Source organism: Accipiter gentilis, chromosome 5 (assembly GCF_929443795.1).
Source record: "Accipiter gentilis chromosome 5, bAccGen1.1, whole genome shotgun sequence".
NCBI classification, from domain to species: domain Eukaryota; kingdom Metazoa; phylum Chordata; class Aves; order Accipitriformes; family Accipitridae; genus Astur; species Astur gentilis.
Window position 1 is genome coordinate 11,497,397 of NC_064884.1, and position 72,089 is coordinate 11,569,485.

The window sequence follows — 72,089 nt, forward strand, 5'->3', positions numbered from 1 at the left end:
GTGTTTGCTCTGCCCTGTATTAGTTTTTCTTTTCTTTCAGAATTCTTTCCTTTCCTGCTTTCCCCCAGTCCCAGAAAAGGTGTGCTTAGATTTACTGGTTAGGATATCTGCACAATTGCTTTCTCTCACAACCACCAAGACATCCCCACCATTTGTGCCAATACAAGGCTGATCTGAGTATGAAACTGTGTAGGCTTTGGTATGGATAACACATACACAGGGGAGGGAATCCCTTTTGAGTTCCTAATAAATGTTACCAACAACCAAAATAAAAGACGACACCAGGCAGTACAAGCATTTTCTCCTTCGTGGAGTACAGCAGAAACAGCAAGGTCTGCAGCATGAGGGGGGCATATGCCCACCCTGCAACTCCAAAATCAGAGTGCTGAGTTTTCACTCAGTAGGTGTCCTTGGTAACCCCCACAACCAATTTCTGAAGCAAACAATAATCAAAGAGCTGACAAGCACCTGGCATCTTCCTGGCAAGTCAGAAACATGCAAGCAAAGGGCTTACTAAGTATGCCAAAAAGGATGTCTCAGTTGAAAAATTCTCCTCTCATGGAGGAGGCAGACCATCACTGGGATTAATTCCCTGACCACAACGACTTTGGATACCCCAAACAAGGCAAAAAACACTTATTCACATCATTTTTAGCATGCATCATCTTCTGATTTAAATGAGCCAAGTACCTATTAACATGGACGCATATAAAGATGTGCATATGGAAATGTATTTAGAAGAGTACAGACAATGTTTTACCTTCTGAAAAAAAGGAAGGTGTGTATGTATACAAAGTCATCTACATTTACATACTTCTTGTTTTATACCTACCCATCTGGAGATAGGAAGAGCTACATATATATTGCTTTATCTCCCATTCAAAATGTGAAGCAGTTCATGCATTTTTCTAAATACATTTTATTAAAACAAATATACTCTATACTAGCATCAGTGTCTTGGAAAATAGCCTTTTTAGCAACCAAGTTTAAGATGTTTTTCTTTTCTAATAAGAGCAGTAATAACAGGATTTGATGTGTCAGGACTCAAGATAATCTCTTGGCAGAACACCAGGAGGCAGGTATAGGAAGCCACACTATAAATCTGGCTGAGATGTTAAGACATTTTAAATAGTGAATTTCCAGTGAGTACAAGTAAATCTCTTTTATCAAAGTAGCAATTGTGTCATCTCTTTTTACCTCTGCTTATTTTGGGTATTTCTAATGCACTCACATAGTTGGACTTAAGTGCTAGACAGTAATTATATATAGGACTGGTGGCAAAGAGCAACGTTTTCACAATCACTTCCAATGCACACATTTAGTTTCTATGCTTTTTCTGGTGGGTTGATTTGGGTTTTTTTCCTGGTTTTCTCCTCTTCTTTTTTGTTATCCACTGCCTTTTCATGGTTGCACGTAGATTTTTGGGGACTTAACAGAATATGTTAAAAGACATCTATAATGTGCCTTTAGATGGTTACTTTGGTAGTATAGAATGATTTCTTCTAGGTCATAATTTCTTCTGGAAATTGGAGACTTGTCCCAACTCTGCTGAGCTTCAGTGGAAGCTCCCCATTCCCTACCGCACTTCACTCAATAACTATAGTAGGAAAGCCCTGTTAGCGCCATACAATATCACAACATAAAAAACCCCAAAATCGCAATGCATTTGAAATTACTATTGCTTTTCACCAGCTGCATAATGCACCATCTAAGCTGCACATTAAAAAAAAGCAGCACCATAAATGCGTAAAGATTCTAATAGAGTTCCAGAAAGAAAAGGAGAAAAAAAAAAATCAGAGATGCTGTGAGACAACAGATAATTAGAAATAAAAGCAGCCAACTAGGTGTTGGTTTGAAGGCATTGTGGAGGCACCAAAGCATTGCATAGTTAACACAGCAAGGCACAGGGACCAGAAGAGACGGCAGCAATTTCTCACTCATATTTTACCACTACAACAAAATAACAGCTCCTACTTGACCAAGCCATGTCTAAATAGGAACACCTACATGAGCTACAAACACACTTAACATACAAGAACAAAGAATGAATGAGAGAAGGAAATTTTTTTATTAGGCTGATAAAAATCAGAGTTTGAAACCAGACACTTATTTACACAGTGACTCCTTAGTTCAGGAGAACTTGGGTAGGTGGTGCTGCCTTTAATCCTCCTCTCTCATCTCCCCAAGAGTAACATGTCAGAGCTCTCATGTATCACTGTGGGAAGAAGGCAGTTCATCACTATTCCCACTGTTCCACAGACAAGATGGAGAAAGTTCCAGAAATGGAAAAATTAGGATTTCAATTTAACATTTCTCTGGGAAAAGCATTTAAGATTACACCTTTTATTGGGAAAAAGAGAGGATTTGTTTCTGTAGGACTTGCTGCATTTCTTTGTGGAAGCTGTTCCTTGGCCCACTTCACCACACATCTGGAACTCCCTCTCTGGACTTTTCTCCAGAACTGCATCGTGGCAGCTTACAACAGAAGAAAACCATGGTGTGTTGTAGGGCTTGATAGACGGAGACATCCAAACTCCATCCCTTTTCTCATTTTCTACCCAAAGTGTCACAATTCTCCACAAACACACACAGAAATAAACCACTGATTTCTGAAAACACAAAGTCAAGATTTACTCCTATAAAAGTTGGGCACTGAGCACAGATAATGTAGCTGTGATACTTCAGAGAGTTGAGTATTGAGCTCTGCCAGCTCAACGCTTCTCCTGACTCTCATGGGTTTGTTTAAGTTCAGTTATGTTAATCTTACCTGCATCACCAAAACATCAACAGCCTGTCCAAAGTCTCCCTTACAAGGTGGTGTGAGCAAGAGGAAGTGTCAGGAATGTACACACCATCACAGACCTGCTAATGGAAACTTATCTGGGGCTGGGGAAGGCGGGGGTGAGAGAAGACCACTGGAAAAATCATTTGATCTGATGGGAATGTGCAGTTATGTTCATATCTACAATACATGGCATACAGAAATGAAATGAACTAAGAAGAAAAGCAGGTATGGGTTGCACAAAGAATATATATTTCAAATCAAAGCTGATCCACACATGAAAATATAGGAAGTTCTGACTCTAGGATTTCATATGTCTAATATCCAAATGGGGTTACCTATTCACAGCTTCACTGGAATAGAAGAGATCTGACAAAACAGCTTCATTCTATGGTTTGAGCAGAAATAGAACCTGGTGGGGGAACAAAAGATTTCTCTTGAAGAGAAAATATATTGCCAAAATATTTCTCAGCTGGTGAAGATTTGCAGTAGCAGCTTTAGATTTCAGTTTGCATGCAGTTCTGTAACACAGCCATAATGCAGGTAAATAGAGTCCATTGTCACAGCCAGATAATCTGAAACATGGAGCAGCTAAAAGGCTCAATCACAAAGCAAATCCATTGCAAGAGAATAGAAAACAAACACAGGCAATCTGCCTATCATTATTTTTATTATTATAAAGGAGGTTATTCAAGGAAATCATCACAACTTTTACATTTTCACTGCTGTAACTTGGGAGGAGCGCCACTAAGTACACCACCCCCTGCATCACTCAGAAGAATTTTCAAGGCTGATTTTCAATGAGATTTTTCTCTAGCTTTAAATTGAATTCTTTATGAAAAACAAACATTAATTTTTATCAAGAATAGTCAGGATCCGCATGGAAAAACTAATAAAAGTTCTTCTGTGTTTAGATTAGAATTTTTTTGCCCAATAAAAATCTAATTTTCCATAACATTTTGGGCTTCTCAGTATATTTTCCTCTGAAGTTTTCACTGGGAAAAAACCCAAACTAATTACTTGACATTCTCTAAACCTCAAGATCATGTTTCCTTGCACATGGACAATGAGAAATATTGAATAAAGCCTGTAAGAAACCTTTCATTGCTGGGTACTTAGCAGAATTGATTGAAATTCAGATCTGCTGCCCCATGGCAAATTTTGATAATTCAGTATCTATTTTCATCCCAAATCAAGATGAAAAATTGAAATATTCATAGATTCTGTAGAACAAAATGCACTTAACAATTTTACCATAAAGAGAATTGACTTTTCAAAGTAATTTAAATGCTATTTTGCCCTTCTTGGATATACTTTCTCCTGGAAGTTAGTATGCAGACTTACAGCCCTTATTTTCCCCAGTGAGATATTATACTCATTAGGGTTCCCCTCCCCCCCAACAATTCCTCTGCTATTTTTATCAAAAGAAGAAAGAAGGGGAAAAAAAAGCAGCAGTTACTTAAATCCAGAGGTTTTTCTAACAGCATACTGCTACTTTCTTAAATTAAGCTTTTAGGTATCAAATGGAATTTCAAGAAAAAACCAAAGAGATTTACACCCCAAAGTAGCCAAGTGACTATTAATCATTAAAGTCAAGATCACCTCAAGACGCAGATTTAAGTAATTACACTAGAGACTTGAAGCTAAATCTTTCCTCTCTCTCACCACACCACTGTTGGTTAAGGCAGGCACTTTCTTGTGTTTTTTTTCTAGGGGGAAAAAAAACCAAAGCAAATGTAATTTTTGACCCAAAGCAAAACAGGAACAAATACAAGTCTCATGTGGTTCATGAAATGGACAGCCTCCCCACCCCCCTTTTTAAAAAAAAATATTTTTCAGCCAAGTCCATTTGGGACAAGCTGCAAGCTCCAATAAATCTTGAAGTGCCTTCACACTCCTGTATTTCCCACTACAGCTCATGCACCCACATTGTCCAAAGGAAGCCTGCACTGTGTAAAACGATATATTGTCCTCAGGTAACCAAAATAACAGGAGAAAAGAAAGAACTGACCAACATTTCACATGAACATGTGAGCTAAGCAGAAAGTACAATTTAGTATTAAACTTAATTGAAACACTTGGTTGTGTTTAACAGAGCAAAATATCCTGGTTTCCCTGTCAGGGCAACACGCATTGCCCAGTGCAATGGGTGCACAGGTTTGGGACATACTGAATTTTTTCTTTTAATTTTTTTTTAACACCACATTATCCGTAGGTCTTCTGGACACTCTGCCAAGCAGAGTTTAGTGAGATGCTATCAAGTGGCAGTTCGAGACAAAGCATACTGATTTGTTACTAGCCATTTTGTCACTTTTCCAACAGTAGAAGTAAATCTCAGAGACCATGTTGCCACCAACAATGTCATGAGAAAATGCCTCCAGAGTAACGAGTGTCATCTTGTCCCTCTGACACTCTCTGCATTATGTTTTGAATATGCATGTGTACATTAATTATAGCCAATGACTCACAAACCCAAAGTGAATCGTATCTCATGGCTACACAGAGCAAGCCATGCGTGTCAAGATGAAGGCCGTGTGTTTGCATGCACATCAACAGCCTTTAAACACTGCATGCAAATTTGCATGTTTGGAATGCCAATTTCAATCAGCAAAAATGAGGAAAAATGATTTAAGGCTTTTCAGGAGGGTTTTTTTTTTTTTTCTAAGGGTATATAAGAGAACTGGGTGTACAATGAGCTTCTGAGCCTACAGGTGCACACCCTTAGCCAAGCATAATTAATCACTATAATTAACAGTGCCAGGGTCAGCAACATAAAGCAGACATTTATATACATGGGAAAGTTCAATTGTGCTAAAGGTTCTCCTTGTCAGAAAACAGGAGGTTACCTGTGATAACCACACAGTAACAGCAAATTGTCTTTAGAGATGTTTTATATTAACAGCAAATAATAATTCTTATAGTAGGGTCAGTCTTGAAACTATTTGAAAATGCATTACGATTAAAAGCGTATTAACAGATTCAGCTGAAGTGACTGTTAGGATATGCCTTGGACAAACAGAATGGAAATCAGTCACTCCAAATTGATTACCGTCATATCTAGTCTCCATCAAGAGCCACTAATTACCAACATTTCTCTCAGAGGCATTTGCATCATACATGTCTGTTAAAGTATAACTAGAGATGAGTGTACAATATCTTGTGCCTAACTATGTCAGTGAGCCACCAAAGAGGGGAAAGAAAATTTTTTTCTTGCCTGTATAGGCAAGATACCATTTAATGGCAAGTTAAAAGCAAGATTGGGGCACAAGAAATTCTGATTAGAGACAGAAAGCTTTTTCACCATGAGGCTGGTGAAACACCGACAGGGGTCCAGATGAGCCATGAGATCTCCTTAGGTTCTGCTGGACAAGGCCCCAAGCAATCTGAGTGAACTTAAAGCTGGCCCTGATTTAAGCAAAGGGCTGAACTAGAGGCCTCCAAAGATCTTTCAAATTTAAAGTATTCTGTGATTCTAAGAGCCAATAGGGCCCAATACAGAGAGGCATCTCCAGGAACCTGCAGTATCTGAGAATCTACCTGAAATTGTGTTCAGACTCTATTTGCTTTTCTTTGAAGCTAAGTGATCTATGTTTTCTTGCTGGTAGATCGTTTTAAGTTGCTCTGAGTGATAAAAGTACATAACTATAAATATCTCTCAGACTTGAGGAAAGTTGTATTGTACAGAGACTGTAGAATATTGTACTAGAAGCATTATAAGGGGCGTTAGGGAATAGAGGGCTTCGGGCAAGGGAAAAATGCATCATATTTGTAGCAACATCATTTAAATCCAATTCTGATGCTTGCATTTATGTCCACAGCATTTTCTAACAGAAATCAGATGATATTTTCCTTCTGCACACAATAAACAATAACAATCAGCAGCAACATCTGGGCTCTGCTCTTATTGATAGCACTTTCATGCAGTTATAATGTAAAGTACAGGAATTGAAACTGGAAATAAAACAGAAATGTTAATTTGACACTTGGAACTTTACTACAGCTGTGCAATTTTAAGTCATTTTAACCATAGACTTCGGCTGTTACGTTATATTTTACAATAACACTTTATTCATCCAGAGACATTTTCTTAGTCATCATTACTCCTGTTTTCAGAGGTTTAAACTTCTTTTTCCTATTCTTTTTTACAGAAGGCTATGGAACTGAAGTCACTTAAGATCAAGATTTTCCCGTATACACTGAGTATCCCCACCCACTGTTCCCTGCCATGCATCAGGATGAATGCAGGTCCCAGATGATATACAGACTGACTTGCAGGGTCGCTGCTGTCTTTGCTTGATCTTTGACATCAGGCACTTGTTACAAGGCAGTCCACCAACCAGCACAACAAGGGATGGACTACTTTAGGTACAGCACTAACATTTTACCTAGCATTAAATGTGGTCAGATAAATAGAAGGTAGAAAGGGCACATGCTGAAAACCATCAGGGATGATTTAAAACGTCCCTCCTAATGTCTCTGTCACTGGTGGTGGCATATCAATGCCTGCACAGCACACCAAGTAACACACTTCAAGGAGTTGCCCTTCAGCAACAAAAACACCACAGCATCCAAAACTATGGGGGAAAACTATAATCTTGCCCCGATGCCAACCTTATCACAGAGTTCTTTGGAAAACCATAAAGCAAAAGACACTGATTAGAAGATGCTTTACCTGATCTGTAACTTAACTGCAAGTGAATGAGTGAATGCATGATAACACTTAAAATGTTCCTTGCAGAGTAAATTCTTTCTTTGCACATCACTTTATACATGTACCCTTGGGAACATCAACAAACCTCTTATTTCCTTTACCTCAACTTAATATTGATCCACAAAGACTTCCAGGATTGTTCCCCCTTCTTATATTAACAATGATTCCCCACCCCCCTGGGGAGAGGGAAGGTTTCATAGTCTTAGATAAATACTGCATTGAGTTTCCCTTCAAATACCACCTTAGCACTCTATGAAAATACCTTCCAAAATTAATGCAGTTGATGGAGGAATGCAAAAGCCGCTGTCCAGCACTTAACTCTGGTGACGTAAATGCTGGACACTGTCCAGCACTGTCCACTGCCTCATCACCTGTTTGTCAGCCCTGCCTGTTCGGTCAGGCTGAGAGAAAAGCCTTGAAGTTTTTGTTCTTGTTTAATTTGACAGCTTCCCCCAAGAAACCTTCTTTTGTGTTCCCTGGTACCACCTTGAAACTCCAGTCCTGGTCTCACAGTGGCTACAATAATACCATTCATAGTAATTCGGGAAGCAAGCTAATTAGCTACAAACATAAGCAATATTCACAAGCACTTATCACATAGCTGAGATTAGTAAAATGTTTGCATCAAGTCTCCTATTTTGTTATTCGTTGTTCTGCCTGATTAACACATAATTCATTCCCTTCTATCTTGTGGTTAGCTGTCTGAAACTTTTCAGCAGGGAATTACAAACAATTCACATTTGACTAAACATTCATTATTTCACTAGAAAAAAATAAAAATCCAAACATTTGCTAAGTCTCAGGATTTTTATTTCCCATGAAATCAAATTATTACCAGTACAGGCTGATCCTAAAATCTCATCTGCTTCCATGGATTTGAAAAAAATATTTAATAAAATTGGGTCAAACACTGCTTTAATATTAATAAGAGATTTACTGTTGACTTTGGGTAACCAGAATTCCACTTTATATCTCCACCAGTTTAGCAAATTTGAAATAACTCCCATCTGCCCTACACAAGGCTATTCTTTTTGCTAGCACCAGGCAATAGTAACTATAAATTGGACCTATGTCCATTTAGGTTTCTTTATATATCAACTTCATAATAAAACTGCATATATGACAAATACATTGGGAAATCACTGTGAGGAAGATATTGTAAAGTCACAGAGGTTATTTTCAGTAATTACTGAGTTCAACCAAACAGTTATGGAATATTAGGGGCTTCAGGCTGAAAGGACAAATTTCAGCATGAAGTTTCAGACTTGGTAAATTACTAAATGGAAAACTATGAGAAACAGAAAGCTGCCTAGAGTGCACTTCAAAAGCATAATTTGGAAAAATTATTTATAGCAGAGAAATAAAAACAGAAAGGGACAAAAGAAACAAGGAAGTAACAGGAGGAATTCACTGTATGTCATCAATGGCTGGACTACCTCCTTATACAACTAGCCACCTTCACAGCACCAATCCATACACTAGTAACTAAGTGGATGGAATGTTGTTTATGAATGAAGATTGACAACACTTAGCATTTTCTCAGGGGTGAAAAGAATAGGTTTGTCATGTCCACATGTGCATTATACAGACTGATGAATTCATAAAGACCACTACTTGAACTGCAGATGGAAATTCTGGGAGCACTGCATTAATGACATTAGACAACTATGCACAAAACCACGCATGAGCATCTGAGCCACGGTAATCACACTTGTATCTAAACTCTGAATGTGAACTGTACCCAAAATGCTGCCCATATGTTATTTATTTGCAAAGGGCTTTTAGTGAAAGCAGCTTGACAGAGCTTGTCTGAATATAATACCTGTGGAGCGGACACAAGATAAGTAGCTGCAGTATGTATGGCTGGAGGCAAAGGGGGAAGAGAGTAACGGAAAGAAGGAGGAAGGGAGGGAGAAAGCACGTAAGAGGCCTACAGCTCATTCACCCCCCAGTCCCCCCATCTTTTTTCTTCTTAAGGGAATCCTTGGATGCAGGAAAACAGTTTAGTTTGACTGTCATTAAATATCAGCCTGTGTCAGTAACTACCACACAGAGCAGGTGATTAACTTCCAATAATTCCTACAGTAAAAAGCAAAAATGTTAACAATACTATTTCATAGACCTCCCTCACCTGATTTTTTTGATACTTCCTCTTCCCTCTCCTGCGCAAAATAAAATAAATAAATAAATCTAACTCTTATCTTTAGAAAAAGAATAACGAGCCACCCCAGACTTGTTATTTTACTGACTGACCCTAAACCTCCAACTAGTCATTTTCTGTCCTGGTCCATTGTGGCACTCCGTGGCACCACATGCAGGTGGGAAGCCATTGTGGCACTTAATTCAGGGTGGAATTACACCAGTTTAAAGCCACTGAGGATCATATTTATGACACTAATTAACAGGAGGAAAAAAAGAACACAAAAACCCTCCACAAAACCCCAATGATTTCTATGAATAAGTGCCCAAAATTCAAATTCCACAGCTGGCAATTGCACAGAAGCTCCTCTGACTCCCTGCAGATTTCTCTTCAGCAGGATGTTTAATTAAGGTGGGCTGTTTTTTATTGCCACACAGGAAATTCCCTCTGCATCTGCCACACAGAGTTATTCTTTCATTTTCAGGAACAGGAATTCAAAGGAATCCCTGAAGCATATCATGAGTTAAGCTTGTGCTAAGTATCAAAGATACTTACCTTTTTAAAGATTCTATTCACCTTGTTTAAAACTTGAACGTTAATCCAAGGCTAGCCATTGTTTTGCTTCTGCATTGCTAAGACAACTGAAGAAGTTGGTGTAATACATAAAATACTGCAAAAACCCCAAAGTTTGCCCTACAGCACTTCAAGTTCCCTTTCTAAATTAGTTCAGGGAAACAGCAATTAGGTCAGTCATTTTAGATCTTCCAACAGCAAAAAGGCTGGTTTTACTGAACTTGGTGAAGAAGCCTAAATTGTTGGTTAATTAACATAGCCATTTAACTTTAGGAAATTAATCAAGTCCCAGAAGTAAATGTCAATGTTACCTTGAGTCAAGAGCATTGTAAAAGAATAAAACAAGGTTTTATCAATATCACTTTGCCATATGGTATCATGAAAATAAAACATGTAGGAGAAGAATCCTATTCCCCCTAAAATCCAGTGCTCTACCCAGAACATGTATGAAAGAATGAACTTCGGTGGGTAAAAGTAGAAAGCAGTAGTGGAAATATGTTCAGGCAGCTCTGTAATGATCAGGGACACAGCAATTATTTTCTCTCTCCCAAACATGCAGGGGAAACTAAAATACACCTCTGATTTTATTTTATTTTATTTTTTTTAATAAAAAAAGTTCATTCAGATTGAAAGTTATATAGCTGTTTAGAAATAGCACTAACATCAGCCACAAAGCATGACAAGTTTAAAAAATGTCATAGTATCTAGAACACCAATGCCAATAAACCCTCACTGCTTTGTAGCATCCGGGAGAACGAAAACAACCATGTATCAGAGGTGATACATATGGCCCCAGACCCAGGAAAAGAGGAAAGCTTTGGGAATGGATCAACACAACAGTTCTGCCTAGAAAAATTAATGATTTCATGCTCACTCACTGATATAGGCCAGAGACGCACCAGTGAAATAAATACTATGATACAGCATTAGACTGCATCATTCCCTCAACCAAAGGCAGCCAGATAGGTCCCTGCAGACTAATTCAGCCTGCTCAGGAGAAAACACAGCTACACTGCCTACAGCTTCTGAGCTGGCTCAATTACAGCCATATGCTAATGTGGCTATACTGCTCCTGGCACCCATACGAGCTTCCTCAGCTCTGTCCTGCCTCACATACTCTCAAAATAACATGAATTTCACAAAGCTTAGCTCAAATCCCAGCCAGAGACACAGAATGTAACAGCAGCCTGACTCAGAAAGGGACTGAACAGCTTCCAGCAAGGGGCCACTCACAGCAGGAACGGTTAAAACCCAGCGGCAAACAGGAGTGTGCAAGGAAGGGGGTCCTGACCAGGACACAAAATTGCTATGGGAAAGTCTGCTGGGGCTGCAGAGCTTGAAGGTCTGGGAGCCTCAACCACCTCGCAAAAGTGCTGTTCTTCCCTGGAGAGTCTTTACCAAAAGTGTTGATACCGAAAGGAAAGTTCACATGTGTAAGATCTTGTCAGCACAATCTATCCAACCATATGCCAAAGGGCTGTAGGAACATTGTGATCTGGGGAATATTGAAAAATAACTTGAGGAAAGAAAGCTGGGGGTTGGGGGGAAAAGTTATAAAAGGACAGTGGTGGAAAAAAAAAAGTTGAGGTTTGAGTTAGTGAGCAGGATATGAAAGACACATTAGCTTTTCTATACAATAGTTCTAGATTTGCCAAAGACAAATTTGTCTAAAATTATTCAATGTGTACTAGTGCTCCTCTAAGTATGCAAGTCACACCCACAGCATAGGAAAGATGCTCAGATTATGAGCTACGACTCTGCCAGTCCACTGTCAGAAGACAGGAAAACCAGCTACAGCTTTACTCCATAATACAATGTGCAATGAGTAATTACACATCTGCTTCACGTGTCACCAAAAACCTTGTATAGGTAACAGTGTGCCTTATTAAAGAAGTCAGATTCTGCTTGGGCAAAAACTACAAAAATTAGTCTAATTATGAATTAAGAGAAAACGGCTTTTAAGATCCCTCAAAGACTTGAAATTATTTCCCACAGTGAACTTCATTATATTCATTTGTCCAAAATGTTACGCACCTTGTAATGCCTATGACACATTATTTTTGCTTCCTGGGTTGTCTTTAGCAGCCTCCCTCATCCATGCTGTTCTCCCTACAGCTGAACTAACGACCTCTCGTTTCCTACAGATTTACCTTCTTTACAACTGTAGCCAAGAAACTGGATTTTTTAAAGTGTTACACACTCAACTTTTTCATAAAACATTCCTTTTGTTTGTGGATGTTGCAGGTGATCCCACTTAAGGACAAGGTAGGCATTCATGGATGTTTGTGCTTTGGTTTGGTTTGGTGGGGTTTTGTTTGGTGGGGATTTTGTTGTTGTTGGGGTTGGGGGGTGGGGGAGAGTTGTGTGTTGGTTTTGTTGTTTTGTTTGGTTTTACTTTACACAAAACCCCTCAGAGGCAAGGACACATGCTCTCAGCCTATCCACTAGGTCTACTCATGTCATTAAAAAATAAATATCAACATGTTAAGCGTTAGGACAACAAAAACTAACGCATGCTATCAAATACCCATATCACTTTGGCAGGGGAAAGGCTATACTGCCCCTGTACTTGGCAGTGGTGAGGCTGCACCTCGAGTACTGTGTTCAGTTTTGGGCCCCTCACTACGGGAAAGACATTGAGGTGCTGGAGCGTGTCCAGAGAAGGGCAACCAAGTTGGTGAGGGGCCTGGAGCACAAGTCTTGTGAGGAGCAGCTGAGGGAGCTGGGGCTGTTTAGTCTAGAAAAGAGGAGGCTGAGGGGAGACCTTATCACTCTCTACAGCTACCCGAAAGGGGGTTGTAGCGAGGTGGGTGCTGGTCTCTTCTGTCAGGTGGCTGGAGATAGGACGAGAGGAAATGGCCTCAAGTTGAGGCAAGGGAGATTTAGGTTAGATATTAGGAAAAAAATTTTTACTGAGAGGGTTGCCAAACATTGGAATAGGCTGCCCAGGGAAGTGGTGGAGTCACCATATCTGGAGGTATTCAAAAAGCACGTAGACAAGGTACTTCAGGACATGGTTTACTGGGCATGGTTGATGGCTGGACTTGATGATCTTGAAGGTCTTTTCCAACCTAAATGATTCTATGATTCTGTGATGCTATAAATGGACCAAACTTACCTGACAACACACCAGGTGATGTTTACCATCGCTCACCAGCAGATTCACAGGCATGAAGTTTTCCTTGTGACTCCGAGGGAATGAAATGTAGTCCAGGCACTGGAGGCCCCCAAAAGCTGTGGAAGAAGCCTCATGGTCTGAGGACCAAGCTCAGTTCCTAAAATATTTGCAGTACAAACTGTTACAAGTGTTTTGGGCAGTGACAGGCACTTGTACCAGCTGTGGGTGCCCAGGTGTCAGCCGCACCATGAGGAGAGGTGGGGGCTGCCCCTTGGCGGGCACAGCCGGTTCCAGCCGGTTCTGGCTGGTTCCAGCCCAGAACTCCGCCCAGCCCCTCAGCCTCACCAGAAGAGGCAAAATGCTGCCCAGCAGTGAGGAAAATCTGTCCTTCTTCAAAGCGGTAAACACATAGTGTCTTACTTTGGGGTAGCAGAGGAGTATTATATGTTTTTTCTATATATGTTTATATAGCGTGTGCTACCTCTCCAATGGGACCACCATTCCCAGCAGCACAGTTGAAGCTTCCAGTAACTGCCAAGAGCTCAGGCTTAAGCCACACTGTGTGGTTTTATATATATAAATTAAGATATATATATATATAAATAACATCTTTAAACTAAAGGAAAACTGACTACACTGAAACAAAGGTCTGGGAGGGAAAGAGCTGTTTCAATCCAGGCTTCCTCCGTAGCCCCTTTCTGCCATTTCACAGTTGTTATTTGCTTCTCCTGCTAAGGTCACTGGTGAGATCTAGAGAAATAAAGTAAAAACACAGGCTAAATAAACTCAGCCCGGCCCCTGCCAGCACATACAACTTCTGGTGTTGTGGCTTATCTTCCAACTAAACTCACAAAAGCCTAAAAAAATCCCACTGATTTACTATTTAACTGCTCAAAACACAGGCAGTAAGGGACTTACTCTGAAGCCAGCATGAAAAGTGGGAGTCTGTCCTTTAAATAATATTTACAGCACTGGAGATAAGATAAAATTACCTTTTTGTTTGTTTTTTCCCTCCTTTCCCATTCTGCTTTGTCAAATAATGCCTGCAAGCCAAAACCCAGGCATTTTTAAAGAAACAGAAGAGGTATATATGAGATTGTCCAAGTTGCAACTTCTTCGTTTTGGTCAGCCTCATGCCAGGGAGGCCTCTCTCCTATTAAGAGTATTTATGAAAAGGTTTCAAGAAGATTTAGCTGCAACCATTAAAATCAAGCCAATTATGTTGGGTGAAATTACATGGGACTAGAAAGACTTGTGGGGGCCTTCTGATGGCCAAGAAAAATGAAAACATTCACATTGATATGAGAGGAGAAGTCTTGTGTTTTGTTCAATGAACCTGAAGAAACGCCACCAATTTATAATACCCTGAAGTCCATCCTTTCCAAAGCAAGGCAACATGAACAAGGACAGCAGCTTAGAAAACAGCAGAGCCAAAATTAAGTAACCAACAAATGCAAATATGTAAGGAATTTGGGCAATTTTAAACACTTAACTGGGGACACACACACACAACCTCAGACCCCTTGCTACCATGTTGAAATGTCTCTTTGGCTCATATTCTACAAGTCCTTCTGATAAGATGGTCACATCTTCAGCAGCAACAGGATATCATTTAAAACATGCATTGTTTATCCTTTCTGATATATTACACATACAGTTCAGATGTCTCGTAATGCAGAAGCAATCCAAGCACATTAGTTTCAATACATTCATTAGAAAACAGCCTCTCTGGTCTCAACCAAAACACACCATTTTTTCTTCCTTTTATATCTTTCAGAAATAACCTTGTGCAAAAAGCGATTATAGTTGCAATGATAAAAAAATGAAGGAAAACAACAATAAATAATGTAGTATCTTTTCTGAGCACATCAGGGGCTCTGAAGCTTCAATTATGAAAAAGGGTCTTTTTTGCATCAGTAAGTTGGGTAATAAGGTGTGTAAATAAAAAGAAAAAGAAAATATCATCTGTCACTGCCATATCAGCAAGAAGATAAAATCATTTATATAGGCTGCAAACAGAAGTGTTCCTGAAAGAAATCATCACTGGAGAAATATTTTTTGGATGAGTAGTATTCATCAATAGTATAAAGGGGGGAAGAAAAAAAGTGTGCATCAAGGAAAAGAAACAAAACAATTTAAATGAAACATTTCAAATCCCTACTGAAATACAATTTCTAAATTTGCTAGGATGAATTTACAAATATTACTACCACCACCCTTTTATTTGGATGGACACAGCCCAAGGGTGCTGCAGAAAGCAGATCAGTACTTCAAACTTAAAAATCCAACCTGAGACAAAAGCAGCCATACTAGCAGTTTCTATCTCTTACTATCTCTTATCTTTTTATCTCTGTTTCCTATACTGTCACCAAAATACAAAAATTGCCATGTAGAGGGTACATTCCCCTTCACCTTCTCCAATCCATCTCTGTAATATGTATCCAGCATGGACCTGGGAAGCCTGGGTACTACACTGGCTTAAGCTCAGAACACCACAACTTCTTTGGAACCTGCTGTGGATGGCCTGACCTGTCCCATACAGCATGAATACCTGTGCAACACCAACATTGCTGAGAGTCAAATTGGACAGAGTAAACTTTAAATCTTTATTTAGCAGTTCAGTGAAACACTGATTCTGCAAACAGTATGTTAAAGAGAGTGTCATCACAAACTAAGGAAGAATAGCACAGGAAGCAATTTCAGGAAATTATACACAATTAAACTGCCATATGTTTTCCCCTTTTCCCTGTTGGATGGGTGACACAAAATATACAAACAATGTACGAAGATAGAGACGTTACACAGACTGATATTGATTCCTTTTTCATTTTATGCCATGTAAATCAAGACTTGAAATTGACATCGAAAACTTAGGGTCAAAAGACACACTGATATGAGCTATAACAGTTACCATCAAGTAATACAAGCAGACTTGATTCAATTTGTGCTTGTTTTGTGAACAGAAGCAAGGCTGCTATTTTGCCCCTTTTGCACAGCTGTGGGTGCACCTTGTTTCCCTTATTGCCCAGGACTGTGATTTTGGGCAATTTGGAACCAAGGATCAGATCAAAAGCCACCAAAGCCGCAAGATGTCTATATGAAATCTGAAAGTGTGAGAGAGGTGGTGTGGAGAGTTTTATTCAGCTTTCTTAATGCAATCACCAGCTCTGTCTTCTGATCATGGTTCTTTTATCAGGTTTAAGAAGTGATGCCATCTTCTCTGATTAAGTTTCAAATTTGTAATCTCTTTGATACAAGTTATTAATCTGTTTGCTACAAATTATTATATACATTATAAAGGACAAACAGGGAGAAGACTTTATTATCTTAAAAGTTATTATTTTACTTTAAATCGGGGCTTGTAATTTCCACTTTTTACACCCCCACCCTCCCCTTCTAAAGCACCACTAGTCTAAAGAAACCTGATCAAAGGTAGGTGGTCTCCATTTTTCAGCAGCTGGAAAACTTTTCTTGCTTTAAATCCTTTCACTGAAGAAAGGACTGAAATAATTCTGTTTAACGTTTCTGAGAATATTCCATCAGGTTGAAATCAAATAGGAGAGATTTCAGCCCCATCAATGAACACTGAATGTGCAAATCATATGTTAATCATTAATGACTTTTAATCAGTTCTGCCTTGACAAGAACGCACCCGCATGCATCAGGCACTCGGAGCAGCCTCTTCTCTGCCAGTGCACCACACTGTGGTATAGAAAATACCATACCTGTAGACATTCGTCTGATCACCCCGTGGGACTCGGCACAGGGTCCACCATACCCTGGGCCACAGAGCACTGACACCAATATGAGGATGCTGCAAATGGCGTTTATTCAACTGCGTCACGCCCTTATATACTGCCTGTCGGTCATCCCGCCTCCCTTAACCCTTCTCTTTCCGTACATCGCGAGATCTTCCGAGCGCCAATCCCTACACATACCATACCATGTTCTCAAAGAGGAGAAGAAACATTGGATATCTTGAATGTCAGTGTGATCAAAGGGATCAGCTAAAAGACTCATTGTATGTTCTTTCCACTTAAATACTTTTTCTCAGGAGGCCATGTATAACTCAGACAGGATTTCATCTAAATTTGTGGAAAGCATTTGTATTTGTCTAGCTTGTTACTGCAGATATCATTAAAAGAAATGCAATAATACTTGTCATCATCCTGACAAATCCCGAGGGAACATAAACGCCTTGCAGACAAAATCCTTTCAGATCAAACCCAGGGTAGGTCACTAAAGGATTCTGGCTGAATACTCAAGCTCATGACATCACCAAAGCTTGTAGCGATTACGTGATGAATGGCAGCATGGCACTCCTTGATAAACATACAAAGACCTTAGCCTTGTCCTGACAAGTTATCTGTTTCCTGAAAGCTGCCCAAACCAAAACATCATCGCTGGAGAAGATTTCTAAGATTTGGCCACAAGTCAGGAAGAATTTTGACTGTCTTATTCTGCTGCTTAAGAGACAACAGCAGAGAAAGATGGCAAGCATCAAAGTCTGTTGACTCACTGCTTTTATGCCTTTCTAAGCCTACTTCTCCTTGTGCTATAAAGTTGCTACGGTACAGGAGATCTGAATTAACATACAAAGCTTGATGGGATGCTTACAGTCCCCACAGATGTCATTAAGAGGCCAAAAATATAGTGAAGGCAGAGAAATGCCTGTGAAGCAGCAGACACCGCTCCATCACCGTCTGCATTGCCTTCCGAGAACAACAGTTGCCTCCTTTGACTCCATCCCGACAGGCTACTACAAGGCTTGCTAGTCTAACATAGGATGGAAATATTTTAAAGAAGTTTCAAATTTTACCTGATATTGAGAACCAATTTTCTAAGACAGGCTGATTAATTGCTTACCTAGACAGCCCTCTGGAAGTTTAACATGAGTGTGCACAGGAAGGCAAGTCAAAGGAAAGGAAAAAAAATCCAAAACACCAAAATCAACACTCACACACCCCAACCCAACAAAGCATACAAACCTCATATTCAGTTTGTTCTTTATAATTTCTATTTTAAATCAGGCTCTGTGTTTGTATCAGCAGCCAGGGTGCAAAACAAAGTAGGATTGGAGTGGAAGATCCAAGATCAGCAAAGACTGTCCAAAACTACAAGGCTTTGGTGCACTTTCCTGAAGCAGTCCCTAAGAAAAGCTCTATCACTAGCACCAACTACTTCCCTCTAGAAATAGAGGGCAGATAGATAAATAAGCATTCTCACTGGGTTCCTATTCCTGCAGGAACTCCTTTTGTGTTTCCTTGCACCCACTTTTGAGTACTGAACCTGCTTCAGAGTCTGAGGATGCAAAAGATCACTGCCATCTTGCAACCAAACTGTTCTGTGTTTTCTCAGCTACAGAAAGGTTCAAGGAATTTAAAAATAAAAACCCCCTGTTGTCTCATCAATAAATACAAAGGTTTTCTTTCAGCAAAAAGTGTTTTTACTAGCAACAGCAAATCACTGAGTGTGCTACATTTAGCATCAACAGAGATCAAAACTGGCAACAGCAGGGTTTTACAGCACTTTCTTAAGGAAGATTGGCACTAGAGACCAAAAAGGCTCTCTGTTACTAAACCTACACGTATTATTTCCTTCATGTCAAGAGTTCTTTTCAGCACAGGATCACTTGGCTATTTCTTTCCTGATAACACTTATGGATAAGAGTAACCTGCACTTTCCTATGCTGCCCTGATCTCATACACTAGGCTAGGCTTTACAACGTTGTGTACAAAACAAGTTGTTATATGTAGGCAATATTTTGGCTTGTCTGCCCTTTATTCTGCCTGCTCTCTTCCCACATGTATTTCCTTGTTCATTGTCAATGCTTTTTAAAAATCAACCCAAAACTCTTCAGTTTTCTCTCTTCCCTAAAAGTCTGCCACACCTGGAATTGCCATCTGTAAACTGAAACATTATTTCAAGCAAGAAATTGTCACTGATTTTTATCCATGCTCCAGGAGGATTTCAGACATTCTGTGATAATCCTAAATTCAAAAAACAAACAAACAAAAATTAGTAATATGCTCATAAAACCACCCAAACTAGGGGGAAAAAAAAAGAGAAAACAAGGGAAGTTCAATTTTAGTCTACTTTTTTTTAAAGGCTGCCAATCCTATTACCTTGGATTTGAGGTCCAGGCTGTCCCCACCCTTCGGCGTGGTGTATTTTAGAAAGGAACAAAGTACTCATCACTGCTTTTGAACCATCTGGAAAGGGGGGTTTATTCTGGAAGTGCTGAGGCTCCGGGCTGGAGAGGCATCAGTAAGTGCCACTGTCAGCAGTTCTGTATGCAGGGGTGTAAAATTCATTTTTCTCCAAGACAAAGGCAGAGATATTCGGCTCTAGAAATGAATCTCATGATGCAAGCAATTACCACTTCAAGAGGAGTCTTAGTCAATTAAAGTCTGTAGTATTAGCTTCAAGTGAAGAGATCAGACAGAGGTCCCCAAGCAATTACATGAAACAAAGTCACCCTTACAGCAGCTTGTCTAATAAAACCAGGACTCTATTTTATACTATTTTATTCTCAAGAGAGATTTCCTAACTAGGTTTCAAAGGAATTCAACTTTTGCAATTCACAACTGCAGATTAAGAAACCCAGTCCATAGGTCAAAGACACAATTACCTCCATTTCACATAATTTTCCTTCCCCAACGCAAAAATTGGCCTGCTTTTTTCTTGAGACTAAGTGAAAAAAAAAATATCTAAGCCTCTTGACCTTTTCTACCCCTCCCTGCCACTTCCATTCAAACAATGCTTGTTATACCCTTTGCTATGGTCCTCTCTCACCATTCACACACGTACTCACACCTACTTCACAGCAAATTCCTTGGACTGTGATTTTGGCAAGGCAAAGGGGGTAGGCAGGAAACTTTCAGAGTTCCTTTCAGGTACTAGTGGCATCTGTCTTAGGAACTTTGAAGTAAGAGCCCAATGGTACCTATATCTTTCTTTTGACTATACAAAAAACTTTATGACTAATTTTGATCCCCTGAATGGCATCAAATTTATATAACTGAAGTATGAATATTTTCACAGTGTCTGTGACTCCTCTTCTAATTTGCCTGAAGCTTCAGTTTTCTGCAGCTTAATAACATTACTTACTAAAAAAAAAACTGTGAAGAAGTTATTTTTATATAATTTGATGAAAGTAACGGGTCTTAAAATGCTGCTTTGAAGAAATATTTGTTAAAACTGATTTTAAAAATCCACTTCTTTTCTAGTCTTCCAATCAGAGGAGAAGCAGGAGGGGAATCACATCTTGTGTGACTACTCATGATTGCAACTCAGTATTTGTTTTATATCAATAGACCAATATTTGCTTGATTTTCTTTACCATCAAAATGCCTGCCAGAATACTTATTAAAAGCCACAAAACGAAAGCTAGACGACCAGAAGGAGCATAAATCAGAGCTATTTGCAAGATCTACAGAATGATTTTTACTTACATTTTCAAACTATGCCACAGAGAGTTTCTTCCATTCTAGTAAACAGTTCTATGTAAAACTCTTTCTGCAGTTAATATGAGCCTATGGAATGACTATAATTTAACAGAGAGGACATTAAAAAATTACCTCAGATACCATTCAGGTAATCTTCATCAAAGATGTAGGTGTGGAATAAAAAGAGATTTTCCAAATGCCTTAGGAAAAGTTCCTACAACTAGAGCTGAAAAATCAGAAAATCTCCCTGTCATTCTGTTCAGTGGCATTTCCTACCTTCTGCAGTGGTCTAATGAAATCCTTCAGCAGCTTTACAGACTGCAGTGAATTCAGTCTGCTGCATGTAGACTTTTACTTTATTCTTTGTAACAGATTGATACCAAATTTGTTGCCTTATCTGCAGCCATATTCTGGTTGTTTGTTTTGGGGTTTTTTTTTCTGAATTTTACAGTCATGATTGACTTACCCATGCACTTAGTTTAAGCACTCATCCAGATATAAATCACAAACGTACAAAATATTGCACTGTATGTGAAGCTGATTAATGTTGCTCTTAACATGTACTTATAACTGTTACCTAACTTGTTGCACATTGATGCAAAGCTATCATTTGTCCCTTTGCTGCAAGGGAACAAATCGAGCAACATACCCTTTGTAGGCTCACATGGTGGAGCTGACATGCAGGAACAGTGGAGGAATTAAAGGCAAAATTTCAGTTCTGCTTAAAATAAGTTTACACACACACCCCCCCCACACACACCCCCCAGCCAAAAATAAACACCTTTTTCTTATAAACTAGAACTACAAACAACAATAAAAAAAAGGCAAGCTCATCATGCAGCTTTATTACTGAAGTAACCACTGAAATAGTGGTAAATCTCTAGTTCTTGCAGTGGCATCCCAAAAATCCAAATGATACAATAGCTTAATATCAAAAGCTATTTTGCCCTCTGACAGTAATGCAATGAAAGTACCTTTCTGTAGTACAGTACAGCAAACCCATGGCTAGTGACTGTGATATTAATGAAGAAAAACCTATTGAGCAGATTCAAAGCAAATGCAACATTTCATCCAGAAATCAAAACCTTGCGTATGCACTGGGGAGAGGCAAGGGACATGTAGTGAAGTGTAAAACTAACATCTTTATGTCCTATGCTTATTTGATGTCTGTCATATGTAACCAGACAACTATAACTGAGCCTCTGAAGCACTAATGTGCTAAATAAGAAATCGAATGCCTCCAAATCCACCACTGCATTTGAAGAATGTGTTTAAGAGCTATGGTTAAAGTAGCAAAAAATAGATGAATAGCATGAAGAGTCTGACTCACTCCCAAAGCTTAGATTTTTCAAAGCATCATAGCTACTAGCTGATGGCATGATGATAAGGGATGAGCACAAACACCCATAAGGCAAAGCTGAAAATTGGTCTAAACATACCAGGGGCAAATACCATTCCTAAATTAAAAACAACTTTAAAATATGTGCTATTTTATAAGCATAATGTGCAAAAATGCAGCAAAGGCACACTGAACAATGGTTTAAAAACACAAAGCAAATAAGTGGCCATTCTCTGGGTAAACTAAAGGGAAAGAGAGAAAGCAAACCTGTTGGAGTAAGTATAGGCATTTTTAATCAGCCCTACTGCTCTTGGTAGGGATCAGCAACAATTTCATTAAGGCACCCCCTGAGCAACGTCAGCTGAAAGCATTACTGTCTCACCAATCAACTCTCCATAAAAGAGGACAACTCTGAAGGAACATCTGAAGTCATGAGCACACATTCTGGCAAAGAGCCTGGCCCGAGTACTTCGTGCTCCTGAGAATTTTCTTCTGCTAATGCAGATGCTTGGCAGTGGTAACTGAATCCTTTCCTCTGTTTCACAGGGAAAGTCAGGGGATTGTTTAGCAACAAGTTTGGTCTTTCAAAAGTAATGCTATCAAATCATCCTGCTTTTTAAAAACACTGCAATGTTAAGTTCTAAGGTCAAGCTCCAAGGATTTGTTTGGTACTCAGGTTCAGCAAGAAAGTAACTTCAGTGTGCTAATGATGAAGAGGCACGTGCACTCACCCACAGATCTAATCAGTCACCTGCAGAAATCAACTTCAAACATCTCTAAATGTTAAAGCAAGTGCTGTCTGTTTGCATTTTATGTATAACCTTTCAACACCTACAAAAACCCAACTGCTAAGCACCAAATTGCATTTCAGGTGGTATTTTTGGCCACAACAGCATCACTTCAGACTTCTCGCTGTAAGCAAAACTTCTCACTATAGGCAAGACAAGCTTGCTGCTGTCACCAAGGGGTGGCAATAGGAGCACCATCCTTTTTCCTTTGCTGACAACAACCTGCTTTGCCTGTTCTTGGCTTGCAACTACAATAGACAGACTTCTAATATATAACTACAGGGACCAGGGAACGCTGCAGTGTTGAGTCTTTGTCCACCAAGTGACCACCCAAGGGACTGTGCACATAACCAACTCTCCGCCAGCCTCTCCAGACCAGAAGCAGGGGCAGAGGAAGGGCTGGCTTTAGGAGAGGAATAGGAAAAAAAGCCAACTAACCCAGCTTTGCATGAGCTGAGACCTACCTGTCTTCTAGCTCCACACTTCCGGAACAGTGCGGATGTGCCCATGGAGCCCTCCAGGTCACTTACCATGTCAAGACTTACAGAAAGATAAATACAAAATAAACCATTATATTCCAAAACACTTTAGATAATTTCCAACATTATTTTTTACATTGTCATGTTATGTAATGACAAGTTACACTGACAGATCATGAAAACATTTACTGTTACTTTTTTGAGCAGGCACAATTCATTAATTAGCAATGCATCAAAAGCAAAATAACTTACAAAAGCCTCCTGCCTCTTCCCTGTGTTATGTGACCTTTCCATATAGATGTACCACTTCCACTTATAGGTGGTTCAGAAAACATGTGAAGAAGGGATGCAAGAAGAATTGTTATCCTAGTAACATATTCAGTCCTAGATAAGGCAAGAGGTTGTGCAGATATAGCCAGAAGAGGTGGGTGCTTTAACCCAGCCATTTCTAATAATACAGGAATAGTCTAACAGTGGGAGTACTAGATTGTAACTCATGTTCCATGAGAACTAAACAAAAAGCCTACTATGTTACGGGAAAGGTTGAGATGTGCTTACACAATTAGGAGTAATTAAGCACATATTCTGTAAGTAGACTAAATTATCCATTGTAATTTCTCCTATTCAACTAGTCAGTATTTGCTGCGGTACAGTAACAAGTAATGTTCATTTAAGACAGGGTAATGCTGCCCACCACAGTACCTTCCCTACTGTTCTCTTTCCCCCATATGTGCCCCTCTATCTCAGAAATTTCTGTAAGTTTTGCCTTTGTTTTAAAACACAGAGGGGAAAATAAATATCTGCACCAAATCCAATTGTTTACAGGAGCAAAGGAAGGATTAGTCTCAGAGGGAGTTGCAGTGAGTCTGTTTAATATGCTATAGCTTCCAGAGCTGTTATGTTCTGCAGAAACATAGCTATTACTTAGGTGTCTGTGTCAGGATACACTGTTAAAGAACACAGGTGAAGCTGTGCTCACAGTTAAATCAGTATTCTCCAGCAAGCCACAAGGGTCACATGAGTATAAGTAATGCTACAGTTTAGGTCTTTCCAAATAAAGCAGGCCAAAGAGCTGAAGTTAGATAATTAAAAGAATATTTTCCAAGCATTTGGCAACAAAAGTGAGGACAGAGAAGTAGAGTGTGCATTGCCAAAACCAGTTAAATCCACATGGGAAATACCATGCTTATGCATTTAGTGATAGAACAGACATTTAGCAGAATTATTAGTATCTCAGATGCATTCAGTTTTTCCCTGACATGGTTTGATTCAACTGCAAGTTTTATTCAGACACTATTCTTATTAATCTACTTACTGATTAGAATCATTCTTCATTTGGAGTTACAGAGAGTTAGACCTGTCTTCATAAAACTAACATATAAAAATCATTATCAGACATGACCCTTTTTAACACATTCAAAAAACCAAATGCTTTCATGTCAAGATATCTGACCTTTGTACATGCTGCAGGGATTGAAAACTCAGTGTTTGATTAATGAGAGCCCCCAGGGCTGGCAGGGGAAGGGAAAGGGACTGTTTAATACACTTACATCCATCAAGACTTCCCCCCCAATATACAAATGCACCAATGCACTTCCAAAAGCATAGACAAGAATTTTTTGACCAAAAGGACATGCTACCATTTTCACAAAAGCCTTTGCTGGCACTCTATCCTGAGTATCTTTTCTTTGATGCTACATTGCCTGTTTTACCCGTCCAGTGACCATCAATTTGACCAAGGTAATCAAGCTTAAAAAAACAGAAACAAAAGACACGGGGTAAAGACATTTAAAAAGCTACTGCCAACAAATTACAATTTGGCCTTCTGCAGGACACTTAACTGTTCAGCAGTAGCTGATTGCCTAAATAGCCAAATTTATTTTAAAGGCAGACAGCTTTCCACATACCTCTGATATGCTTGATATTACTTATCCATTACCAATACCACTAGCACACGCGTTTAGAATTATTGCTCATTTGTCATCACTGCTATCTATATTTTAGATCAAATATTCTATCACCTGCTGTTACTCTGGTTAATTAAAATGAACTTGGGAAAGCAGACCATCCACAAATGCTTAATGCCACCCTGCTGATCCCTGAATAAGGAAAGTAAAGTGACTGCTTGATCTATCAAAACCAGATATCAACTTCATTAACATCATCTTTCAACAATACCACCTGAAATTCTGTAACAGCTTCCAGTGCCACTTCTTAACTATTACAAATTGAAAGGTTTATTATTCTTTCCCTGCTTGGGTCTACAGGCTTAATACTGGTGAGTTTAAACACATAAAAAGCATTTTATGTTTAATCTCAAGATCTTTGATGCCTCCCTTAAAAACTTCTGGAGTTCAGAGAAGCATTTCTAACTCACAGGACATTTGAGTAGCTATTGTGTTGTTGGTTTTTTTACAGTAAACTTTGAAACTACTGCCACATGCTGACCACTCACCCCTCTTGCTGCTCCTCAGCCAAAGGTGATCTGGCCTATTTTCTTAACTCCAGGAACTTAACGGAACAGCCAAGGTCTGACTGGAGGGAGAGGTTAAGGGGATTCTGCTAGGCTCTAGCAGAAAGAGACAAATGCCTTCAGCTGGACCACTGCCCTGTATGTGCTCAATGAGACCACTAGCAAACCAGAACACCAATGCTTGTCACAACCTTTGCAAAGAGAAAAACACAGCAATTGTGTCTGCCAACAACACAACTGTTTGTTCTAAAACAAATAATTTATCCTAAAATTCAACGGGAAAACCTGGAAATATCACTGGGAGTATACATCACAAGTCAGAGCGCATTCGAATTATTACCAAGAAGACATCCCCCAAACCCTAAAGGGCTACATCAAGAAACAAGATGTTTGAGCAATTGTACTTCAGTAGAGGTCCTGATCCTGCAGCATGCTGCCTGGGAGAAGAGCCAGGAGCGCAGCAACACCACACTTACTACACAACACACAAAGAAAGCCCAGATATATCTCACAATAGAAAGTGAAAGACTACAGATTGCTATTGGGTATAGAGAATTGTTATGCGTCTTGGACTAGGTTAATGCGTACTCATCTCACATCACTGAGGAAGACAGGCATACTCCAGGCCGTGATGGAGAAAGCAACTTTCCATATGACGCCTTCTCTTTCCACTTCAACAAGTGAGGGCAGCTCATGCTTCCCTCCTCAAATCTTTTGCTTTCTCCCTCCTCTTCTTTTGCCCTCCCATGCTACCTTGCTAAAAGCAAGTGGAAACCAAGAAGCCAGGAAAAGCTTTATACAGACCCACCAATCTGCCCCATCTGAATGGGGAGGAAGGAGTTGACTCAGCTGCAGATGATTGGCTCCTTCTGGGCTTGGGGGTGGATAACAGAGTTTGCTTCCCCAAAAGGACACTCATTATAGTTACCACCTGTAAGTTAGTCTGCTGGCCATCAGAAAGGACTTCTCCAGCCTTGTGCAGCTCAAAGCTCTGCTCACCTTTCTTACTTCTGGATTGAGGCAAAACGTGCACTTTGTAAAAGTGTTCTTTTCTTGAAGTTGCAGAATAATGTTTCGTGAGTTATGGAAAGACTTCTGACCCGAAAAACTGGGATTCACTATCTTGGCCTTAACAAGGCAGAAAGAGGATTTAAATCTGTGTCTACCTGAAACCAGGCTTTAGTGTTTGATGCACTCAAATGGCCTTTTATGCCTCAGTAAATATTCAGTTTCCATCATAGAGGAAGGTGAACACACAGCTTTCAACTTCTGTTTGTGGTGCACCTATGGCTAATTACACCATGTAGACTGGCACTGTGATAGCCTCATGGGTGTTTCTAGGTCATTACATCATTATGTTATTAGTTCATATGTAATGATGCAGTCTGTCCCAGGAATTAGAGCCTTATAATTTCTATGTTGAGATCACATGTTTGTACTGTAATGGGAGAAAGGTGTTAATGTCCTGACTATTCAAATACAACCTGAAAAGGGGCAGTTGTAAAATATACAAACAAAACCAGCAAAATGAAAGGAGGAAATACCAAATAATCTTATTTTTCACCAAAAAAAAAAAGTATATCTAATCTTTAAAAAAAATAGCACAAGTAATTCCACATAATGACAGAGCTATACCTTTTATTCCATCTGAATACTAGAGCTGAAGCACTGATATAGCTGTAGAAAAGGTAAATGAGACCACTTAAGATCTTTCAATATGGAAAAGGTTGTGGGTTTTAGTGATTTTGGCACTGAATTTCAAAATAAATTAAGGATGAGATTGTTTTTCTTCCCAGTGTGTTTTAGTAACAAATGGAAAATTACATGTCCTTTTGTGATTTGAAAAATATTCTAAAAAAATTTTTCCCTGAGAATTCTCTTGGAAATTGACTGCACAATAAATTATTTTTTATTAATAAGCATTTTCACCTCAGAAACGTGTCGAGGACTGTATGTATACAATCCTATCGACTTTGGAATTGAAGATTTTAATAGTTGTTTAGAAATAAACTTATTAAAGAAGTTATTTTCCTTTCATTTTATTAAAATTGACTTGGTTATTTAATCGTAAGGCTTTTAACAAATATTTATACTTCTCCAATAGCAGAGACTGAACATGACAGGATAGAGGTCTGCCCTAAAAGGCAGGGCTATTCAGTAAGATATCAAGCAAGCATGAGGACCCAGTTTCCAGGGGATACCTCATTGTTTTTTAATAATAAAAATATTTCAGAACTTTCCTCAGGGGCCATGTACCCCTTTGGTACAAAGAACGACTGACAGGTTAAAACAAAAAAAGACAGAGATTGACACGTATCAGCACACAGGGAAACTGAGTATCTGTATCACAAGGTGTATAACTGTCACCAATTTTTCAATGGGAATCAAAAAAAGAGAAAAGTCTAAAGTATACGATATAGTATGGCTGGCCAGGGCTTACGACAGTTCCTTACATATAAAAAAGTATTGGGAAAGCCTGGAAGTGAGGGATAAAGACCACACTATCAGCAACAGGAAAGCAGGAGACAACCACACTATAAAATAATGATCAAAATTAACTACCTCGCTCCTACAGAACATGTTTCATCTTGGGGACTCAGCAGGGCATTGGTGGCAAGAAATGCAGAGAGGAGCTGAAACACCTCTTGAAACAGCGTGAGAAAGCCTCCGTTGATGCAAGGGATAAAGAGAAGTCAGGGAAGAGGTGCAGAAGGGAGAACGTGCTCAGATTGATGAGTTAGGGATGCAGCTCTGGAAGCAGCTTTGTGGATGAGTAAAAGGCCAGAGGAGTAAAGACTGTGGACAGGAGATGCCGGTATCGCTTTCATGATTACCCCCCCTCATGCTACACCTATTTGCTGTTATTAGTTTAAGTCAGGTAGAGCAAACGATGAAGAGAAATTTCTTATAGGGAAACCACTCAGTAGCATTGTCCATCCCACGTACTGTGTGCAGCAAGATCCATAGAAAAATACAGTACAGCGTGCAATTTTGTAATGAAACTCTTGTCAATCATTTGCATGTGGGACCTAACTTAAAATTACACAACCCATCAAATCTGGTATTTGATGTCTTGATGATGCAAGATGTTCTTAGAATAGAAACCTGTCTGGTATGTACATATGCTCATTTTTTTTAATGATCACTCTTTTTTTTTTTTTTTTTTTTTTTATCTTCCCCAAACTGCAGCAGGAAGGCAGACCTTATGAATGGGAATCACAAAATGTCATTGACAAGCTGTAATGTCAGAAGGTCTGAGGCCAAACAAACTGCACGGTGAAACTAACAGATAACAGGTAGTTAGCATTTTTATGTATAGTTTGAAATACGACTGTGAATTTGCCCTTTGAGCCAGAGAGGTCTCAGACAGGTGGCAGAAGTGCTCTGTGCAATCCATTGCTGTTAATGCTTTCTCCAGGATGGAACTTTTTTTCTTGAAGAAAATAAAGTAACAATAGGAAGCATGATTGTAACATGAGGAAGCAAGATTGCAAGAGCAAATCTTGGGCATTTCTATTCCTGCATGAAGTAGAACAGAAGATTTTGTTACCTGGTGGTTCTAGTTCCAAAAAATGAAACATCACTGCCCCCTTCTGTAATCCAAGAAAGCTGTATCCTTCAGCTACCTAAAATGTCTATTGTGGAAAGGTTAGATAGTTACATACTAGCTGATACTGACATCGACATACTGAACTTGCCCAAATTATTAAACAAAAGGTGTTAGTTCATTTGTCCATAATTATTTTCATGCCTGTATTAGTCTTGAAGAGCCTGATAAAGATCTAGCCTCAAAGGGAAGAAATAGGGAATAAATACACAGGAATTTATCGATTACCAGTTTGTGTATGAGACAGAATCATGCCCATTGCTGAATTTATTAAAAAGCTTTCAGAATTTGCCAACATTCATTGAAATGTCGTCTGGGCTCTTGTCTAAAATGAACTAGCTTTTCCCCACAGTTTTCAAAGAAATTATTTACAAAGTTGTTAAATTGCCCTACACTCCAGGGTAAGTGGAAAATCACTGACTGGATAACATTTCTAGAAGGAAGCTGGAGAAACTCACCCATCTCTTCACATCAGCTGCAAATTTTACCATCCTAGCCCATAATATTCTGCTTTAGCCTCCCTTGTTGTAACGTTGAGAAACGCAATGCATATTCAATCTGTTCTTGCACAACCTCAGTGTAAACAAGCAATTCCCTTGTTCTGCCCACATTATCATATTGTCCACCCAAGACCTTCCTATTTCTGACTCTTGTTCAACTTAAATCTGCTTTGGGACCATGTCTGTAAACTGCAATTATTTGATGCACCCTGGCCATGGTACCTGAGGAGAGCGTGTCAGAGCACAGAGCATGAGACTTAGCTAAAATGAGTTAAAAGCAATAGTTCATGCTTGAACTGCAGTTGTAGCTTTTAAGCTCTCCTAGTGTCCAAACCCCTCCATTTTTTTCCAGTTTGCACAAATTGAATCTTCTGGCTTTCCTACTTATCTTTCCCAGAGCCTTTCCCAGGACCTTTTCCATGCAGTGACATCTCTGGGCACCCACTCCTGCTATAAGCCTCCCTTTAAGTACTTTTTCAGCTACAACCAATCCACTTTCAAGCCTCACTTCTCCTGAAAGCAAAAAAGTGAGCTCAACAGACTGAAGGCTCCCTCATGCAAGTTGTTTAAAATAGACCTGAAATACAAAAATATTTTATTTATTGAAAGCAGGCGGCAGCAACTGCCTGTAACTATTTAGGTTGAAACTCTGGATTGTGGATTTCCTTGCAGTGCTGAGGCTGATTATTTCCTGGGGAGTAAACTGACCTACTGGCATATTTGAAAAGAATAGATGTTACAGATCTTTTTTCTTACAATGCTATAAAGCTCACCTTCTTTCCCACCATTGCCTCCTATGCTGCTGGAAACAGAAGCATTGTGCTAAATGATTAACAGATGGTTGAATATGAAAAGGCAAGAGAAAGTAGATTTCATGTGTCCACATCTGCCCAGAAAGTGGAAAGGGTTTCTCCTAATCTCACGATTATCACCGTGGGGCAAAGGTACAAGCCAGCACACTGTTGAATTGTACGCAAATACAGATATCCTGCATAATGTGGGCAAGTTTCTTAATCTGCTCACTTGCTCTCTCAGGGCAGAGTATTCTTTCTATCACAGTAGTGCAGCAAAGAGAAATCTCTATTAATGTTTAAGAATTGCTAAGCCAAGATAGGGAAACTGTGTGAATGAAGAGATTCTTATACATAAAAATTCAAGGAGTTAAAGATTTCTTTTGCCATGTTAAATAAACACTCTGGGACTGCAAGAGTCTCTGTTTAGAGACATTCCTCATCTAGCACAGCATTGCAAGCCAGAGCTGATTTATGCTGGAGGGAAGATAAACATATAGGTATGTTTTGAAAGCTAAGCCAGGACCCTTACACTTTTACTGCTTTGAACTGCCCAATGATTTTTTATTTCATTTCAGTCTACAACACTGACATATAGAGACACTGAAAATGTAACGCAAATGTAATTACCTTAGTGTCAGCTTGATTCAGTGGGGTATGAGTAGCTCAGTTTCAGGCATTACTGATGGCAAGGCCACAGATACTGTAATTTTAAAGAAAACAACTGTCTTCTGATTCTGGAAATACAGCCAAACAAATGTGTGCATCTCAAACTAGTGGCACTGGGGAAGTGATCAAAAGGCTTGCTGCTATACTGGGACTAGGAAGAAAATTGAAATCTGAGATAAATAATGATAAATAATGGTCAGAAAAGTACAACTGGAACAGGAGTAGAGTCTGAATGACGCACAAATGACTCCCACCAAGTGGTGCCTGCAAAGGCAGGGAATGAAAGTCGATAACCCCAGAAGCTCTCTCCATCGCTACACAAGGTGATAGTAATAATAACAGTATAGTCTTTATCAGTGGTTGAAGTCAAGCACAAAGAGTCCTTTTCTCCACTTATAGTAACTGTAGAACCACAGCAAAGGAGCACAGCATTGGCACACACAAGGCCACACATCGGAGTGTGATGCTGTGTCCAAGTTGATGAACCCCACTGAAATCACACTAATGCTTGAAGAACAAAACATTCAGTATTGTAAAGCACTTTCTAACCCTGTTTAAAAACGAGAAGGACAACATATCTGCTGTAATGCATAAGAAAATACTTAATGTTTAGACATCAAGTGTAAATTTGTGAAGGTGGTCAGCTTGGATTAACTGCATGACTGCTATTAAAATCTGCACTGTTTTTTGGCTAAGTTCCTCCTCACACTCACTTTGACAGCACACTCCTAAAGCCATTTTTCCCATCTGTTAACATAATACTACAAAAGGAGGACTATGTAATGTTGCAGGAAACATTTTCTCTGCAACCAGTGCTGCAGTTGATTTCAAGTGATAACACAAGGCACCTGCTGGCAAGCACCTCAGAACTGCTTCGTTTAGGGCAAAGACTGAGATCATAGCATAGTCCGTAACTGGTGGATGGTGAGTTATGCATCTCAGATTCCCCCAGTGCAATCCAACAGCAGCTCTGTGTCTTATTTCCCCCATCTTTTTATGAAATTGTCTCAGAAATTATAGCCTAGATATCCCACAGTGTCATTAGGGGCCAGCAAAGGCTGTATAACTTTCCTCCTCTGCAAAAATACAATCCCAGTCAAGTCAACTACTGTTCCATCTCTGTGCAAGTACCACAGCTCAAACAGGTTTCAGCAAAGAGTAGTTTTTCTTGTGCCAGAATGACACCAATCCACAGCTACATAAGCAGTTATTGTCTGTGTGCCAACATGGTGGCTTGTCAAATGAGCATCTGATGGCATGTATGAATCACGAATCTTCCCATTTAAACCTAGGCCAGTGTTTGCTATAACTTCCAATTATATAAACAGCCGTAATGAGGAAGCTGGCAAATGCACAGAGCATCATTCCCATATACAACACAGAGTGGTTTTGAATTTCCCACCTGAAGGAGTGATGCGTGTAAATTAAAAAGAGCCCTTCTGCTGTAGTGCTGGCCAATTTATTAGGCAATTAAACAACATGCTGTCAGTCACATTTACAGCATGTGCGAGTAGCTTTCACAGCGATTTTACCATGCTGTCATGTGCACATGATAAGCCACTAAACAAACAAGTTCCACGCCCCAAGGAAGTTACAAAACAAGCAGAGACAAAGGCAAAGCGACGGGCAGCAGACCAAGACTCAGAGGACATGAAGAAGTGGCCCTTCAGAAAATAAGCTTGTTTAGACCATAATTAACCACACGCTTCACTTTAGCATAATATTAGACCCCAGTAGAGTGTATGAAGAAACCTTTAACTGTATGAGATGACTGGAATCAATTTATCAGCGTGTTTCAGTGAAACACTGTGTCATGAAAGCTAAGAGATTTTACAGGGACTACAGATGTTAACATTCTGATGGGTGCAGGCCAAACTCCCTTCTGGATAGAGCAGACATGATATTTTTGATCTGAAGAAACCCAGATAGTTTCATGTCACTATTTAAAAAAAGAACAGCCTTGTTTTTATATTAGTCTGAAATAAAAATAAGTCTGGAAATCATGAAAGCTGTTGCAAAACAGAATTGTTATTTCTCCTGCCAACTATGATATCAAAGACAGGCAGCCAAGTATCACGGATCACTGAGTAGTTTTCACATCTTCCATAAATCCTTATTATACTGATCTACTCGCAAATATTGACTCTGATTCAGGAATGCACTTAAGTATGTTCTTTTGAAGTCAGCATCACAGAGCTGAACTCGTTCAGGGAGGCACAAACAGCTGGTTGGAGAAGTGCGAAGGGTAGTCACTGGGGACTGCTGAGGCAGGAAAAAGAAGATGGCAAAATGTCTTTGTCAGCCAGATGATCTAATTTCCCCCTCACAGAGGATTATACAGAAATAGCATGCCAGGAATCCACAGATTTAACAGCAGTCATTGCACTATTTTTCTTGCACAGGACTAAGGTGCCTACAATGGTTTCAATGCATTAGACATGTTGGTCTTGCCCCAAGAATCCTGCTCTCAGCTGGTTTCAAAATGTTCTTACATCTAAGCATATGGTCAATTGTCCTGATTTGAGGGTCTTTGCTTCACATGATATATATTGTAATGTAAACTTCTTATACATACATCCGCATCCCTTAGGACTGATTCTGGTCTGAAAGCTGCCTTGCAGTGCTCTGGCCGTGCCACCATCATCAGAGACATGCAGTCCAAATGTGAGCTATGAATGCTGTATTTTACAGACAGTTTATGCCAAATTACAGTCCTAAGGTTCAAATGGAGAATGGAGGAAAAAGAATTTTTTAACCAGAATGATTGAGACAGATGCCATTCCAATTTAAATTCTATACCTTGTACAGGAGCGTAGAGAAATTCCATGCGGGGACGGATGACAGGACACCAATATGATGATCAAAGTCGCCAGTTTATTGAGCCTAGCTGATCATTTTTATACAATTCTCTAAGTTCCTAAGAAGCTTTGATTGGCTGCTGCATGCAAGCATTTGGTGTCCACGCGCACAAGCAAAAAATGTGATTGGTTTTATCGACACTGTACACACGTATAAACATAAGATATAGTTGGTTATACTAACTCTGTACACGCGCATAAACATAGGACATTATTGGCTATATTAACTAGAGCATGTGAAACTTGTCTCAGTCTAATTGGTCAAGACAAACTGCCGAATTGAGGTTGTTTGTGCCAAGTTCCCTTTATCGTGGAATGTGCACCTGTGTTTTTCTAATTGGGATCTTTCTTTTTCTGTCTTCTTGTTTATTCTGTTCTAGGCCTTCTAAAGGCATCTGGAATGCTCTTGCGACCACGAGCTACTTTCAGGCCCAGTCACTAAGTTCCATATAATTGAACCCTACACAGGAGGATGGGTATGTAGAAACCAATGTTTAGATTTTCAGATGAGTAGATCTTTTTAAAATTATGCTGGCTGCTTTGTCATAAAGTTGCACTGCCCGTGTCAAAGTATTTTCATTTTTAAAGCTCAGCATGAAATCCGTGAAATCAATAAATTTTATTTTTTTCCTTGGAAGCTTCTGGAAATACTACGTGCTGTCCCACTCTTTGAATCCCTGTGAAAGGGTTACCACCACAGCAGAGTAGCACAAGCTAGCACTACTCTATGAAGAGAGAGACGTACAAATGTAGATATAAATCTCTGGATGTATGTTATGCACTGCGGAAATGGTGAGGTTTGATGCTCACCATGAGCAGCTGCTAAAATTCTTACCATAAACTTGTGTTAGGAACACTGACAGTTTTGATGTGTAAATCACACCACGTGAATCTACTTGAGTAATTCTCTATGGTCAGGCCTACTTGCAGCAACATCATGTTTAAACTTTTTAAATACATTCCCAAAACAAGACAAGCCTTTTGCTTTCTTTTTTTGCAACAAGAAGAGAACTTCCAAAGCATGCTGTTGCTAAGGTGTATTTTGTACGGAGGGAGATACTTCAAGATGAAAAGCTGTTCTCCTACAGCAGCCTCTGGCCTCCATTAGACATCTTCAAATACTCCACAACTGGCATGAAGAACTCCTTACTGGGCCATTGCTTTAATTATCTACATTCCTCCATACACAAAATTTTACATAGTTGTGTATATTTTATTCTATATTCATCTCTCACAGCAGCCATAAACAAACCCGTCTTTAGTGGAGAACGCTGGTAACTACACAGTGACTGTGATCCTTCTAACCCAACATTGTGCCTTTTATTTCACATAAGCAAAATGCATTCTCCAAAATCTATTTTTCAAAGTGCAGATTCATCAGTAAGGAACCCAGGTGTTTGCCCATGCTCTGCACCCACACCAAGTGAAGTCACTTGTGGTGTCAGATTTTAGCCACAGTCACATTCTTCATTTGGACTCTTCCCCAGACATCTTTCTAATAGCAGGTGGTGCACAGATCAGTCACCGCTTACGGTCACAAAACCCCACCTAAGGGGCTTTTCAGCACTTCCCTGGAGCTTTGATTCTTAACTTGACTGACACATCTATGCAAGCTGTCTATGAATACTTTCACTGGGTTCCTTTATGCATTCTTTATATTATGCTAAATAGAGCAGGGATCAGAAATGTAAGAAAATATTATTTTCTATTTCACTACAGACTTCAAAGGCAGTAGATGCAATGTGTCCAGAAAAATATGGAAAAATTCTCAAATGGAAGAAATTGGGTAATCACAAGTTATCATCAAGAAATGTCAATAGAAAATGCCATAGCATGGGCTAGAATACCTGTACTCTATCTCTAAAACCAAAGCAAGCATCAAATTCAGTGCTTTCAACACTCAAATTTGAATCTTGAGGGGGGGTTGTTTACTTTGGTTTGGTTCTTTTTTTCCCTTGTGCCATTTTTCTGTAAAAAAACACAGCTAATCACAGAATTCCAGAAAATTTTATGAAAAATTACTAATCATAAACATCTAACAAAAAGGTTTCAGAAGTTCACATTTTTTCCCTTTTCCACAGACTTCAGAACTGACCAATTTTATGAAAGACATCAAAACACTGCATCAATAGCTATCAAAATTGTTCCTACTGAAATAATTTTTAAATTGCTTTCCAAAATTGTAGGCTATAGGTAAAAGACTAAGCAAACCCCAAACAAACAAGCAGGAAAACAGTAGTGCATCACCTATAATCAAAGCCACTACAGAACAGTTTCTCTACATGCTTCATTTGTTCCTCCTGAGAGCAGTGGCTATTGCCATCCTATTCTCATTTTTTTGTTTGAAGATGATTTCTACTTGCATGAAGTAGACAATGCTGAAAAATTGTAAGTTCATGAGAGTATTACATTCAAATGTGCCATTTGATTATAAAATAAACCCACCCATTAGCAGGAGGTTTTCTGTGGGCTTTCTTCTTGTGCTCACTTCAGCAAATTCCAAGCACTCCCTATTAGACTTATGAACCTGTGGGGCACTTTGGTTATTTTCCATCCAGTTATATTCATTCTTTTGCACTGATGAGCTGCAAATCCTACATGAATGCCTAAGTTGCTTTGGCTGTCTCTGATGGGCTGCGTTACAACTGAAAAGCAAACAGAGGGCCAGATATCCTCTGGCAGTTTTCACTTGACTGCAATTAGATAGATATTTTTCATTGCTGGGTAGGCAGTGACCACCAGGCTGCTGAGTAAACAGTCATGGTGATTGACATAAGAATCTCCATTATTCTTGTAAAAAAACATTTGGGGAAAAAAACCAAATAATGGCTCTGCTTTGCAATTATTTCTATTGTCTGCCTGAAGACAACACAGAGATATAATCTGCTTTATTTTTTGCTCCTTTCCTTCAAAATTACAGCAAGGATCCCCTTATCTGGCAAAGTGATTAGGATCTCTTTGAAGGGATCCAAATCCAATGTACCTTTCAAGATGGGAAAGTTTTCTGTAAGAGTCCAATGGGAAAAGATGGGGGAAAGGTTTTAAAAATCATTAAACCTTGAAAGCTTCTCAAACTTTCTTGTTTACGTCGGTTGGGTATTTTGAAAGCCCACAACCAAACAAGTAAATGTGCAGGCCAGAACTGAAGACAGGATCCTAATATTACATCAAATATTCATACAGGGAGATGGACAGATTTGCTTATGCATTATTTTTGTTTTAAAGGAAGCAGACCTCAAACCACATTTTCCGTAGGGTCTTCACCATCATTCGGACTGCACTTCTGATTGCTGAATGGCCAATGCCTACCCAGTTACTCTGTAAACAAGTATACTTGTATACTTTGTAAAAATGTATGCCTAGAAAATACAGAACAGCAAAAACTGATTACAGAGTATTACTTAATACGATGGAAAACAGAGTCCTCTAGTGGTCTCTGATTGCCATAATATTAAAAGCAGTCAATTTACGGAAGAAGGTGAATGATCTCAAACATGACCTCACAAGAAACAAATCTTAGCCCAAAGCTAATAATAATCAGGCGGAATTGCCCCCATGGATGTCCATGGTAGTCTCCAGAGTTTTCTACACTCAATCTTCAGAAAAATCTTCAAATGTGGCCAGCCATTACATGTATCTTAGAAAGATTTTAGGCAGCTCTTATGGAGAAAGCATTTCTCAACTGTATGTGTGATTCTATTGTACCATACATGAATTGTACTGATGTCACAAGCGCAATATATACACATTCTCTTTAGAATAAGTAACAGGATGAACTGTTTGAAAATTTAACTGGGTTTCACAGTGTGCAGTGGCAGTTAATCTTTTAGTAATGAAGGACAGATTCAAAGAAGAGCTATGGTACTTGAGACAAGGGCTTTATGTTTGACGTGAGAAAATAAGCTTGCAGAGGAAACGTGAAATAGAATGAAATGGTCCAAGTGACAGGCTTGGAGACAAACTTTGCAGGTCAGGTTTAATATCAGCTGGGATAAACTTCATGGTTTTGGGTCAGAGGGAAGAGTACTGCAGAATTGGGGATGTGAAATTGTAAGAAAAAATGTATTTTAGATGTGTGGATGGAAACTGAAGGCAGTATGAGAGCTATATCAGCTCAGACTTTGGCAAAGATTTTCCAGAGCAGGATCAGAGATATAAAAGAAGCTGAGGAGGGAAACAAGTGAAAAAAACCAATTTCTGTAAACTTCCCAAGAAAACCAATGGGAGGATGAGGAAGCTTTGCCAAAGTACATATTAAAGGAGCTATTGAAACCACACCAGGAGAGTGAGGGAAAAAATTAGGGTCCCAGGGAGAGTAAACAAGACACAGGGTACAGGTGTGCTGGCAGTGAGACCCGCTTGCTACCTGCGCCAAGTTGACAAGACAAGATTATAGGCCTTCACCAAAAAAAAAAATATTGCCACAGTAGATAGGTGAAATAGGTATGTATGTGTTGGTGCCATTTTTGCAGCTGGTTTTATTCAAACCAAGAATTCACCTATATATAGAAAAAGTATAAAATGAGTATTCCTGAGTTCACTTTGTAGGAATCCTGAATAATATCTCATGATTGCAATAAATTCATAAAATGAAGTTTTGTAAAATAATCAACTCATTCTCTGTAGATGTTAAAATTTCTTAGCAGTGTCAATAAATATGCAAATGGCAACATAGCATTCTTAAATTATACAATGTATATCCTGGCATCTGCTTTATATGCTCCTGGATCTTAAACAATCCTTTGGCAAAGGTACATAACCAGCCATAAAAATCTGGCAAACAGCAGTTTCGAAGAAAGATTTGTGTGGTCTTCGTACCAGAGAGTTCCCAGCACTGTCATTAAAGACTTATCTCAGGAAAGCACTTGGAAAAATATGCTCTCCCTTTAAAGAACCTCATCAGTTAGAGCTATAGGGTTCATCTGTCATGACCATCAGCTTCCCTCTCTCTCCAGCATACCTCTGCAGAGTTAGAACATAAAAAGATAAGTTCCATATGCAAAAATTCAAGGGTCAAACATCTCCTGGCTATATTTCTAGATGGCATCTTCAAATGTCTACCCCTACATCTGATTTTTCTTCTCAGTGATGGCATGGCTTTTATCAGCTTTACCACTTGTAGTTCATGCACCTATCAAAAAAGTATTGCTGAACTTAGTGACAGCCATAAAATAAAGTTTGAAAAGACTCCATCTTTCATACAGCGGGGGAAATTATTTCCTTTGAACATGCTGTCAGCCTCAAACAGGGTAATGGATTAGTGCAGAGTGCTCAAACCAGTATTTTGTTTCGTATTTTGACATGTGCCAAAAGATTCCAAAACACTGAAAGCTGCTGTGTCTGAATCAATGCAGAACTGCAAACTGAACTGCAGAGATACAACTTGGGAGGTAATTTAAGACAGCAGCGTCAAACAGGCAAAGATGTACAATAACTGAGGACAAAAAAATACTAGGAAAAAGATCAATCCACCACCTAACAAATGCAGGAATGCAAATTAAATTTCATAAAGGCAGCTGTCTCTGCCTGTTTCTGCAGTAGGTGTGACCACCAGAGCACCAAACAGACTCTTTTTCCTTCTAAATGGGAAAAGAGTTTGCGTTTGGAAGTACAAAATTCCGAATGCTGTTGTGTTACCACCACCATCACCACAAACTCCCAAAGGGACCACAATAGTCTGAATTGTGATTAGTCCTTCAGACTCAGTAAGAGAATTATTTTTTGCAATGATAAGACACAGCTTTTGGTGCAGCTTTGCAGAGGATAGCTCCTGCTTTTTAGGCTAGAGTATCAAAGCAGGGGGCAGAGGGTAAACTCTTTATTGACTGGTCTACTAGGACTTCATTCAAAGAGCAAGAGATGCTTTTTATGGACTGTAAGGCCAGTGGAGATCATGGAGATCACAGAATCACAGAATGATTAAGGTGGGAAGGGACTTCTGGAGGTCATCTTGTCCAACCCCCCTGCTCGAGCAGGGCCACCTAGGGCAGGTTGCCCAAATGATTAGTAAAGCTTTCTCATAGCTGGCAAAATCGCTGTAATTCAACCAGATACTGTTCACATTGGAAAGAGGCCTTGATCAGTAACAGCCCTAATTTCTAGTAATAGTGATAGCTGTGCTGAGCCTCATTTTCACGAACAAAGGTGATCAAGAAGGTAAAGATGGGACATTCTCTACAATCCTGCAGAGTTTCTGTGCCACAGTCACTGAATATACATAACTGGCCAGGAACAGAGATCCTTCTGATTTTGGTGGCTGAAGAAGTGTCCCTAGTGATTGCCACAGAAAAACACTCCTCTGATAAAGGAATTGAAGAGCTCAGCAGCCTCTGACATCGCTAATTGTAAGGTCTTCTGTGATTCATTCTCAGACCCTGACCCAGTGAACATACAACTCTCCAAAGACAGCACTGGGCAATGGCATACCACCTCAGGTCCTTCCCATGGAGCCAGGCACAGGGATCTCTTTTGCCTCCTCGCTCTTCAAAAGGCATTTGACAAGGTAAGGTGCTTGAAGATGGATCAATACACAACAATACATAACAGTGCATTGATCAAACACAGCTCTTGACCTCCTCTCCACTGCACTAATGTTGCTATTTTTCAAGTGACTGGCCAAAGCAAAGGCCTAGAAAAATAAATTGCCCTTGTATTCCATTAAAGAACAAGTTTGTGAAAAGAAACTAGATTTGATGAGTTATCTGTTTTGAACTAGTCAGATATCCACACCAGACCGACAGTCACATTTTTATCCACATTTCTAATGACAAGAGACAGTTCACGATGTTCAGTTCTGCCGCTGCTTTCTTACGGACAAGTCACACCACTCCTTCTAACCATTAGCACACATTCCCATCTTCTGAGTGGAGTCAAGAAGGACAATAGGATATTAGATAAAGCATATGGCCCTCTCAAAGTAGGAAAAATAATGGATTTCGAGTTGCAACACTCTGAAGTGTTATGACTGAAAATGTCAAGTACATTTTACTCACTGATGGCTATGAAAAAACAAATACGCTCAGTGCTCGGTGATATCCACTTGCTATGTGCATTATCCAAACATGGTTATTTTCCATCCAAAGTTTCTGTAACTTCAGCTCCTAGTTGTGTAATCACATGCCTAATACTGCAAGTGCAGAAAAGTTTTTTTCTCTCTCCCACGGCAACTCAAACAACAACCTTTGTCTCAGCTGGCTTTCCCTTTTGAACACTCAGTTCCTATCTCCCACAAGTTCAGTCTGCCTCTGCTCTCAGTAGAGGCAGAATGGATGAGATCTCTCTCAGTATCTGGAGAAGCTGCCCCAACTAGCCCCTGGAAACAAGGCTATTAACATAAAAACAACAGGTGATTATTTTAGTATGAAGGACGGATTTATATGGGTTTAAAACCTAACATCTGCCTGGCCAGAGCAGGATGGCAGCTGATAATTGTCACTCACAGACACCGGTTTCTCAGTCATGGTGGATGCTCAAAACAGAGCTAGCAACAGTTTCTATAATATATTTAAAGATAATGCTTACAATCATAGAGCAATTTTTGAATGCAAGTGTCTAAAACTGAATGCTAAGCTTAGCTCTTCATTGAGGCAGCCACACATCTTTTTCACATTTACTAAGCAGCCACAAGGCAACAGAAGGTGCCTGTGCTCAGCACTGTTTGGAATAAACCAAATCAGCGTGTTCTTGTGAAGTCCTCTTATAATTTAGATGTTCCTTTAAATATTTCTGAAGACACAGAAGTATCAATCTATGCATGCAGCTGGCCTGAACAGAGCACGTTTTGTTAGTGATACTGTTTACTTCGTTCTTCCTACCTGCCATTTCTTGTGGTAAATGAGACTTTCATGTTTTGCTTTATTCAGCGCAGTCCCAGAAATATCCAGGACACTGGATTTGACGACCCCACAGGTTCTTCCCAATCCCATATTCCTAATCACTTTGAGGAAGGCAATGTGTCCCTCCATGTGCTTATGAGGTCCTCTCATAGTCTTAATTGACACTGTGGGCATAATCCAAATGCAAGTCATAACCATAACAATTTAATTAGAATTATTAAATCCAAAGAGCCAGAAGTACTTAATTAAATAAGCAGCTTGGTTTCTGAGCACAGAGACATGCTTCAGATCACGGCAGTCATAAAATTCTCACTGTGCAAAATTACAAGTTGTTGTTTGATAATAATCAATAGAACAGACAATTGAATAAATAACTTTTGACTTGTTTTCCAAGCCATTGTATTGGTCCCAGTAGTTTGCAAGACAGATATAAATAACAATGCAATTGTGTTCCCACAGTCTTGCTGTTATTGGTATCCAAGTAACCACTGACATGACCAGAGAAAGGAGGGTAGTTTGTCAAATCTTGGAGATAATTGTCACTATAATCTCTATACAGGGCTGTAACTGCCAGGGTTACTGTCCGTATCACTTGTGTTCATAGCAGGGCTTTTTTGTTTGAAGTTCACCACAGCTTTCACTCACTTTGGGGAAATAGATGGACAAGTACTGGATGGATGTGTCCCACAGAGACTACATTGCTTGACAGGGCCAAAGACTGAAAATATTTAAAATATGCATTTACAAATTAGCACTAGAGATGACAGATGTTAGGAACCCAAAACACTTATTTTATGTAGGGCATTGTAAATCTCTTATGTATCTGATTCAGATCACTCGCTTTGGTTTGGGTTCCTGTGGGAATAGTCTCATGGTCCCTTCTAAACTTAAAAATTGATTCCTCTTGTCCAGTCCTACTGAAGTCAATGGAAAGTCTTTCCAGTTCTTGTGGGGTTTGGATCACATATCTACAACTACTGTGCAACTAAAAAGATAGAAATTTATAAAATAACATATTCTTGCTGTGGCCAGCTATCATCTGTAGCCAATTTCTAACATACCTGCAGGCACAATCTTTGACCGTTGTGTGGGAAGTTATTCCTGAACATGTGTGTGTACCTCGGCAGTGCCTGGCTCTCATGAAGCTCACGGGAGCCCCCTCTTTCTGCAGCAAGCGCCATGGGGCAGCTCACCAGCCCAAAGTCTCGGCAAGGCTGTGCCAGGACCATGAGCTTGTGCTGTGAGCCTGCTAGATCTTGGCTGTGAGTGCTCCTGGCCCCTTGAGCGCCTACTGCCCTATGAGTGCACACGGCCCTGTGGATTCTTATTGAAAGAACTTACCTGCTTGTGCTTTAAATTAGGTGAGGATATCCCTCCCCTGAGGCAAAACTGTTCGCATTTACCTCCAGTAAAACTAGAACTTGCTGCCTGTGGCTGGACTAATTTTGAATCCTTCAGAAATGTGCAAATGACACGGACCAAAACTGTCATCCATCCTCAGAGAAGTCCTCCAAATAGGACATCCTTTTCTTTGGCCTCCTGATAGCAAAGATGGCCATGAGCAGCTGCCACTAGCCTTAGCCTGCCTGGAGCACAAGTACTGGCAAGAACCAAAACAAAATTCCCTCGCGTGGCACGGGATGTAGAACACAGTTTCAGGGATAAGTTTCTCCTGCCATGGGACTGCAAATGCAGCGAGGCAGCCCTGGGCTCTGATGGCAACAACAAGGCACACATGGATGTAAGGGTGACTGGTAGATCCCCCACTCAGCTGTGTTGGAGGCTGCCCGAGGGAGTCAGTACAGCAGTCAGGAAAATATGTAAGGGGTGCATTAGAAATCAAACATTTTCAGTACATTTGGGATGAGCAAACAGGGCAGTGAGACATCAAATTTCCGTTTGCTGTTCTCTCATCCACAACTTCCTTTCTGCCTTTACCCACGTTGTGCCTCAGACTCTTCCATGATATGCACTGCCCCAAACGCATCATATACAATGTGACGTCCACGTATATACATACACACACGCGTACAAAAGCCGTGCAAACCCAACACCAGCAGAAGGAACTATTCCTCGAGCTTCGTTCCCAGCTATTCAGCCTGCGAGCAGCAGATGGCAGCCCTATTGCCATTCCTCGACTCCTCTCTACCGAGCTGAGGCTGCCCTTGCAGGCAGCGCTTTCTCATGCTTCAGCCCCACAGCACGAGCAAATCCTGCTCTTTCCCACCTCTCCTGGGGTTTGGGTATTACCCATCACTGCAGGTAATTGCCAGGTAAAGTCTGGCCGGTGAAGTCTGCTGTGGTCTGAACAGAGCTTTTCATCCTCTTCCCTAGCATAACACCAGTGACTACCCGAGTTTTGTAAAATCACTGTGCAAGGTGAAATCCTGAATGTAAATGCCTCATGGATGGACATGCAGTCACTGGCACGGCTGCTTCCTCGGCTGAAGAAAGAGTGGGCAAAGAAAGACGGTTTACCCTCCCTGTAGAAAAGGCTATTTACAACATGAATTACCCTAAACGCAGTGCTTTCAGTACTGCAGGGCTTTAGGCTCACTCACTTTGAATTTAACTATATGATTTGTCGGTAGTAGGCAGCCCTTGCCTTGCAGAAACTTTGAACTCTGGTCTTTGTTGTCAGTCTGCAGTGTTTTCTTCCTTTGAAAGCAGAAATGTGTCCTGTATGATATGTCTTAGTCTGGTAATATTTTTTGAGTGATGTTTTCCTGCAAAGTAAATAAGCAATTGTCTGCATATGGCACCCTCAGCCCTTCAGTGTTTCTCCTTGTACAGTCACCTACGCGAGCACAGAAAACAAAGGAGAATAAAAGGGTTTGCTGTTTCTTTGTACAAATGTATAGGAGAATACAGAAGCTAAACCTGGCAGAGAGAAGCAGATCCTCTCCCTTGGGATTAGGACCCACATTTTGTTATCTGCATTGTGCCCTGCTTCTGCCAGGTGCCAGTTCAGGCAAACTTTGTCCAAATCAGTTCAAATCCAGAAAGAAGCAGAAATAAATTCATCTTTTCCCTGCAGTTACGGTAATATTTTCCAGTATAATTATTATTCCTATACAGGTTTTAGATAGGAGAACAAAACAGGCTTAAGAGGAAAACTCAGTTTCAGCTTTCTCTCTCGACTGGCTGCCCCATGTTGTGAGGCTCATGGCAAATAAAGCCTCCATGCCAAAGTATGGGAAGTTTTCTATAACCAGGAAGAAAAAATATCCAAGAGGAACAATATTTATTTTCCACACTCCATTAGTAGCCCAGAAGCAATTCAAGCATGTTACTTGAAACTGAACCCAGCTAATTAAAAATAATGTTCCAAAGCTACACTGATGTCTTTTGCGTCTGGAGCCGGCTTCTGCAAATAAACATACACAAAAACAAGGACAAATCACAATAAATCTAAGCAGACAGGTACAAGCAAATTGGTCTGTGGAAGTGACATGTCTCTCTGCTTAAATGTCTACCACAAATCCCAAGGAGACATGGTAGGATTTAATCTAATTGGGTTTGCCACTTCCCTGCAGCTTAATGTGAGAATAACTGCAATTATATATGACTGTACTTAGCTCAGTACCAAAAATCCATTTATTAGGCTATTAGAATCTATAGAAACCAGGGGTTTGAGATCATTTGGATATGCTGGTTACATACTTGGCCTGCTAGTTGTTTTGTGGTTACAGTTTCCAAATTGCTACTGATGAGGTGGTAGTAGAAAAGCAGATGCAGTTAAGCATCTGAATGGATGGCTTAGAAAGCTTTTCTTCTCGCTTCGGAATCCATAATGGCACCTTACATGTCGTCTCAGTGCTCTGCAAATCTCATAACATTCAGCAAGAGACTGGGGAACCAAGAGGTTGCTGAGGTTCAGAAATCTGTTCATCATAAAGCAAAGCACCTTTGCATGTGTGGGGCCCTACAGAGTTGGCACAGCACAGCATAGAGATCTGAAAAGAATTATGTTTAAGGCCAGCCCTATGGGGCAACAGAGGGAAGAGCCTCTAGTCTTCTAGTTTTGCAGCATTTGAGAGGGTGCAATTACCAAGAAATGCAAGAAAAGCCATTGGGCCATTCAAAAAAAATGTGGTATCGCCACTCTCCCACCTGTTCAGTCTGCAAGTGGAGCAGACGACTAGTACGCTCACTGTGGAGCACAGCACAATGAAGCTGCAAAGGCCTGTCTTTTAAGCTTTTGTCAGCTTGCACAACCATAATGAAACTCTTCTTGCCAAACAGATGTTTTTAAATGAAGCACTAAACTCTCACAATTTCATTTTTTCTAAATTACGGTGATTGCTGGGACAAAGGTGGATTTTCTTGGAAGTCTGGAAAACTTCATCTATAGCCAAAGCCCTCCAATGTACACATAGTGGGGGCAAAAAAATTAACAAATGGTTCCTACAGCTCACCCATGCTACAGTAAATGCCTGACAGTGGGGAAAGATTCAGGGGCTATTTGTGTCCTGTTAGACACCATTCAAGAGGCATTGGGGCCATATTCAACATGTAGATTTGTTTTAGGAAACCAGAATTAAAATATGTGATCCTTACATTCAGGACCTGAGATTATGAAGGCTTGATTTTGCTCCCAACAAATAAAGTGGCAATGTAACCATCGAGATAGCTGCTGTGAATGCAGGCTTTATGTGCCCCATGCACTCCAACTTTACTGGTAGCTGCAGTGTTGATAACCTTGCTTAATAGTCTGTGTTACACATAATTTTGAAGAGATTTCTCTTTCAGTGGCTTGACTGATCCAAACATACAACTATCGCAAATTAACATACTTCCATGAAGCTCTGCCTGAATCAGACACCCCACCAATTACCTGCAAGCTGAAATTCAAAGAATATTAGTTAAGGTCCCTGTCCAACTGCTGCAAAACACCACAGTGAAAGTCTTCTCTGGGAAATGAATAAATTTAAACATAGTTATGGGCAAATTTTTTGGTCATTGCTCGCATTGCAACACCACAAACACGAGTGGCAACCACTCACCAAAGGTGGAGGCAGCCTGAACCAGTCTGGTTTTCTCCTGCCTTCTAGCCCTAGGATTGCTTAAAAAGGTTATAATTAAGATAATTATTCTGAATAATGTCTAAAATGGATCCACAGTTCAAGTTATCAGCTGTCAGGACTGGCTCCCAGTTTAGAAGTCACTTCTCACACATACCCACCCCTATCCTCACCCCTAGGCAGAAACGGCAGCAACATTAAGCAGCAACCTGCCAGCCTTTTGCAAGGCAGGCAAAGGCTGTGTTCCCTAACGAAGGCAACTGGTCCCTGTCTTCTCTGAGGAAAAGGCACCAGGCGAATTAGAAATGCTCCCAAATTAGGCCAACAGGCTGCTGAGGGCCAGGTGCCACCCAGCTCTGTGGATGGGTGGGCAATGCAGAAGGAAACATCCAGATCTTGCTCTGTGTTCCCATTCCCCTGTAGAAAAGCCAGTAAAACCCTACTGGGAAATGTAGTCTCTTCTTTATGTTTCTGCAGGGACCAGAGTGTGATGGTGAGGTCTTACCTCTCCTCCCCTGGCTCACAACTAAACAGTGAAGGGATACACAGATGCCTTTCTTCTATCCCAGCACAGTCCCTGGGACTCCCTAAGAGAAACCCCAGCTTTGAACAACCTGAATGTGGTAGGTACAGCTACCCTAGCACTGGGCAAAAAGTATTTTTGAGAATACTCACCTTTATCAGCCTAAGCCAAAGGCCACTAATATATTAAGCCTTCTGAGGTACCTATTTAATAGAAAGTTATGTTTAACATACTTATATCAGAGACACTTCAACTAGTAGGAGAGGGGTGACCAAGTATTTTCTCTGAAAACCTTTAAATTGTAACTCAAATGGGGATATACTAAAATACTTCTGACTTCTAGCAAGACACATCATGTACTATTACATTTAGAGACACAGAAATTATCAGGATGGGATCTCGAATGGCTGTAGTATATCACACTACAGTGAATTCACTGCACTACACAACCTGATGCCACATGACAAAGTGTGACAGCTGATCTGTATTACTTATGAGAGATTGTCGAGATGTGCTGAATATTTTCTAAACTGCTATCAGAAAACATATGTTTCCAAGAGGTAATGATACAGTGGGACTGAATAACTCATAAAAATTATGAATGAAGTGCTCCCACCTTCATTTGACCTTTGTTACTTCTCCAGCAGACATTGCTAAATGTGTAGCACACCAGAATGCATCTGAAGAAGAGACAGATTATAATAAGAAGCTGTTAAGAGATGCTCACTCCACTGGCTCTATTAGTTCAGCTTGCTTGCACAGAAAGAATTTCCCTGCACGTGTGAACATGGGTATAGATCAATAAACGGAAATATCCAGGTTGATCCTTTCTCAGCCTGAACTCCTCCAAGCAAGATGCACACACAGTGTTGAAGGCTGAAGAGAGGGGTTGTGCATAAGGAGCCATGCAGACAACATGGTGCCATTGTCCCTGCACAGCACATCTCCAGCACAGCTGGGAGCGCTCGCTCGCCCCACTTTTGGCTGAAGTCACATTATAGAGGTATCTGGGTGCCTTCACTCTCCACTTGCATTTTCCTGTATCCCACACCTACAGCCAAGGTATGTCAGGCTACTCACCTTTTGCAGAAAGGTCACAGATCATAAGAGATCTTTTTTGCATATAAAAATATGACTGCTTGTCATATTTTTCAAAGGTCAACAGGAAAGCAATACCTGTGCACCCTTAGACACACATATGGGGCATAAAATATAGAAAAGGAGAGTTTGGTCAACCAAAACAAAGAACCTTCTGTCCATAGGAAATTAATGCAGAGATCGGACAAATACCTGGCAGGAATGGTTTAAGTGCAATCAGCCTGTCATAGGGTAGGAGAAGTGCCACGGTTTAAGGCTTTATAACCTGCCTACCCCACTCCTCACATCTGTCAATTCTTTATTTCCCATCATCACCTGTAGGTATTGAGTTTACACCGCACTCTGTTTGCAGAATTTGGGCAGTTGGGAATGCTTGGTGGTCTAAGAGCATTCACCAGCTTTGGGAGCCATCTACCTCTTTCCCTTCAATGCTATCTGGGTCACATACTCAGCTGATTTAATGATCAGTTTATCCCACATAAAGCTTGTGAAGATATTTTCATTTCTGTAAATGTATGATCCAAGACCAACCAGAGACCAGCTGGGAGTTACCTCCAGTAGTCACTGGGATTGACAGGTTTGATGTGCCCATGACTTTCTCTTATCTTTGACATTAAGGCCTAGGGCACTTTTCAGGGCATAGATTTTCTGAGGTATTGAACAGTGTCCTTGTCTTATTCTGCATCACCTACCTCATGCTCATGCCAAGCCCTCGGGCATGATAAGCATGAAGAATGTGCAGCGTTTTGTCGCTGAGAAAGCAGGTTTCCACACGCTCTGCTAAACAATCTCAGCTACTAAGAAGGCCGAAAAGTGATTTTCACAAAGCTATACATTTCCTTGCAGTCCAGACTGTGGTCTCCGGCCAGAGCCAGAGCTATGCACAAACTCATGAAAAGGACTCGGGTCCACACTGGGAGCTCTCAGAGGAACTCAGGTGGGAATTACATTTGGGGAGCTGGGAGGTACACAAACCAGGTGCCCAGGCTGACCCTGGAAATAGGACTGAGTGTGGTGGAAGGGCTAAGTGGGCAATGGGTGCTACCGAGTACAAGTGCTCTTCTTGAAGGGCACAGTCAGACATGTATTACGGCCACTCAGGAACACCCATCTCTCTCTGCTTTCTCCCACCAGTGGCTTGTCCTTTAATGTCTTGAAGCAGCAGGGAGGAGGCAGGAAACAGCATTAATGACATCTATCAACTAATTGGAGCTATGCACAGGAGTCTGAACAGCAAATATGCTGCATAGGTGCTAAGCCACTATGGATGATAAAAAGGCACAAGGTAAAAAGGAAGGCAATTGCAAACGGGTATGAGCGAGCATCAAACACAAAGGAAGTTGTAATGAGAGCAGGAGCGTGAAGAGTGACAATTCAGCATGGGAAAGATAAAGATGGAACAAGAATGGGATCAAGAGAGAGAGCAGAGAAAGGATGGGGAGGAAGAAAAATTTGAAATGGAAACGATGAAAATGGAATATGATTTCCAGAGGGAAAGAATAAGGGTGAATGAGGGTCCTACTGGGTCAGCCCATGCATATTTAGTCAGTTATAATAAGGTGAAATTGCTTCCTCATTACAAGGAAGGGAATGATGTTGATATGTTTTTGCAGTCTTTTAAAAAACTGTACAGAACTTATAATTGGTGAGAGGAGGCATGGGCAGCACAGTTCAGACCTTGCTCAATGGGAAAACCCTAGAGGCCTATGCCAAGCTGGTTGATAATGACTGCCGTGACTATCAAATTGTGCAGGGAGCTTTTCTGAGAAAGTATGAGGTTGACCCCAGAGACCTGCAGGGTTACACTTAGGTCTCCAAGGAAAGGATCTGATAACTCCTTTCCTGAATTGGCTGTAGAAATGACAAATTTATTTAACAGGTGGATAGAAGGTGAAGAGACATCTGTATCTGTTTCTTTTTTCTTTTCTCTTTTTTTTTTTTAAATGATGAAATTATCTTGAGGACCAGCTTCTAGAAGATGGTCTGAAGGCTTTGGAAGCCTGTTACACAGAAAATCCTTCTATTAAAATTTTCAGCCTATTAATCAGAGCAACTTTTTTATGTATATCCACAAAATAATGAGAAAAGTAATGGGAATCCTACCTATTTCCACAAAGACTTGCCCTTTCTTTCAGAAACAAACAGAAATAGACAACAAAGTACACAATTGCCAAAATCTTACAATCCACACTCTATTACTACAAGAACATAATAACAAAACAAAATGAACCTTATTACATATATTATATATGCAGAAATCACCGATATGGCATGGAGTGTGAAGAGGAGATTAGTTATCATGCTTACTTCAGCACTATACAAGTGCATCGTAAAAAAGTTTTACACAAGTAAGTTCAGATACTGTTTCTTGAAAGACCCTTAGTGGAAGCACTGACACCAGCCTGCGTTTCCCAAAAGGTGGGCTGGTTTGTTCCTCCAGGAAAGCATTACCCAAGACGCATCTACATTCCAGCTTGGACTACCAATTCAAACAAAGCATGAAGTACTGAAAAGTGAGTGGCTGGAATATGAGACAGATGTTATCCTCCACTGTCTGAAATATTTACTAGTTGTAATGAGTCTGTAAAATGCAATGTTGACTCAGCTACTGCATTCCCAAATTCCTTCCAGGCTCTTGACTCAATATCCTCTATGCCTGGCAATGTCGTGCTGCTTCCTCTCACACTTTCCTCCAGCACCTTCCCCTGCAACGCCTCGGATAACAACCCTCCTTGTTAACCAGCACAGCAGTTCTGAGGCAACTGCTTTGCCCTAGGCTCTGGAGCCAAGGCTGAAATGAAGAAATTTGCTTTCTCTTCAATGTAATCTTAAATTTAACTTCTCCTTTTTCACTATTGATAATTTTCCTTTCTCTTTTTAACTCATCCATTTTCTCATTCACTTCCTACTTCTAATACTCTTAACGGAATATCCATTTTACTTTTGTACTTACCTCTGACCGTTCCATCTTCAAATTCCCTCTGAACCTGCCTGCATTTTACAGCTCCTTTACTGCTAGCATCATTTGGGCTTTCATTTGATTGGCTTTTAATTTTCTGTATAGTTTTTGGCACAGATAATTTACTGCATTTTGAGGTGTGAAGGTAACAGAATGTTTCTTTTCCCTTGCATTCCCACTTCTCTTCTAATTCTTACATAAAAGTCTTGTATCCCCTATAAGGATTTCAGTGGAAGTCTTACCACCACTTAATCACATCTCATTTTCCTCCTTGTACAAAGATGCTTATGTCCAGACACCTGTCACAGCATAGATAAACTGGGGTTAGGACAGTGGGGTTTCACTCACGTGAAAGGGAGCAGATTTTGGTCTGATGGTATTTCTTGAACATTTCACTTCAGTACCCACACTTGCATATGTCATATGCTATTTCCCATATGTGCTACCAATGTAGCACAAGACCTATTTCATGCACCTCCAGTGCTTTTTCTGTAAAATGTTATATGTTAAATAAAATGCTTTCTAACTAAGTGTTCTTGGATTATAGTGTATGGTGGCCTGTGAAACTAGTAGATAGCCAAATGAAACTAAAAGCACAGTAAAATTAGCAGCATACTGCATACTGATGCAAGTACCAGTACATGTAGTCTGGCCTTTCTGTTGCTCATTAACCTCTAGAATAAACAAGTTTTTAGCATTTCCTCTACTACCAATACTTAATCCTGTGCCTATTGCATGTAAAAGAACAGAAGTCAACACTTAGAGAAAAACATCAGAAAGATCAAACAATTATCTCAGGCATCCTGGCAAAAGCTCAATGGTATTAGAAAGCTTTGGTAAAAGTGCAAGAGTAGATCAAAAGAACATTTCATGAAGCAAAACATTCATGTTTCCATTGCTCATGAAAATGTACTGGCAGGACAATGTGATAGTCCATATTTGACGGTATACAGGTTAGTGCTATTGATACTTTTGCCAAACTGTTTCCTGGAATAAAGCATAAAAGCCCAGCTGGCAGAAGGCTGAAAATACGTGACTGTGAAAAGAACTGCCTATGGTCCTCTTTAGGATAGCCATTGCCTTTTCATTTCTGTCACTTTCAATGGAGTTTTTGTCTGCAGATCGCAAAGTACTTCACAGAGAAGCCGATACCAGTGTCCACACCTGACAAATAGGGAGACTAAGGCACAAAGTGACTTACACAAAGTCGCACAGCTTGGAAAAGTCCCGTAACTTTGTTGTGCAAAAGCTTTACCTTTGCTGCAGAAATTATTCTTGAATATGCTCATCATATCTCAGCCCTGACAGACAGAAAAATCCTTAAGAAAACCAGCATAAGATCTTGACCTGTCCAAGTTCTTCTGACTAATATCAGCTCATGAGCTGGCTCCTGATGGAGCATTTATGCCTTGGTGAAGAACTATGAGCTTCACAACATGTCTTAACTAAAAGAAATTTGCTTATATACTTTGTTAAGCTTAAACCAGTTCACAGAATACGTGCAGAGAAAGCACGTGGTGTTCAAGATTTAAAGCTAGGTTCAGATGCTCTTGTGGTTTGGGTGTTAGCATTAGAGCTCAATGTAACAAATATGGGGTTATTTTAATCTTCTATAACTGCATGAAATTCAAATTTTAATTGACTTCTTCCCTCCTGAACTCATCTCATAAATTGTGTTAGGTATATCTGCTGGGTAAATAGAAGACAATAATATGTTTAAATGTCTGTCTAGAGAGTTTCTTCCACCCAGAGCTGAAAATCAATACAGCTCAAAGAGACATCTTTTGTTAATATAACTTTTTCTTTCAGCACGTTTCTAACATGTTTAATATTTTTCAGTGTTATTTTGCTGGCACTGAAAGCCCAAGCTGTGCCCCTGAACTGGGACTCCAGAGATACATATTCTACTCTTGGAGCCATTTTTAACATTTTGGACAAGTAACTACAGCTCTCCAGGCCCTTATATCCATTCCCAGCCATTCCCTTTTGGGCCTTGTTTCTGTAAAGATGTATGCATGGATTTGATTGTATAAACTATGAAGGTATTTAGTGAACTGCATGACTGTAAGCAGTCTGGTGATTTCAAGTTACTACTAAATCCAGCATTCAAATCTTTGTAAGATACAGCTTTGGACTGTGAGCTCTTAGATTGTTCTGAATCGGGCTAATTTGTCTACAAAATTTGATGTTCCCAAAGTCAACCCAGCCTCTACCTGTAGCATCCAAAAAAAGCCAGTGGGTTTTGCAGACTGGAATGCCAAAAATGCCAGCAAAATGAGCCAGCTGTGCCTCATTTCAGGAACTTTTAGGAGAATTAGGAAGTCCCATGAGCCCTTAGCAGCAGGGACCTGAGCACGAGCTTTCAAAGCCTCCATGGACAGCACAGCCAGTTTTGTTTAGCACAGCAGGGACAGTGGCATTCGCAGTACTCTTGTCTAACCTCAGAGTCACACCAGGCTTGGGCTTGGGTAGGGGGGGGAGCTTCAGGTGAATTGCATCTATCCCTGGGCTCTTACAAATAGCCTGAATTTGCCCCTCTGGACTGAATACTGTCAGGCTGAAAATATATGTTGGAAAAACACTCTCCATTTCCCCCCCAAATCAGCCTATAAATAACATGTGTGGTCCAAAATGGCCCTGATCTTACATCAGGAAGAGATGCTGTGGTGCAACAGTGACAACAACAAAGAGAGGGGAGTTGGTTAAGTACCTTGGGGGTTAAAATCTGTGCCCTGAACAGTAAATTTTATGGCTGAAAGTGAGTCTTCTATAGTCTCATTTATTATTGCAAAAATGATTGGAACTGGGGACCATGACACTATTACCTGTTACTGCAGATTTATTGAAAATTAGCAATTCCATTTATATCTATGAGATTTCAGGGATTATTCTGTTATAGACTAGAAAACTGATAGATTTATAACTCTGGCGAATCTAGTTGTACCAACTAATAGAGCAAGTGAGAAAATTTAGAGGTTTGTACTCCTAAAGGAGTTAACCTTTGGATAAAGAAACATTTTTCAAGTAGCATCTGAGAAATTATTGGATCCATAAATTCTTGCTGCCGTAGCATGAAAAATATTCATTTCCTGGGTTTTATTTTTTTGTTCAAGAAAGATACAAAAAGCAAAAGTTAGTACAAAAAATTTTCACTCAGCTCAAAGTCCTGTTGTAATTACTACCATACCTTTTGTTAACCCTTCGGCATATATTGGCAGAGCTTGCCTGGCTGGCCCTAAGGAATTTTTCAAGCTATGTATCTTCTAAATTCATTAACATTGTATTGACTTGAGTGAATTTGATCTAACTTTAATTTTGATTTTTGTATACTCACTGGACTCCTTAAAAATGAATCAAACCTGCAAGGTATTAAATTCATGCCAGGATGTTGGGGGTTTTTTGGGTTGGTTTTTTTTGTTGTTGTTGTTGGTGGTTTTTTTTTACTATGACAGATCTCTGACTGTGGATGAGCCTTGTGGAAATCACTAAAATGATCTTAAAGCTTCTGGCAAGTCTGTAAAAGAATCAGGTAAGCCCAGGCCTCTATCTCCCAACGAAGATAGAAAAGCAACACAAAGACTTTGGTCTTCAACTCTTAGGGTCACAAGGTTTGGCGACCCCTGACACAGATATTCCCCCTGTGATTCCTGTCATAGGACATGCTCTCCTTATCCTCTGTGCAAACTGACAAGGTAAGCACCATATACACAAACTAAAGGGCATCCTCAGAAAGACCCTCAAGTACTACAGACCCGTGTGTACATTTGAGCCTGGCTGAAAGCGTTAAGCAAGACCATGACAATACATGAGGACGAGCTTTGCAGCTCCCTCTTTCTCTAGCACAGGTCTTTAGGACTAAGTAAACTTAATAACTGTACCCTGTGGTTGCTGAGACTCCTCGCTTTGCAGCCAGGGCATGTGGCTCTAATCCCTCTATCTTTTGTCTGCTACATGTGGGAGGCCAGCACCAGTAACGCTGGCAGGATCAGACTCATGTCCACTGCCTCAACTGCAAGACATAATGATATGAAATGAATGTGTCCATAAAGTAGCCATTAGTTAAAAGAGTAGCTCATGTTTTGGACTGAAATACACCGTTTGCCTTATTGAACAGCACATAGCTGTTACTTTTGCATGGCTGCTTTAGTATTGATTATTGCAGAAACTGGAGAACTGGCAAACAAATAAGCAATTTATCTATGAATATGAGAAATATCTAATGGGGCCATAGCTTCTTAGGAATGTGCGAACAGTGATCATTGTATTCCTACAATGAAAACAACACCACAATTAAAATCCATCACCTAGTAATACATATCACCCATTGTACCATGTTCTTTCATTCAATACTCTCCCTGTTGTTCAGGCATATTAAGGAGGTGGCTGGGCCTGCTTCTCAACTCAGCTATGCTGAGTGAAAACGTTATGACTTCCTTGAGACTACCCCAATTTCTCTTATGGGAACAGAGCTAAGAATCTGTTTCACTGATCTCAGCTAGAGACTTGTGAGAATAGAGGCTTGGACACTGGACTGTGAAGAATAATTTTTGCTATTATTAACTTATTGCTATTTTTTTTTCAAATTACATATACAGATAAACAGATTTTAAAAATTACTTTTAAAAATAATTCAAGGCTTTATAAATCATAAAAGCTTCAGGTGCTAAGGTCTGAAAAAGAAAGAAATGTTGATTTTCAGTTAAAAGGAATCCAGAGTACTCACACTTTAAAGGGGAAGAAGAATGACAGGTATTTGTAATACGGACCACATCCCTACCCCAGTGGCATCAACTGATTTTGGTTATTAACTTTGGAAAGAAGGAAAATCCTTTATCTGACAATCTCTACGGAAAAAAGCCCCTGAAATCATCCCATCATTTCACAATCAATAAGGCAAAAACAGAGTGTGCAGAAGAGTTATTTATGATTTCATCTCACCATTATAACACTGCACCCGTAACTTGAGAATAGAGCATTTCTAAGTGTCCACATGAGCCACAAACCAAGTTTAAAATGCCCAACAGAATTTTTATTTGTTAATTATTAAATATAAACTTCTGTATGAGATATTTCCATCTACAATTTAAAAAACAAAACAAAACAAAACAAAAACTGAAAAAGAATATCCTCTTTCTTTATCTACTATAAAGATTGTGCTGGATTTTTACCCGGGACAAATCAGCACAGCTCCATCGGAGGCTGAGCTATCCCTATTTACAACATCTCAGAATCCAGCCCAGCATGCAGTACTTCTCTGATTACAGCTGCAAAATATCTCAACTTGGCTGAATTCCTTAGTGCAGAACCAAATATAAGAACTAGTGACGGAGCTACTCATATGTATAAGATTTGGTTATAATACTGAATTTTCTCTCCTTAAAGTGTAAAGGAGTTATACTTCAAAGATCGTAGATTATAATTTTACCACAGTAGTAACTGTTGTTTAAGTGCAAGAAAATATCCTTGAGTATACCTGAAAGATAACTTCCTGTACCTTTTTATACAAATCTGCAAATGTGACAGATTACAAATCCATTTTTGTATCACTCCTGTTCTAAGGAACAAACACAACTTATTTGGTAGCGTTTATTCATTAATTTAGGGTAAATCACCTCAAATTTTGGTAGCTATCTTTTTTTAATATGAGACACTGCTTTATCATCAGCAGTAAGTAATCTGAGTTGGAAGGTGTTGTTCTGCTCTTCACAGAAGGTAAATTCAGGGCCACAATGCAGACACAGCTCCTGCAAGAAGGGGCCCCTACGCTCAAGAAAGTCACTGCTCACTGAGATACAGATCAAAATAAGAACCTTCAACATGGACTTTAAGCCTGTCTACTTTTTATCAATTTTTATAATGAAAAGAAAATACTAATCCTAATAAAGTTAAATTTGAAACCTCTTAATTTTAATACAGTTTTGCTGCCCTTGAACTCAAGGGTGGGCAGACAGAGAGCTTGGTCTGAGAACCGATGAATTCATGATTTTCAGTAATCTTCTCATGAGACTCAGTGAATGTCAAGAGCAAGGAGGCATGCAAGAATAAGGCAACCAGTGAGAAGTTGCTTAACTAAATAGAAAACATTTAATCTCCTAAACAGCTGCTGAATTCCCCCAGGAATATTTTTCTTTATATTGTTAAAAGAAGCTCAGCAATGTCACAATATCTTTTTGCTTTAATACATCAGTGCATCAGTACTTCAGACTACTATGAGGGGAAGTATTTTAGCCCAGAGACAGGCAATAAAAAGGAAGTTTAACAAATAATGAGTAAGAGAGCAAGAAGACAGGCTACGTTCTTCATGTAAATCAAAGTTGTTCCAGAAAGGCTTAGAAAGAGAGGTTGCTATTTTCAACTGAGAGTCAACTGAAAGTTAATGGGGACATCGCTAAAGATCACAGACAAACGGTTACTGTACTTTTAATGAATATTTTATTCATGTCACCTTTAAATTAGTTAAATTTGATAGGATGATAATGTAATGCAAAATGGCTTCCTCCCCAGACCATTTTAGGTGGAGGGTAGATCAGAATTTAATTTTAGGGTAATGCCAGGTCAAAATTAAATTTAAAAAATTATGGTTGGAAAGTAATAAATCCAAAGTGACCAATGGAAAAAATATTAAGTTAATGAGATGTGCAAGCCATTTAGAAAACCACAGATATTTTATATGACATATATTTTTCTTATCTGGAAACAAGCCATTTTACTACCTGCTGATAGGGATGAAAGAGGGGAAAGGAGAAGAAGGGGCACTCTTAAAGCTGTTGCTATCAGGTCTTGATAAAGTTATGAAGATAAATGCAAAAAGCCCATGATGGGATTATTCATCATCTGATCGGCAAGCATGTTAAAAACTTAAGACCCCTAAATCCTCTTTCAGGTATCTAAATATGTTCTGCTTTTCAGGGCGTTGTCACTCACACATGCCAAAGAAATTTTTCACAAATTAGGCTCATGCAGCTGCCCTGAAACCACGAGGTACGGGATCAGATAGCCCATTTTCTCATCCCTCCCCTTCCCCTTATCATGAAGCTAGCACACATGAACAGCCTTAGCAGTCACATGGATACTGTGCTTCTCTGAGTTGCTCTCCTTCCTCAAGGAAGGTGGTCCTGGACAATGCCAGAGAAAGCGGCCAAGGGACAGCTAAAGCAGCAGCCTGCAAAGAAGGCAGGGAAACAAGGCAGGAGGGCACAAAAAAAACCCGAGGGCTGCAGCTGAGGCAAGAAGGGAGGTGTGACAAAGGAAAAGTTTGTGTATCTATAGTAGGGCAACGCATTTCCATTCAAATTCAACAATAAAAAGATACTTCTAGATAGCATGACAGAAGAGTAATGATGTCAGGTATTTCTTAAGTTTAGTTATGAGAAGGATCATCGTTGTTTGTAGACTGCATCAGATCTGAGACAAAAGAAAATGTCGCCCCAGGTGTTGCCCTTGAGGCTGGCTGGCTGTCCACCTAGAGATGCTGCTGGACTTGCTGAAGCTTGAGAAGGCACCAAGGCTCTAAGGGCATGTCAAACCCAGCGCAGAAGCTGTGAGTGGGGAACTCGGTAAGAAGAATGTGCTCCACTGAGATGAGGTCTGAGTGAAAAGAAGCGTGGAAACTGAACTCTTCAGGGAGGGGTAAACTCATTTCATGCAAAGACATTAAAGTACATCATGATGCGAAACTACAGAGCATGATTGTTCCCTTGCAGTAAAGCTTCGGTTATGTGAATATTGTTACAAATAAGAAAAATACACTCAGGGGGTTTCAAAAATTGAATAAGTCACCTGATTCCAAGTTATTTCTGGATATTCTGGTGGCAGCACTGCAGCTGATTAAGTTGAGCATATCTGCTACTTTTACATGCGCGTATGCCACATTAGCCATGCTACAATAACTTTGACACTGGACTAATGGACTATACCATCACCGGGTTCCCCCTCCAGATCATTTGCAAACTGAAGCTAGAGAAAAGAGTGTCTTCCCACCCATTAAGAAGCACATCAGGTTATTGCAATGCTTCAGCATCTATAGTGGCAACCAAAGGCATTTTGGGTAGAATTTCAGGGGTGGATGTTATTTCATAAAACCTAAAGTGAAACCTGAGCACATGAATGGACATTGCTTTCCCCTCTCCACACAAAAATGAGAGAAGGTGTTAGATCAGGCAGAAGCTAAGGGGTGTCCCTGCTCCCTGTTAGCCTAAAACGAACAGTGCCCCCAAATCCAGCTCACTACCGAACACCTGAAGGAACTGCCTGGGTTTTAAAAACACTGGTGCTGCACATGTCCCAGAGATCAGGTTTCAGAAAGTGCCCCGAGCTGAGCATTTCAGGCATTCTGCCTCTTCACTGAAAGTCTGGACAAGAGATAAATCCCACTGAAATACACAAAGCTCTGAGTATCAGCCCCACTGCATCGTGAAGAGAGACAGTGAATACAGAGACCTGATCCTGAGCGATGCTGAGCAGTTGTGCTCCATGCTGGACCTCTCATCACGGCACATAAATTATTCTAATTTGTTGTCCTTACTAGACAGCTCACTGATAAGCTGAAACGGTCATCAGGACTATTGATTTATTGGGGGGGGGGGGGGGCGGCGGTGAATGCTGGCTTTAAGCAATCTCTTCTCAAGGCTCAGTTTGATAATCCTTTTCAAGCTTTTATTTAAACTCTCTAAGAGAAAAAAGCAAGAATAAATTAGAAACTGGAAGAACACAAAGAAGCTAGAAAGAGAAGATCAATAACTCACATACACAGCAGTAAACAAACTGAAACAATTACAGTGAAAGATGGTTATTGATCAATATCAGGAGCAGCTCATATGCTGGCACCTCTGTTTATACCAGACCTCAATTATATTCTTACTTGCTCATAATATAACTGCATTCTACAATTTTTATCACCAGGGAAATTTTAATTCCCTTTTATTAGTGAATAATAACCATATGTTTTTAGGCAGTCGTTGTTATCAGTAGATTTACATATCAGCAAAATGTTGACTGCCCAGTGCCCTATATTGTTATAAGCTGTCTTACAGCCTGGAAAGCTGAGCTGCACAAGGATGACCTGATGTCCCTAAGGCCAAGGGCACGGGCACAAGCTGTGAGATATCTGGATCTCCTGAGCCCTGGGGACTTTGTATTCTGGCAATACTAGTCTCTGTAGACCTTCACAGTGAGAGGAGAATTTTTCTTTTTTTTTAAATAAAAATTGGCAACTATTCTGTTTCAGAAGCACCCGACCAAAACTATTCAGACCCGCAGTTTGCAGTACTGAGAGAAGCAAAGGATCCGCACTCTGTGTGCATCCAAGTCATCTTGAAAGACTTTTAAACAAAGCTCTTCACATCTATGTTGATCTGCTCGTTATACTGAAAGACGTGCCAGTATTTACCACACTGGCAAGAGTCCTCAGGACGGAAGTCCTCCCTGGTTTTTCTTTTCACAATTCCTTTAACAAACCTAATTTATGATACCACACAACAAAACTGTGCCATTCATTTCTCCATCTCCAGTTCTTGCAGCATTCTTAGCATAAAGATCATCACATATAATTACAACCAAGTGCAAAAATCATCACATATCAGGCAACCCAATGAAATATCAAATAAACATCTACTCAGCAGAAGTTTCCACCCAAAGGAGCAAACTGCTTGACCTTGGGACTGAAAGCCAGAAATACCAGCCCCTCCTGCCAGTCTCACCACTGTCTTCCATAAAAGAGACGAAGTGTTTAATTCTCACTGAACTAGGACATTTCCTTCCACTTCCCTCTCAGGTACTTGCCTGGTCTGTAAAAACTATCACGCACTTAAATTTTGTTCAATTACACGAGTCAGAGTAAAATTTAACTTTCAGTTGGCTGGAACTTTGTGCTTTGGACTTAATGAGATGTATCAGCACCAACACAGCTTTCCCTTTCTTGGGAAATTGCTCCCTCATAGATATCTGAGGTAGCTGGCTTTTAATTTAAGGCATACGTATCAATCCGCAAGCCTGTCTCCATAAAATCTTACTTAAAAAGACAAGTTGCTAAAGAATAATGAGCTGAAGTCTGTCCTCTTTAAAAGTTTCTTTAATAAAATAAGCTCACTTTTAAAAAATAATTAAAAATCCCAGAATCCTATTCACAAATCATATTGAAAATTTAGGGGTGAAGAATTAGATCTGACTAAACAAAATTTCAAAACCAAAGTTGACAAGAAATAAGTTATGATAAACTTTAAAGTTTTTTTTCCCAGAGTTTGAACTATACCATTTTATTAAAACCTAGCTTTTTAATAAACTAAATAGTTGGGTTTCAAGCCACTGGTTCCAAACATCTACAGAAATATTGATGAAAACATCTATAGCCAAAAGATTATCCATAAAGTTTCAATTTTAAAAGATATATAGGTTTTCAACAAGAAGACATTTACTGTCGACAATTTCAACATGGTCTACTTACAAGGTAGAGGATCGAGAGTCTTGGTGAATGTTAACAGGCGTAAACATAGTCAGTGTACAGAAGTTGTGGAGACATACTCTGCCTTTATGATCAAAGTCTGCCTTAATGATGACAACCCCAGTAAAACAGATCTCAGGTCAGGATTTTCACAGAGAGATGACAGAAAGTACAGAAACGTTCAGGAAATCTACCCCTGCTTCAGATAGCCAGAGAGTAAATTTAGATTTTTCCAGTCGTACTATGTAATAATGCATGTCAGCATTAGTAACTGCTTTTTGCAGACTGTGAGTTGAATTTATCAAAAAGGTTCATGTGGTACATTTTCTTCCATCATATCCCCTGTCCCATTCCTCACCTCTTCTCCTTCCTTGCATCTTTCCTTTTAGGAAAGCTGAAGAAGATGCCACGTGAGGTTTCCGATGGAAAAGTGACAAAATGCACCACTTCATCACCAGGGTTAAGGCGGTAGAAATACCTTACAATGCTCTTTGAGATCAGGGTATACTTTGTGCTGCCTTTGCTGCAGATGTCACAAGCACCTCTAAAACTTAAAGGATAACCTTCAGTGCCAGGGCAGTATCAATATCAACTGATTCACACAGAGGAAATAAAAATCAGAACCACTATCTCTGTCCAACAGCAACAGCAGAAATCTAGAGCAAGTAGGGTAGGGAGGCCCTGAAAAGAAGTTAGCAAAGGATTTGAGTTGGTAGTTTGGTTTTTTTATTACCCTCTCGTTGCCCCAAATACAGTGTTATAACGGTTCTTGTGCTGTGCACATGAACAGCCCTACAGATGTTTCCTCGAGAATGCTGAAAAGAGCACTGAAGTTGGTTCCACGTCCTATTTCTGTTGGGTCGTATTACAAGCTTTTTTTTTACCACCCTTTTTTTTTTAATATCCACTATGCCTTTCCACTTTAGTTTTTATTCTGATCCAGCCTCCGCTGTCTTGACATTCAGGTGCTCTTCAAAAATCTGTCACTGATTTCCTTGTAATCCTTACACAAAATGGACAATATGCTAAGGAAAACTGCTTGCAAAGTTGCCAAAAGAGCAATTCCAATCTAATTAGGAGTTCGTACTGCTTCAGTGAAAACAGCACAAACACTGTTAATATTCACTGCAGCTGCTTTGTCAATAACTCCCAGTGAATCCTCCAATTTATAAGAAAAATCAGGAAACTATTGGATTCTATGACACTGATAGATCTATCAGTATTCATTGCCCCTATCCTTTGCAACACAAGGCACAAACGCCAATAACTCTAACAGTCCCTTAAATGCTGAAGGATCATTATTAAAGTGTGCTTGGCATCCCTGGTCATTAATTATAATCTTGTGCACATATGCAGTGTGATTGCAGGAAATAATCAGCTTTGTCTGCCAAATTGGCAACATTTAGAAACTAATTTGTTATGACATACCATCAAAGATATTTAAACAACAAACCCAAAGCTCTGCTGCACTGTGCACACTGTTAAAATATCAGATCACATCATTAAAAAATAGTTAACATATCCAAGGGGAGGTAATATTTATCCTTGAACCCTGGTTCAAGTGGAATTTCCAGAAAGAACAGTTATATCCTTTCTCCCTCGCAGTTTGCAGGAGAAGAAGCTCTCTCCAGAGTGATGGACGGGTGGGGGGGAGGGAATGACTTAGATTACACTACAGACTTGCTGTCAGTCAGGAGCTATTAAACGGCCATTGAATAAATGTTTGCCAAGAGCAAAGCTTACCCAGGATTACTGCACTGTTCAGGATGCCTGCAGATTCATTTAGAGACTTTAAACTCATATTTATCTGTCTAATTTCTTCCACAGCCCCTGTTGCCACTCTCATCCACCTAGCCCCTCCCGCTTTGCCACCAGGAAGATGTGAACACCTACGGCCCCCTCCAGTCTTGCAGCTGGGATTGAAGTAAAGGTGTATCGTGGGGAGGAAAATGTCTGCCCCCCATCTCTGCTAGAAACAGCACAGGAGCTTCCCACTGCCCCCAGCCCGGAGGAAGCTGAGCTCCCCAGCAAACTCCTGGCTGCTAAAATGTGAACCTCACCCACACCCTCATCCAGTTACAACCTGGTTTAATTCCTGCCTCCTAGACAGGAAATTTTTTTTTCCCCGTGTTATTTGGTTTCTTCATATTGGCCAGGACAACGGCAGTCCCTGCAAACCACCTGAAGGAAATAGAGGGACTCCCACAAAACCCCTATCTGCTCCTGTCTCAGAAGACCAATTCTTGTATATGCAGGATGCAAATCCTGCAGTTAGGATTTTTCCCTCTGGGCAGTGTTCAATGCCCTCTGAGGAGAACCAGAGAGCTACACTGCAGTTTTTCTGCCGCAGATAGTACCAAAGCTGTTGATATTTAAGCTTTGGACCAGCAAAGAAACCAACACCGATGCTGCAGGACTTAATGCTAGTCCTAGGAAAAGGCTAGGCTGTGCAACAGGTTTGCATCAGAGAGGTGACAGGCCCTGGGCATCCTGATGTCTGCTAGGGGTGAGCTCTGACTCTGTGGATTATTCTGTCATGAAACACAAAAGAGAAGGTGCCATTTAGAAAGTACTAGAATCAAGTGTACAAACTGATAGCAACCAAGTCAGCTTTAAAACTTCCAAGACTCCGGAGCAGGAACTTGCAATGGAGTGTAGGGGACTATGGAAAATTCAGGCGCTTTCCAGACTCACATGTATATCAGAGGGTGGAAAAGATTTCTTCATATTATGTGCATCATATGTCTCAGATCTATGGTCAGAGTATTAAATATCCATCAAAATAAAACCAGAAATTAAATATTGAGCTATGCTTTCATCCAGGAAACAAAATTCTTCTTCTCCCCCCCCCCCCATAAATGAATAGAATGATTTAAAAATGGCAAAGCACATCACTTGCTGTCGTGGTTTAACCCCAGCCAGCAACTAAGCACCACGCAGCCACTCACTCACTTCCCCCCCCCCCCCCCCCCCCCGCAGGATGGGGGACAAAATCGGGAAAAGAAATAAAACTCGTGGGTTGAGGTAAGAACGGTTTAATAGAATATAAAAAGAAGAAACTAATGATGATAATGATAACACTAATAAAATGACAACAGCAATAATAAAAGGATTGGAATATACAAATGATGCACAGTGCAATTGCTCACAACAGGCTGATCGATGCCCAGTTAATCCCCGAGTGGCGATCCCCTGCCCCCACTCCCCCCAGTTCCTAAACTAGACGGGACGTCCCATGGTATGGAATACCCCGTTGGCCAGTTTGGGTCAGCAGCCCTGGCTGTGTCCTGTGCCAACTTCTTGTGCCCGTCCAGCTTTCTCGCTGGCTGGGCATGAGAAGCTGAAAAATCCTTGACTTTAGACTAAACACTACTGAGCAACAACTGAAAACATCAGCGTTATCAACATTCTTCTCATGCTGAACTCAAAACACAGCACTGTACCAGCTACGAGGAAGACGGTTAACTCTATCCCAGCTGAAACCAGGACACTTGTGTAACATTTTTTAAAGAAAATAAATGTTTCTAAATTGAAATATGGCTACAGTTCTTATTAAGAGAGCTAAATATGATGCTTTTCCCTGGAGTAAGAAGCTGAACTTGCATATTTTTCTGCAGTCTTTTCTGACACTTTTTCCTCTACATGCTGCTTCCTTCAGTGCATTTCATCGCTTATGTCCCCTCTTGTAGCAGGAGTCCATCAGCCCAGTTAAAGCTGAGGATGGAAAATACAAGGAGAACTGACAAGTGCAAACCACTTAACCGATGTGATTGCTTCTCCATTCTTACAGTAATGACTGTTTACTCTGGGAGACTGTACTTCAACAGAATATTTTGTTTAGTTTATGTGGCAATTTCCTATTCTTTTTCCCATGTTTTCTCAGAATCCAGTGTTCCATATTATTGAAACGGCAGTTAAGAAATCACAGTTTTGTGCAAATCCATTTCACCAGATTCTCAATTGCTGTCATCAGCCACTGAACCAACAATAACATCTTTTCTTTTCTTTCTCGTGGTATTTTGTAGCTTGTAACTAATTTAATAACAAAGTCTTTTAAAATGCCTGAAAAGAACTGATTTTTTTTTTCTAAAGTAATTAATGTTACACACATTTCCTTACCACACAGTTTTGAAATCTATGGGTCCCAAGGATACTTCTTGAAATAGGAGGTAATGAAATGATCTCAAATTATTGTCATGAAAAGATAAGCTGTATCAAACGTACTTCAGACTATTAATACCTATTATATCAATATTCTTTAAATGTTTCCATATTTTTGAAGAAAAATAATAGGTATGATCTTCCAATTCACATCTTAAAAATAAAGCAAATCTTTTCTACATAATTGTATAGATTTCACTCTAGTATTAGCCTTTAACTTTTCAAATGAGTAACCTGTATAGCCTTATTTTTTAATTATTTTTTTACATTTCATATCTGATTGTATAGGAATAGACGTAAACAAACTATAGCCCAAACCATCCCAAAACAAGGACATCAGCAAAGCCTATTCTTTGAGTTGTTGCAACATCTCTAGAGATAAAATTTTGAGCTTCCCATTAGGATAAGCATTTAACTAAAGCTTTTCATATAAGTGGTGTAAGATCACAAAAATACCACACTGTATGTAGGGTTTAATACAGTGTTATTTAAAAAAGCAGATGCAGAGTTTATAATGCCTTTTAATCAGGACACATTTTACCTTGAAAAGTTCTATTACAGTGTACTCCATTAAGGCCAACATTTAAATTACATATAATAATATGGCTATAATTATTTTCTTCTTTTTCTTCTTTTGATAAAAGTTATTCAGCATTTACATAAAGGCCTAAAACACTGGCCTTGGAAACAATGTCCTTTCAAACAAACCATTTTAAATTCAATGTCCAATGAACAATGCCTTTACTCTGGGAACTTAACATGGTACAAATTAACAGAAGTCCAATACAGCACGAAGTTGAGGTGCGTGCTGTCCCTGTAGCCACACAGATAACGCATCGTAAGGACAGTAACCATTGTTTCCTATGTATTTCAGTAGATTCAACTCTGAAAATGAAAAGCCTTGAGAAAAAATACAGGAGTGATTTAATCCTGACTAACTCCAGCTCTACTGGGTTCATTTTGACACTTCCTCACGATACGGAGGGAAGCTCTAAAGGCAGGAATTGCATTGACCTTTATAGCTGAGAAACAGCTAGAGTTCCCCTTCTCAGTGCCAAGCTAAGACAATGCCCTGGTGGAACAGAGTCATTATCAGCTCCTGTAATTCCACTACCAAGTACGAGATGAGAAGTAGGGTGCTCTGAGGAGTCGGAAAGACTGTACGTACAAGGACAAGCTCCTTGAGTCCCTTTCTCTCTCCTTGCTGAGGCATTATTTCCAATACTTTAATCACTCTTGTCATTATTCTCTGAACACTCTCCAGTTGTCGGTATCCTCTTGAATTATGGAGAGGAGAACTGCATAGAAGGAATATGCCAGCAGCAGTCACACTAGTGCCAAAAACAGAGTTAGCAGAACCTCTCTCATTCTCTTGAAATTTCCCTTTATATTAATTCAAGAATCTCATTAGCCCTTTTGGTCACGGTGTCTCCTCAGAGCTCACATCTGCCTGATTATCCACAACAAACCCAGAGATACCTGTTATATTCTGCCATTCCACACTAGAGAAACTCCTGATTAATATTCTCTTGAATTATGGTTGGGATGGGAAGTATTTCATTACCACTGCTTGGTCTGACCACAAGGCCATTCTCCTGCTTAAATACAGAACAAAAATACTTACTGGAAACGGCAGCCTCTTTATTCTATATGGAGGATTCTTCCACTTAGATGCTGTGATGACTCAGTGCCCCTGTTAAATTTTCCCTTTTCCTAATAACCTCATCCCTGATTGTTCCAAGCTCCTCATTATGTTCTCATTTCCCTTATCCATTTTCTGTAATTCCTGCGGTTTACACTAGCTAACTGATTTCCCTTTTCCATTTGTTTGCATCTGCTTTCTCTTGTCTAAGCCAGACTGCTTTATAAATAGGAAAGGCTCTTCTCCACTGGGCCTTTGTGGCTTTTGAAAGATCCTACTGAAAGTTTTTACCTTTTCACAATTGCCTTTTCTGTTTAAATTCTTCTGCCTGGATGACTGGCTCAGAACAATTTTCAGCTTCCTTAATAGCAGCCCTTTAAAAATACAAGATAATATTACTGCTGAAACTTTACTCTGTTTACGCATGGTATATGTAATCAAGTTATGATAACCTACACCAAACCAGCCATTAATTTTTAGTTCTGTGATCATTTTGTCTGTCATTACGAGGTCTGGCACAGAATTTCCCATGTTGGACTCCGTTCTTCATGGCACTGCATTCTTCACTTCTTTCCTGCAGACTAAACTCCTTGTGATTTTCCTGTCTTCTTCACATATGGTGGATGTGAAAAGAGCTAGTGGCCCACTGGTAGATTATAAACCCATATGGATCTGATAATTTTGGCCAACTTTTATTGCACCCATCCCTGATAACACTTGCTTCTGTTCAACTAACAGATCCATCTCTTGTTATGACACCCAACTTCTGATCTGGTTCATGCCAGTAAAAATGAGAAATAACCACAGTGAAGTCAGAAAGGCTACTTTTGTGAGAGGTCATTAGTTTAGCTCTTCAAGATACAACAGTTCTTCTGATAAACACTGTTTCACTTACCTACAGGCATATATGATCCTTGTGTGCCACTGAATATTCTCTGATGGAAAGGTATTGCACCATTCCTAATTTTACGACTTCTTGTGAATTTGAAGTAGGGGCAAGTACAATGTGGTTACCACATGATGTGTCATTTGGCACAAAAAACTTCTTGGACTGACATTATGAACAGTTATCACATACATATGCCGACTTGCCCTGCCTAAATAAGGAAGAATATTAGAACTCAGCATCCCATTCTTTTAATACTGATGCTGCCAGTGACTTACCCTTGGAAAGATAATACTTATCTAGAAAGTTCATAAGGCTGTTGGGAGGATTATTTACTTGCTATGCTAAAATTAATTACCTGAAGGGCTGCATAATGGATCAGTAATGTTTCCTTCATTGTCACCATCATGAAGTATACTTCATTTGTTTGCTGTAGAAAATAAATACATTGAAAAAATAAGATGGGCATTATTTACAACTTGTACAACTTTCCAAATTCAGGAATAGAAGCCATTCTTCTCCAGTAGCAACACATTTTTCCAAAGAGAAACACAAAATGGAAATATGTTTGTTTCTTCCAAATGCTGAAGGGTAGTCTGGAGATGAAAATATAGCCTACGCTCCTTATAACTACCAGTACTTTTGTATGGGCTCCAGTAACTAGTTAGTAGAAGTCACACAAAATTAGCTTCTCCTTTTCAGTAACATATAAAAAAATGCTTGTATATTAAAAATCTAGAATTTTAAAAGTCTTTGTCTTGCTCGAGGAATCCTAATGCCTATTTCTTAGATCCTTGGGGAAATTAGGAAGCTACTAGACAAGTTAATGCTTTGAAGCTGTAATTTAAAAGGCTTTTTTAAAGAAACTTTTTTTTTTCCTAAAGAACTTGGCATATTTTAAACAGAAAATTGTAATAATAATTATGGATATATTGACCTCTTTGTACTCTTAGGCTGGCCACTCAAGTGAAGTAGATTTTAACCAGCTCCCTGTAGGATTCTTTAAGCTTCCCATGTTTCCGTGCTGTGGCACTTCTTGCATTCATCTTGCAAGTTGCCTAATGCAGTCTTAAGATTTGACTCACTAAAGAAACACTTTCCCAGATCATTTTGTTACGTGCTCTGAAGAACTTAACGGGTATACGACACGTAGCCAACTGCAGGGCTGTCTGTAAAAACACTGCATTTCTCTTTGGGGCTATATGAGCAGACCTTCTAGCTGTAGCTTACTGTGGTGATAATTGGAGCTCTGGTGCAAGGAAGGTTTCAGGATTTTAACTGCATTGTTTGATTTTTCACTTGATAAAAATGGACGGGCCCCATCTGCAATATAATTTGCACTGTTGGTCTCACTGGTGTAGATCTCTGATGCTGCTAAGACTTTGAATGAGCCAGAAGTCCCTATCCAAATGTCTTTGGTATCAATGAAGAGCCTGAAATCAACTGTCAGGCTTTGGATCAGGCCCCAAAGGTGTGATTTTGAGAAAACTGAAGTGCCGCAGGTATACCAGTGTCTCACATAACAGAGTGTAATACTGCCCTACACTAAACTGTGGGTTTGCCAAAAAAAAAAAAAAAAGAGCCCCCTCTCTGCAAAACAGCTATACCTGAGACACAACTGAGCTGCACTCAGTATGACTTCATAGATACGGAAAATGTCTGGGACTTTGGCATTATTACAGTGAACAACCAGAGGAAGTTTTGGGGAAATAACTCTAAATTTCTTATTCAACTTTTCTTTCTTCTATTCCTTTTAGCTAGGAAACGTTATGTCTCAGCCTATACTTGGAAATATAGAGAATGAGCTAAAATACAAAAACCAAAGAACCAGTTTCTGTACTCTGGAACTGAGCCCATCTGCTGCAACTTACACCTCACATCAAAAGATCTGGCACTTTTTTCCCAGATAAACCAAATCAAAAAGGAAAGATGTGTGTAAATGTGAGAATAGATCATGGCTTTGACACTTGTGTCAGTCTAACTGATGAAATTGAGATGTTCTTCTACTGAAATCCTACACTAGGACTGTCAATGTCAGATAAAGAGCTCGCATTACTTTCAAGTATAAGAACATAGTTTGCAATAAAATACACTTTGGATTGAAAAACTGCACTTATGTCCGGGCTCAACCACACAGAAATCAGTTTCTTAATGCCCTATCTCTGATCTGAATGTCAGTTCTCTACACGTTATCCCCATTTGAGTCAACAGATTTACCACAATAAAAGTGTCATCCCAGAGGCTCCACTATGTTTATGTATATAAAGACAGAGAAAGAAAAAGACTGAATGAATGCACTTTTCTAATCCCCTTTATATCCACTCACTAATATGCAGAGGTATATAATATCTTTCAAATTCATTTTACAGTCTTAGCAAACAAGGCAGTTGTCTCGACGCACAGAGGCGTGGAGTTTGATGCATGCCCTACACATCAAATGCAAAAGACGGCCACAAAACGTCTGCAGTCTTACGGGACGCTCGGAATCTTTTTTAAAATAAATATGCCTCCTAACTCAAAAGAAGCAATTTACATACAAATATATTTCCCCAAATACCTCCCTGCTTCCTAAAAGCAGAGGATACAATTATTTCAGTGGATGCATTGTTGCATACCTTATTCATAACACGATTTACAAAAGCGAAGTTGGAATTTAAAAGCAATCTAGATACACTTGACTATCTACAAAGATAATGAAGTATTATTTTTATTGTTAACACTGCTGCTAAAAATGAGGTGTTTGGTGATTCAGACCTTCTATAGAAAAAGCCTATAGCTCAGTCATGTAAAACTGGTTCAATTTAAGTAGCACTGACATAACTATTTAGCTGCTTTGATGGTTTTAGTCCTCAAAATGCAGAGACATGGAACACCTTGAAATGAATCTTGATATTTCTTTTTGTTCCTTGGCAGGATTGCTATCTTTTCATGTTCAATGCCAGACATAAAACTTTCTGTACCTCAGCCGCTGATGAGAAGAGTAACAAATGACGACAAGCTGATATGAAAGAAATTGTTTCTAGCACTTCAGGACAGTTCACTTGGCTTAACATCACCATGCACATCTAGAAAACCCATGATTTACAGAAAAAAAGAATGTTTTTGACTCCTTAGTGAACAGAAGAGAGCTATGCTTACGTTATATATAAGATTTTTAATCATTATTATCATTAAAGGATGAAATGTCCCTACAAAGAAAAACTGAAGGGGTGCAAGGAAGTTTTTAAATGACATCTCCTGTGGTATC